This window comes from Protomyctophum bolini, assembly GCF_963924005.1.
Source record: "Protomyctophum bolini genome assembly, chromosome: 3".
Taxonomy (NCBI): Eukaryota; Metazoa; Chordata; class Actinopteri; order Myctophiformes; family Myctophidae; genus Protomyctophum; species Protomyctophum bolini.
This window is the reverse complement of record NC_137864.1, coordinates 1,479,306-1,551,394: the sequence shown is the minus strand read 5'-3', so window position 1 is coordinate 1,551,394 and position 72,089 is coordinate 1,479,306. Positions and strand designations below refer to the sequence as shown.

The 72,089-nt window shown below is 42.6% G+C and overlaps 2 protein-coding genes, 1 long non-coding RNA gene and 1 pseudogene across 4 annotated transcripts in view; 3 read left to right on the top strand and 1 right to left on the bottom strand.

Moving 5' to 3' along the window:
- LOC308313411 (kinesin-like protein KIF2C) overlaps positions 1 to 7,694 on the top strand; it is a 10,411-nt pseudogene extending 2,717 nt beyond the window's left edge. The window contains exons 5-17 of the transcript in view: positions 217 to 297; positions 452 to 549; positions 1,111 to 1,212; positions 1,564 to 1,618; positions 1,742 to 1,904; positions 2,303 to 2,393; positions 2,529 to 2,592; positions 3,161 to 3,252; positions 4,124 to 4,266; positions 4,705 to 4,919; positions 5,864 to 5,974; positions 6,642 to 6,709; positions 7,526 to 7,694. The product of the transcript in view is annotated as a kinesin-like protein KIF2C (transcript). The remainder of the gene's footprint in view (positions 1 to 216; positions 298 to 451; positions 550 to 1,110; positions 1,213 to 1,563; positions 1,619 to 1,741; positions 1,905 to 2,302; positions 2,394 to 2,528; positions 2,593 to 3,160; positions 3,253 to 4,123; positions 4,267 to 4,704; positions 4,920 to 5,863; positions 5,975 to 6,641; positions 6,710 to 7,525) is intronic.
- Positions 7,695 to 7,743: 49 nt separating this feature from the next.
- LOC308310711 lies at positions 7,744 to 9,175 on the top strand. Its single transcript, XR_013963526.1, has 3 exons — positions 7,744 to 7,810; positions 8,074 to 8,206; positions 9,064 to 9,175. It is a non-coding gene; the product is annotated as an uncharacterized lncRNA (long non-coding RNA).
- Positions 9,176 to 38,955: 29,780 nt separating this feature from the next.
- rbm34 (RNA binding motif protein 34) lies at positions 38,956 to 50,283 on the bottom strand. Its single transcript, XM_080759293.1, has 11 exons — positions 50,027 to 50,283; positions 48,146 to 48,314; positions 47,435 to 47,544; positions 45,424 to 45,637; positions 44,784 to 44,843; positions 43,779 to 43,822; positions 43,479 to 43,562; positions 42,322 to 42,385; positions 42,180 to 42,222; positions 41,913 to 42,031; positions 38,956 to 41,360 (listed from the first exon to the last, which is right to left on the bottom strand). The coding sequence occupies exons 1-11, from the start codon at positions 50,050 to 50,052 to the stop codon at positions 40,995 to 40,997; spliced, it is 1,299 nt and encodes a 432-aa protein (XP_080615419.1). The 5' UTR covers positions 50,053 to 50,283; the 3' UTR covers positions 38,956 to 40,994.
- Positions 50,284 to 50,551: 268 nt separating this feature from the next.
- Positions 50,552 to 69,391, top strand: tbce (tubulin folding cofactor E). The gene is made up of 17 exons (XM_080759319.1): positions 50,552 to 50,634; positions 52,381 to 52,520; positions 54,319 to 54,403; positions 55,784 to 55,903; positions 57,381 to 57,484; positions 58,723 to 58,822; positions 59,502 to 59,604; positions 59,861 to 59,937; positions 61,306 to 61,398; positions 61,732 to 61,796; positions 61,966 to 62,030; positions 62,464 to 62,616; positions 63,791 to 63,944; positions 64,440 to 64,508; positions 67,286 to 67,345; positions 67,550 to 67,641; positions 68,618 to 69,391. The coding sequence occupies exons 2-17, from the start codon at positions 52,397 to 52,399 to the stop codon at positions 68,711 to 68,713; spliced, it is 1,560 nt and encodes a 519-aa protein (XP_080615445.1). The 5' UTR covers positions 50,552 to 50,634; positions 52,381 to 52,396; the 3' UTR covers positions 68,714 to 69,391.
- The last annotated feature ends 2,698 nt before the right edge of the window (positions 69,392 to 72,089 follow it).

Here is a 72,089-nt window from a genome sequence, read left to right as displayed (position 1 = left end):
ATTTCACTTCTTTAGTTTCCAGGGCTTCCAGGACAAGGCAAACGTGCATGTTTGTGGCTCCACTTCAACCGACATTCGTAGAGCCAACTCCTCTAAACTCTGCCCTCCCCTCAACTGGAACTGGTTGGTATTCACTTCACCCCCTGATCTGGCTACATAAGACTAACATGCATGCATCTGTATATTTATAACTAACTCTTATCTCTCTCTCCTTAGTGGCCACCAAAAAGGTGAGGAAGGAGAAGGAGGCAAAGGAGAACGAAGAAGCCCAGGACATTGTAAACAACATGGTCAAAGGTCAGGATTGGGGGGTGGAATCATATTCTCTGTCAACTAGCTGAACTACAACTGACAATGAACCATGTGTTACAAGAAAATGTTTCTTAGCAAAGGACTAGACTTGTTTTTTGTTTTCTTTTACTGACCGTAATGTTGCATATTCTGTATACAGGCCCAAGACCATCCATGGCTCCAAAGGATAAAATCAAGCCCAATAAAAGGATGTCTGGTGTTGCGAAGCCCCCTGATGCTCCAATGAAGAGGGGGAAGGTGAGACAAATTGCCTAGTAATTGTGTCAAGGGAATCCAGTTAATCGTCTAAGGCAGGGGTTCTCAACGTTTTGTCCCGGGGACCCCCGGAAATGCTTCGGCATGTCTCATGACCCCCTCCCCACCCCAATTCAAATTGACCACTACAATAACCTTAATAATAGAGAAGATAGATACATCATAAATAAATGTGTACTGTGCGACTGCATACTATGTATTGTAAACTCTTAATTTCCATTGTCCAGCCATTCAGTAGCAAAATAAACAATTACGTCAACTATGTTCATGCACTTGCCCTAGCCATAATGGCCTTACAGGCGTATGCAAAGGCAAACGATTATGGAAGTTGGTTTGTATATTATGTAGACATGGTTGCAGTCAACTGTTTTGTATATTTTTATTTAACCACAGTAGTTGCAGGTGAAAGTAGCTGGTCCAGTGTCTATGCCTTCTGCAACTGTTGTCCCTGCTATTGTCACTCACTGGACTGGCAGATTTAGGCTGAGGCGTGCTGGTAGACTCCATTTGTCCTTTGGTTTAATTCCCATTTGTTTCCTGCAGTTTGGAGAGGTCTCCCAGTCCCGGCCCCACCAGAAGTTTTATGACATGATCCAGGAGTTCAGAGAGACCCTGGACATGAACCCTCCCCAACCTATGGATGAAGTAAGATGTTAACTTTATTATTTTGTAACGTGTATATGGGTGATTGTAGCATTCACCCAGAATCACTAATGGGAGCTGTACTTATTAGGGCTGCAAGATATTGGGAAGCGTGCATTAACTGTATTGAATATTGTGATGATATGGTCCGGTTTGCTGCTCACATGGAACCCAGGTGTGCGACTGCGTGACTGGGTTTAAAAGAAGAAAAAAACATAACCTGAATTGTAATGGATTATTTTCCATATTTTGTAGCCCTACCTACAGTACGACCTAGTATGTCAGCTTGGCACATCTTTGATGGCTTATCGCTGATCTCAGTTTCTCAATTCTGATCTTAATTTCTTTGTACAGGTGGAAGATCAAAAGTTATGCGTGTGCATCCGCAAGCGGCCGTTTAACAATAAAGGTAAGCGGGCCATTCAACAATGTTTAAAGAAGAAACATGTTATCGAAACCTGTAATCAGTTTTACATGGAATTACATTTAGTAGACGGCTTTATTTATTTTCCCTGATCTGTCATGTTCCCAGAACTGGCTCGAAGGGAGATTGATGTAGTGTCTGTGCCCGGCAATGGAACTGTGCTGGTCCACGAACCCAAGACCAAGGTGGACCTCACAAAGTACCTGGAGAATCAGGAGTTTCACTTTGACTACTCCTTCGATGAGAACGCCACCAATGACATGGTCTACAGGTAATCCGATGGCCTATTTCTTTACTCCAGTGCTTCTCAAACCCCAACGTGCTATACAGCCCAAATTATTTATTTTTAAACAAAAGACCAACTCATGCTCCATATGACGGCATATGTTTTTGAGCAGAATGTTGCAGATAACTTTCATTGGTCTGAATTGCCTCTCAGTTTGAAATGCCACTGTTTAGAACACCAGACGAGGCCTTTAGATCTTAGCAGTTAGCAGTTCCCATCTCTATGCTCAGGTATTGTGACTTTGTGGGACCCATTTCCCTACACGTCATTGGTTTTTAGATTGCAATTAACCACTGGAAACATGGCATCCCTGTTCTGGGCCAACATTCAGCAGAAGTGGTTAAAAGGACAGGATTAATTATTCCCCCCCCCCCCCCCAATAGGTTCACAGCCAAACCCCTGGTCCAGTCGATCTTTGATGGTGCCATGGCAACTTGCTTTGCGTATGGACAAACGGGCAGTGGAAAGACCCATGTAAGTGTGTCTGTTCATAGTGCCGGAGAACACATGATCCACATTTGATGCACTATGGGTTGAATCTTTGAGCCTACTAATGCAGTAGTTAAAATGTACCATGTGCTTATGGTATGTCACTTTACTTATTTTCAGACCATGGGAGGTGACTTCTCTGGGAAGCGCCAGAACAGCACTAAAGGCATCTATGCCTTGGCAGGTAAGCCATACTCGTACAATTTCCATACCAAAAACTATGTCTTAAAAATGGCTACCTCATGGATTAAAGGTCTCCGTCAAGCATAAAATGCATTGCGGCACCACACATTGTATGCTTGTAGATGGCTCATTGCTGGTTAATTATTTTGGATTAAAACTTGCAATAAATGCAACGTCAATGTTCCAGAAAATTCTATTGAGCTCAGATATGTAAGCAAAGGTTAAAGCCTCAATCTTCGATTTCTTAAACTGGTTGGCTATGGCAGGCTAACAAAACATAATTATGCTAATTGTTTATGAAACTGCTAATTCACAAACCAATCACACTAGGACTTGGACCTAGCAACATCTTTCAGTAATTAGATTTTATTATTGCTTTCATTCATGTGACCCCCACTAGGCTAGTTAAACCACTTAATCCTGTATATTACGGGGTTCCCTAGCTTCACTGAAAATCTGATTATTTTAGCTGAAGATCGCTGACCGTTCACATTGCGCTGTGAGCTTATAGATCTGCTATATGGGGCAGAAATGGGTCAACTTGCAATTTTTTTTTGTCCCTTACACAGCCCACGATGTGTTCAGCCTAATTACCAGCCGGAGGTATGCCCACTTGGCTCTCTGTCCATGCGTCTCCTTCTTTGAGATCTACAATGGCAAGGTATGAAAACTATGAATCTAATAAACATGTGCTGTTGTACCCAAATGTGTAGCGATCACTTACATTTTCAACCTAATCTTCGTATCTGATTTCTAGTATCTCTAGTCTAGAACAAAAGCCTAACCAAATTTGATGTAAAATCTAAGTAAAAATTCATTCAGTTATGAAAACAGGTAGTCTTTGGGCCAAGCCCCTAGGGCCTAGGTTTGTTTCCATTGTGTTCCTCTGGATAATATCGGCAGATATGACTCTGCAAATCAAGATTGGATCATATCTTTCATAATCGTGCACCCCTAATTATAAAGAGGGATGGAACATGGCTGGAATGGTCCTGAAGTCCTACATCATTATGGACTTGTGTGGAGGGGGGAAAATAGTCGATACCCCTTGGCTTTTACAGTTATCTGTTTTTAGAAAAGTTGTATTAAAAACACTTATAGTGTCTATAATGACATAGCTGATTGAAGTGGCTAAGCGTTAATATCTGGCTGGAACTCCCTGCCCAGCTGCAGGGCTGGAGCCCTATCGGAAAACGAGGAAGTGAGTTGATCAAATGCAATATATTTTCGCTACTGCTTCGTCTATTTCTCGCTCGAATATTTTCAGACATTTTTGAGAGCAATGTTTAGCTGCAAATGACATTGTGTGCATTTACATGGCTGTCATGTTGGAAACGGCAGTAAATCAGCAGGGCGCAGCTGGTGCTCCGAGGGTTTGATTAGGCATCGGTCTGTATTAGAGTATGTTATCAGAAATAACAGACCGCTGAATTCACCGATTGACCAATCGGAATAAAGCATTCAACAAGGCCATTGGTGGGCTGTGTGGACCAAATGAACCAACAACATGACAAAGTGTTTTGTCATTTCAGGTCTATGATTTATTGAACGACAAGACCCAACTGCGTGTTCTGGAGGATGATCGGCAGCAGGTTCAGGTGGTCGGCCTGCAGGAAGTGGATGTCTCTGCAGCGGAGGACGTCATCAAGATTATAGAAGTTGGCAGTGCTTGCAGGTACAGTATATTAATGCTGAACAATGTCACCCATGTTTGTGAAGTCTTCGTTTTAAAAAATGGCAGATCTACAAGCCAATCTACTTCCATTTTTAACCCATGAAGACCTGAGACCAGATTCTACAAAATGTCTTTCAAATCCTGACCGGATAGGTGGTGCACTGATGCTCAAACCTTTTCATGTCAAGGACCAACAGAATTATCTGCAGACCCCCATCTGAAAATATGTTCAGTCACCCCAGAAGCAAATATTTGAGTTAACAATATTCACTGTGATTATTCTTTTCCCCCCAGAATATTAGCACATTTTCCCGATTATTATTATTTTTCTTCTCCAAAATAGCCATTTCTCAACCTCTAAAGTTACAAAATAATGGTTAAAAGCTAAGCCGACACACTCTCTGTTCTACTGACTGTTCTCTTCTGTCACTCCTATAGGACGTCTGGCCAGACGTCTGCGAATGCCAACTCGTCCCGCTCCCACGCCATCCTCCAGATTGTCCTGCGATGCACACGACCGCGCCAGGACCTTGCACGGAAAGTTCTCTCTGATCGACCTGGCTGGGAACGAGCGCGGCTCGGACGTCAGCAGCAACGACCGTGCCACAATGGTGGAAACCAATGAGATCAACCGCAGCCTGCTGGCCCTGAAGGTATTAACCATAGATATAAAACGAACTGCAGCGGCCTCATTGGCCGCTGCAGTTCGTTGGAGGGGCGGAAGAATTTACACTGGGGCAGGAAGTACATGGTAGTGTGGAAGGCACGTTGCGTCACACTACCACACATTCTAGCCAATCACAGCGCATTTTTTCCTGGCCTTATCAGACCCGAACATGCGCTCTGTGACGCATGCTCATGCTTCGCAAGGAATCTTGGGAAAGTTTTGCCCTCCCTTGAGCACATGCGCTCCAGAGCCAGAAAGGGCGTCTACCTTTTATGTCTATGGTATTAAGACTGGCTGCACACTGTCTCTGAAGTTGCAGTGGGGAAGGAAAGGGCAGAAACCTTATCTCTATATTTTAACATTTTATTTAAACGCTCGACTACAACATCACACAAGCATCTAAACCACATTGCGAGTGTGTAGATCTGCTGCTTTGTTACAGAGTTTGAATGCTGACTGAGCAGTGACGGTTTTGGAAATGATATGAATATTTTACTTATTATTATTTTACTACTCTATTAATCTGCTTTAGTTAACATGAATGTTATTTATAACCTAACTAGCCAACCCTATTTTACTTCGGTACGAAGGTATGGCATCAAATATGCACTTGGAAAGTACAGTACATGACTTGCTCTCTGAGTTCCCAGAAGTTCTTTCTTGCCACCTTACTGTTTTAGATGCTGAGTTAAAGCTGACATATGTCAGAGGTCCTTTAGTGACATCTAAGCTGACATATCTCAGGTCCTTTATTGACATCTAAGCTGACATCTCAGAGGTCCTTTAGTGACATCTAGAGGCAGTGATTGGATATTACACAAATCCATGAGCTGCAAAATGGACTGAATTCTAAAATGCACTTCAAAATGTTTCTCCAGTAATTTGTAGTCTGGGCTTTTAATGAATAAAGTGTTTCTCTCACTCCCACAGGAATGCATTCGCTCCTTGGGGAGGAACGGGGACCATGTGCCGTTCAGACTGAGCACCTTGACTAAGGTACTCAGAGACTCCTTCATCGGTGAGAAGTCCAGGACCTGCATGGTATGTATACAAACATGGAACCATTAAAATGCCTACTGGCATCCAGTGTGTTTCGGAATAAATCAATTAAATAAAAGCAATGAGTTCTAAATATTTAGGTGCATGTCAGTCAATCAAAAGGCAACCTTCCTTCAGTAATAACATGCACGACTACAACATGTGACGTGTTAAAGAAATAATTTTGCAAAAGTCATGACTGATGCACCATTTCTCATACTGCAGTTTACTCGGAAAAAAATTATCTGTCACTTTGTTAGTTCCTACTTTGTTATTTATAGAAATTGGAAATCCATTTGCAAAAACAGACTTATTTGTATTATACGCAGACAAAAAGGAATCTGAGCCACTTTGTTTTTGCAAATGACTGTCGATTAGTATCGGCAATAAAATGTATGCTAGAAATTACTCCGGTCTCCTGACTAGAAGTTTTGTATAGGCTCTATAAAGCACCATAGGCTAGCAATTCTGTTGGCCTAGGACTTCTCTACTTGGAAGTGCCTACAAAATTACATATACACTGGTATTTGAGTATTTTTGCTGCCAACAGATTGGAGAAGAGTAAAAAGACCTGACGGATGAAAAATGCTTTAAAACCATGCAAATGACTGGTGCTCAGTTGGTTAACCATGAATATTAACGTACATGCACCTTTCCTCCTTCTCGCCAGATCGCACTGTGCGCTCCAGGCATGGCTTCATGTGACTACACCATGAATACGCTGCGCTATGCGGACAGGTAGACATTTATGTCATGAAACTACACCTGTGGTCCCCATTTGTACACTTAACAGAGTTGGTTCTGGACCTGTTTGGAACCTTTCTAGAAACCCTGAGGGTCCCTGGACCTTGAGTTTCTGTCCACTCGGAGTGCGACTGGAAATTGGTACACTGCAAACTTGATGATGTTAACTATTCTCCAGATCATTTCTTCCACTTACCACTTAGTATTTACTGTGTATAGAATCTACTCTGTACCGTGTATAGAATCGACTCTGTAAAATTAGAAAATGGTATTTACACTGAAGAATTCTCTCAATCAACAAATGTGATTGTAAATATCGTTTAACTTTGTATCAAATCATTTTGCAATGCAAATAAATCAATTATTGATCAAAATACTAAGTACGTGTGCATTGTATTTAGACATTTTAAGAAAAGGTTTAATTACTTTTCAATATCGCTACACTTGTCTATCGATAAATGTGTATTTGTTCATGTCAAGGTGTGGGTTGGTCCATATGTTAGTTACTTCAAATACAATGTCCATGTATGCCAGAGAACCACTGTTTACTTATGTATATCCATAATGTTTCCCTTAACCCATTTAGACCTGGTGCCTGGTACCTTTGAATCCGGGAGCTAAATGGGTTAAAAGAAAACTGCACTATCCACACGTTTCACACTGATTTAATTTCTTTGTTACTGTGGATTTTAAATCATTGTCATCAACCATGTATCGTTACACCTGACCCTTACCATGCATATACACAGAATGGCCATGCATACAGATACAATTCACCTCTTGATTGGGTTTTCTTGTCATTTCTATTAGGGTGAAGGAGTTGAACGGTCCCAAGGCCCCGCGACCCGCCAAGGCAGCAAAACCCTTAGACAGCAGCTCATCAGAGGAGGAGGAGGAGGAGGAGGAGGAGGAAGAGGAAGAGGAAGAGGAAGAGGAGGAGGAGGTCAGATTGGACACGGCTCCCAAATATCCTGACTGAAATATTAAGTCATACTAGTCTCTGACCTTGATTGTTTTCCTCTGCAGGACTCGGTCCAGTCTGACCCCTACGCCCTGGTGACTGAGCTAGAGGACAAGGTCAAGGGCGAGATAGAGGTAGAATTTCCCTTGACTAATAACATGTCCTTGTTACTTTTTGAGACAGTTTCTGGCTTGGTGTTTGACGCTTCAAGTCATAGCTGCGTTATTGGAATTTGGCCACTTAAATTCTATATACTTATGTTAGGTGACCTGGGTATACTTTGCCCCCTCTTTTCCATTACCAATTCTCGTAACGCAATTTTTGCCAGTGTTATCAATGTCCAGGAGAGGGATGCATATGGTTCATAAAATTGCATCTTGATTTGATTGTTTTCCAGAGATTCCAAGTGTCTCAGAGAGCCAGTGAGGTTCTTGAACCAATGAAGCACATCTCATATGACGTGGCGGTTGCCCTCCCTGATCTGCTGGACTACTCGAGACGTGTGCGAGAATATTCCAGCAGTCTGCAAGGTTGGAGTTATTTATTACTCTTTAGATTGAGTGTCATGATACTTCTTGTGACCAAAAGCATTGCATAAGCAAGCCATGGTGACTGCCATTTTAATGAATAGGCTAGTGAGGGCATATCGTTGCTGTCTGGAAACCTTGTATCCATATTTCAACTTCTGTTTTATTGGGGTGGAGGGGGAATTGATGCCTGGTCATAGAACATGCAAAAGTAGCAAAGTATGTATAGCATTGTGATCGTGTCATTTAAATAAGCTTGTTTTTGTCAGTTGGTCTTATAAAAGTAGAGCTTGTGACCTATATTGGCTCCTTGGAACAGTTTATTTTATTTTTTATACCTTGTCCTGAAGGTAACATGTTTGGCCATTTAGTAAGGCCTTGTGTAACGCAACACTCAGTGGCTTTAGTTTAGGTCTTAAACTGGTCTAGTTTCTGCCCAACAACATGATTGAAGGTGTAGCAACTTTATCACACCATATCAACATGAAGATCAACTGAATGCTATCGTTTCTCGTCTTTGAATTTTTCTGTGCCTTCAGCCTTGACCTTTTTGTGTTTAGTCTTTTATTTTTTAGCAAACTGACATGTGTCTGTTCGGGTGGAAACCTGGGGCACGTTCAGAAATGGCGCACTGTGCAATGCAAACTAATAGGCGAGTGCACTCCGGTGCGTTATTTCCGAACGCACCCCTAATGTGTCAACGGTTTCAAGATTAAAATTTAAAAACATGGCAAAGTAGTAGATCGGCATGCAACACGTCTGTGCTGCGTTTCGAGCTTGCAGATCTGCTACTTTTGATGCTGTAGTTGATCAAGGTACGATTATGATTTATAATTGTGTTTTCCTCTGTCACCATGTAGCTGCTGTGGAGGCTCTGCAGGCTGCTGTGGAGGAGGAGCGAGTGTCACGTCTGCCTAAACCATCAGGCTCCCGCCGCCGCTGAGTTCCGTTTGAAGTTGTTCTAATGTGTTTAATGTGTTTTGTTATGTTGAGGTTTTAAATGTGTTTTGTAATAAAGTAATTTGTCATACTACTTGGGTAATTTTGTCTTTATCTTTGGAGTCGTCCCATGTCTGTGAAATGATTCCTAAAGCTATTTTGCCAAGATGCTGCTACAGTAGCTCCTAGTTGCCTATGGGCTCATTTCCCCTAATCTAAGGATGAGGCTGTCATTTTACAGATTGGTTAAAGTGTTGTATTAATTCTAATGAGTCTTGCTTGATATGCTATGAAACTGCACACATTTGACCACTTAACATGGCAACTGATGTGTAGGAAAAGTGTACTTGTGTAAATATTGGACTGGGGTTGACTACTTTGTCCCTCACTGCCGATTTGATTGTGAACTTGGTAGGGTATGGTCACACCAAACTAATTCTGTTTATTAAGCTGCCTCATGCTACAGAAACAGGAGATGGGCCCCTGCCCTGTATGGGCTTACTTACATGGGCTACTAGTGATCTGCAACTTGGCCGATGTGTCTGTCATGGCACAGACTCCATACTATAGAACCAGCTGAATCGTGTGTACTATATTATGGATACGGTTTTGTAGTAGGTGGTCCGTAGGGGTAGCAAGACCTCTCGCCCTTGGCGAGCAGTCTGGGCAATTGGTCTAGGCGACTCGCCAAAAGGGGAAGTCTTCTCGCCAAAAGGGGAAGACCACTGGGCCCGGGGCGAAATGTCTTCACCTTTTGGCAAGTGGACTTCCCCTTTTGACGAGTGTTTTCTTCACTTTCAGCAACTGCAGCCTTTGCTAGCTACTGTGCTAAATCCGTCTTTTATATGATTTGATCAATCCATGACATCCATGCGGGTGAAATCCGTCGTTTATATAATTTGATCAATCCATGACATTGTTGTTAGAACAGCTCAAATATTGAATGTGAAGACATAGTGTAGTACAAATCCTGGTGTGATCTTCTTAAAAGTGGAAGGATCATAACACACGTCTAAGGTATTTTTTCCCCTGACTTTGTTGGTAAGGTTTTGACTCTTTCACATCAGTGCACGGCTGATTCAAGCCATGCATTTAGGGGTAAAAAGGTACCTAACACGTTGGTTAGAAAGGCTTCTTCACACACACACACACACACACACACGAAGCAGTAAAACATCGCATTTATCAACTTTTCGCTGCGCGCCTCACAAGGCTATTGGATTTATTTGTGCTTCGTCTTTGCACAATGCACGTATAGGTAGGCATACATTGTGTAGAGCTGATCTACAGGCTGACAATGTGCCCCACATAATAGCGTATTCTTGGGACTGCGTGTGTGTGTGTGTGTGTGTGTGTGTGTGTGTGCGTGCGCGGGCTGACGGCATTGCTCTCTCCACTGTCTTTCTGTGAGTCCCCGATGCACTATATAATTTGAAAGTGATCATGATCAACTCGGGACGGTTGTATCTTTGAACACTCACAGACCAGGGGGGTCATCAATCATCACTGCATACTGCAGCCTGCTCCACGTTTTTTGGGGGGGATTTCGGAGCTGCAAAATGCAAGAAATAACGCACTTTGTGTGCAAACTCCTCGGTGCGCCTTGGATATGAGCGCCTTGGAATTGGAGCGCAATGGAAATGACTAAATGAGCATGCTCAGAAAGTCCAGAATTTATTTACATCCGAAGCAGTCGAGTAAATTCGAGTGGTAAGTGGTGGTAAGTCGAGTGGTCTTCCCCTTTTGCCGAGAAGGCTTCACTTTCTGGGGCGATTGGTCTTGGCGACTCGCCTCGGAAAGTAAAGACTTCTCGGCAAAAGGGGAAGGTCACTCGCCAAAGGTGAAGTCCACTCGCCGAGGCGAGAAGTCCGGTATTCGTTCTACGCATGCGTGACTTATGTCTATGGTTTATATATGCGCTGCGTCACACGGACCCCACAAGGACACGCGCCACCTAGCGACCTGGCATATATATGCATGCACTTTGTAGCGTTTTCATTCAAGTGTGCGTTCTCATGTAAATGGTCCAAAAAAATGAGAATGCAACGGGACTTTGACGTGTTATATGCTGGTCGCCGTCTAAAAGAGGCCTAAGATTGTGGACGTGGCTGGAGTCTCAATCAGCATCTTCAACAGATTTGTTTTGCCCACGGTCCTCTTACCAGTGCGTAATTGGTTGTGACACTTAAAACAAATAAAACCATCTCTGTCAATATTCTGAAAAAAACAGGCTGCATGTTAATGGACTTGCAAGGCCTCCTAGTCTATAGCCTGTTGTAGCCTTTTTTCCTTTTGGGGATCTTCACAGAGCAATTACTGCATTTTGATATTTCTTCCTCCTTTACCTGGTCCTTCATGATGAAGACTTACAGAGTAGGCCTATTTAATATAAATTATATAAATATATACGTGTAAATGTTTTAAACTTAGGCCTACTTAACTAATAATTACTGACTCACACACCGACCACCGTCTTCGTGCACGTGTAGTACCAGAAATACCCATAAAGCCTAATAACAACAACATCCCACAATACAACAGTAACACAACCCCCCAGTGCAGATGGGAATTGAAGTCGTTTGGTTGACAGTGATTAACACTAATGGCAGAAAATGCTAATTAGAATACAATTATAATGAAAGAGAAAATCGAACTACACAAATAAGAAACCACACATCTTTTATGTAAATGTTTTTTTTTTTATTAAAACGTAATGAGGAAATAAGTGACATATAAAATAATACAATGTAAATATCTACAATTATTAATGCCTATATATTATTTTAGTAGTTTATCAGTGTCAATAATATTTATAAACGCCGCGGTTGGACTGGAGACATTTGCGTTTTGCGTCATGCATTTCTATCAGGTACAATTGACTCCTTCACCGCCATTACGTGGCGGTGGCAGTGTGGAGTTAGTAAAGCATTGGCGAGGAGAACAATGTAGTGGTAGAATAAGAAGTTAGTCTGTCCGGTATCACTCCGTATCAGTACTTTATTAAAATGGCACAAAGTGAAATCCCAAAAAGAGGACACATGCATGTGGGCGCGCAAAGGCGGGGAGTGGGTGAAAATTTGCCAAAGAGACTCAAAGTTGCTTTATCATTTATAAATACATATTTATAAATTATAAAGATGCATTTACCCTAAAGCATTTGTGTATTATATTAACTGTATAAAAAGAATCAGTCACATACAACTATATTCTGTAATAGTTATTTAATTAACATTCAGGATCTTTAGAAAAAGTGAAGTGTAACATTCTTAAAAAATAACCTCATGTCTGTAATGTAAAATATAAATAATGCCTCAAAATATGTGAATTAAACAAACAGAAAAACAGAGGTAGCATATTTTTCAATCCTCATCTCCCTGGTCTTCCTCCTCGTCTCCCTGGACTGCCTCGTCTCCCTGGTCTTCCTCCTCGTCTCCCTGGACTTCCTTGTTTGCCCATGCATATTTAGCTGAAGAGCTTATTTTCCCCAGCAGTTTCCGATTGCTCATCAAATAAGCATGAAAGTCCTCGCAGGGCGTTTCTTTGAGGTTGTATTGCACACATAGAAGCCCCTTCAGTGACTCAACAGACAACCTGCTTTTCTCCTTGCTCCACTGGCTCTGCAATGCATCAGTGAGAAAACCCTCTCAACATTTGCATTGTGAGAAGGAAGGGCAAAGACATGCAGTAGCTCTGAGTAACATGCAATGCTTTTGGCCTTCTCAACATATTTTGACCACACATCTGGTGCACTTGCAGGCCTTTGAACTCTCCATCACTATTGCAGCTCTGCAGTGAATTTCTTGAGATTGGTGACCTGATCAAAACACTTCAATTGGCACCCCCTTTTCTCCTAGGTACTTGATGCAGGGTTCCACATCATTCCAATTTGGTGTCTCACTCAGATCCATCCACATGAACGGGGTGAATTCTTCCATGGGTGTCATCCACTTCTCCAGATACTGCAGACATGCACCGTACAGACCTTGTACATCAGCACAGAATTGGTCACATTCCTTTCCAAGTCCATTTGTGCGCTTCTGTGCCAGTAGTCCCTTAACTTTAATGGACATGAAGTTGTTTCTCTTGCGTTCCTCAAGCATAGTGTGGACACTGTGCAAGATGTTACACACTTCCACAATGGAATTATTTTCCTTTTCCATTTCTTGAATGCGTGAGTGGAATACACACATGAGTGAGTGCATGTGCCAAAGGTAAATCTCACTAAATTCATTTTCAAAAAACCTCTTGATCATTGCGGGTGGCTTTTCCTGAGACAGAAAGTATCCCTTTAATGCTGGAAACATCTGCAGCAGCCTCTCAATTCCAGGGAATAATGACAGCCATCGTGTCTTGCTGTGGGAAAGGAGCTTTCTGTATTCAATATCAACAAAGTCACAGTACTCCTTCAAATTCTCAGTGCGCACAGTGTAAATGTGGAAGTACTGGTAAATCTTGAACATGATATTCTCAGCTTCAACATCAAGTGTCTGCACCATGATGGACACAATTGTTCAATATATGTGCTGGGCAACCCACACCGACGAGAGTCTTGTTCTGCAACAACTTCTTCAAATTTGCAAACACATTCTTCCCCCCTTCATCACGTCTGAGTCCTCAATGTTCTCAATATAGGCCCGATACTCCTTTAGACCTGCTGGTTTTAATGTGCACAGTGCATGGATTTCTTCACTGTGGTGCATTTTCTGTTTGCTTCAGTAAGCTGAAAGGCCAATAGAAACGGATCTACTTTGTGAAGCAACTAGAAACATATAACCTCCATCTGCACCTCCATTCATTATCATACCACCACAGCGCACGCACACATGTCGCGAAGCGGCGCATTTTGATCTGCTAATTTTGCCATTTTTTTAATGGAATCCTGAAAGGTAACAATTTAAGACGTGTGGATATACTCAGCTGCCCCACCACAAGTTGTATTCAAACGAGCTCCAAATATTAGGGGTCTAGTGGTGAGATCGGATTTGGCACCTACAAAACGCGCATTACCGAACATCGGAGTGATATCAGAACGCAGAATATGCGCAGTCCAGTGGCGACTCACTTTGTGCAAGCTGGCCATAATGTGTCTGCTTTAAGATACATTGCAATAGAAAAAGTGGAAAAACCACGTAGGGGAGGAGACTGGGAGTAATTTCTCTCCTGCTGAAAAAAGAAGCATTTTGGATATATGAATTAAGAACCCCTTAAACCTTTTGGTATGAATTTGGACCTAGATATCAGACCATTCCTGTAATACAACTGCCTGACATGCCGCTTATTATTATCTCTGTGTATTCCTATTATATTGTATGTATTATGTTTTGGTGTATGTATTGTATTTTAAACCTATTGTTCGTGAGTGTATGGCCCCTTAAAGGACCACTTCACCACTTTTCAACCTATCTTCACATAATAGGTTCTCACTTATAATCATGAAGAAATGGCGCAATTTTATTCTACTCGGTCTGTGTCTCATAGGACGGCTGTGGGCAGTTCAGAAACCATCCTCCAGTGACATCATCGATGGGGAATACAAGCTAATAGAAACTGCAGGCTTTCTAGTCCTGAAAAGTTGCAATGCGAAAATGGAAGCCATCGCTCTCACGATAATGAAAATCTAAACATATTTGTAAAGAAATCTTGTCAAAGAATTTTTGCATAATGATGATGTCACTGGAAGACGGTTTCTAAACTGTCCACAGCCCTCCTATGAGACACAGACTGAGTAGAAAGAAATCGTGACATTTTTTCATGATTATTAGTGAGGACCTATTTGTCCTATTATATGAAGATAGGTTGAAAAGTGGTGAAGTGGTCCTTTAATTGATGTATTTGTATTGCTCTGGAGTGGATCTTCACATACAGCCTATTGGCTTAGCAATTGATTGAATGACGACACCCAGTTATGTTCCACCTATTTAAGGTTTTCAAGGCCATACCCATGTAACTTGAGAAAGGCCCGGAGGGGGCGAAACGTTGTTGTGTTTATAGCTTGAAATAAAAAAAGACGGGGAGCAGAATTACATCGTGTGCTGACATTCCACTTTTTTCTTCATTTAGTCGGTTTTTTTGGATCCAGCACCGTATTCTGAAACTGGGTTGTCGTTTTCCTGCTTTACAAAATTAAGTGCTGTCATGTCAGGCCACCTCCTCTATAGGGGTGATCACTGATCAGGTCCCGAGCCCAGGCAGAGGCTTTTGTGCTGGTTCTGGACAACTGGCTATCCGACAGACTCGACACTGGGCACTGCACTCCCTGTGGTGGTGTAGAATGTGTGTCAAATTTGACAGACGTACACACACACACACACGTATGTACTAGGGATGCTCCGATCAGGTTTTTTGGGACCGATACCGATCACCGATTGTTTTTCGGCCGATACCGATCTTGTGAAATGTTGCAAATTTTTATATTTCCAAAATGATTACTCAAAACCCACGTCAAAACTGTTCCTATGTGTGGGGAGGAAGGGGAGAACGTTTAGGCCCTGCTGTGACGCCTGTCACAGAAATGCAAAATGATGTTACACTATATATCTGATTGACATTCATACCACTTAAATGGTGTAATGTAAAAGATCAGTTTCTCCAGATCACAGACAGGGTAAATAAATGCCGATTACCGATCAGAGTGAATATCGGGCCGATATGGCGGAGCATCTCTACGCACAGAGACTTGGTGCACTTGGGTAAATGTAACCTTACGTAGGTCACATTCATACCAGAGAGCTTTGCTGCGATTAAAACGAATCCTGCTGCGCATTTTCAGAAAGTGCACTTCGTTTGGCAGGTGTGAAGGCTCTTTCGAATCGTAATGCGTATCAAAGAACCGCATTATACTCCGAGCAAAAACGGGGGTTTCGCTTCGCTTCCAATCGCACTTGATTACGATTCGGTGCAGGTGTGAATGCAATCCGCATTAAATATAGGAAATGAAGCAAACAATGTGGCGGGTGAGGAGCTGAACACAGTTGGAGACGGAGAAGGCATATTTTACGCAGCGCAAAGATGTCCCGTTACCGTGGATAGACGTGGTCGAATGAGGAGACTGAAGCCCTGATCGAAATGAGGACGAGTACATTAATCAATTGCTTAAGAAAACACAAACACTGCAGTGCAGTGTAATAGTATTATAGCCTACAGAATATTCTGTCTGTGCGTGCCATAAACATGGAATGCTGTCACTGTGTGGGGACTGGGGAGTAGGAACTTTCATCTCAATAAACGTGTAAACATTTTGCGCTGCTGTCTGTTATATCAGTGGGTTCAGCAGCTGTGCCTCCATGCCCAAAAGAACAGTGTGTGGTTGCGTGCGTTTAGTGAGAGAGCGAGAGAGAGGGGGGGGGGGGTCCAGTCCCAGACGGCACGACACATGCACGTTATGAGTATAATTTTATCACCATAGATTTCACTGTGTAGGCTAGTTTATGAATGGAACACATTGATAAAGGTCCCCCCTGCTGCGTTTACAATTGCTGCGGATGACAGCTGTGTGAAGGCAAACCGCAGCAAATTAAATATGCAAATATTTAAATATCCAAATTCTCCGCCCATACACATTGAGTCTACCGAAGTATTAGGTGAGAATGTGACCTTAGTTACTTTCCAATAGAGCGTTGCAGTCCCACCCCCTTTCATGACCACGCCAGGCCCAGGAAATGACTCCCAATGCATTTTTCCCATAGACATTTCAAAAGGTATTTATTTAAAGACTATACGCCGCGGACAAAGCCAACTCGAGTCGTGACAACTCATGACAGCAAACACTATATTTTGGACCAAACAAATAATTACAAAGAAGAAAAACAACAAAAAATGTGTTGTAACCTGCCGTTTTCTTTTTTCTTCTTTCTAATTATTTGCTCGGCCCAAAAAATGGTGTTTGCTGTCATGTAAACGTCTTTAAATAAATACTTTTTGAAATGTCTATGAGTAAAATTAACGGAGAATCATTTTCTGGGCCCTGGCAGGGGGCGGGACTGCGACGCAGGGGTCCACAAACTTTTTCCTGAGGGCCACATAACTTTTCCCTTCTCTGATGGGGGCCGGGGTCAGTTTGTAACAGAAAAAGTGTGACGATCGCAGGGGAACCTAAACGTAAACATTTATTGTTTTCCAGAAAGCCACACATTGTGCTTGTACTGTACATGCAGCACTACAGGGCTGCATAACTGCACGTACTTCTTCACAGAAAAAAGTCAGGAAATAAACAACACTATTTGTGAAATAAATAACCAAATAACCCTCTCTGGGTTAATTCTTCACGGAGAAAATAAAGTCAGGAAATATATAATAACACTATTTGCCAAAAAGTCCATTGAACATTAACTTTCTGTTGTGCCGTGCACAATCTTAACAGGTAAAGTTCAGCTTAGTTGTCAGAGCAGAATCTCTTACTTAAAGACTCATATGCAGTCTCTCAAAGTTGTTGTGTTGCTTAAAATAAATCATTTTGTAGGTTCCAGTAGGCTTGTAGACACCGCTGTTTGCAGCTCTCTCTCATCAACTTCCCTGTGAAAACCACAAAGCAAGCAGGCTGAGAAACAGAACTAAGTGATACAGCACCAACACAGCACAATACATTTCACTACCAGTATGGTTGTGGAGATGGATTTTATTATGATTATATTTGTTTATACTCAGAATGACTCATTCAAGTCAGAAAAGTGAGCTTACCTATGCATGTTCATCAATCATCAGTGTGAACTGTGGGCCTGCATCTGGCTGGTGAGAAGTTGAATGTCAGGTTCCATTTTAGTCACAGCTAGTCTCAGAAAATGATGCATATGTTCATCTGTCAATCTTGATCTCATCGGAGTTTTCAGGAGTTTCATGTGTGAAAATGTTTGCTCGCAGATATACGTGCTGCCAAAAAGTGTTGACATCTTCATTGCGTTTTTTTATGTTGGGGTATGTGTCATTTGGGAGGGCGGCATAGAAGTCAATGAGACTGCGTCTTTCAGCACGTCACAGTTCTGTAACTCGGCCAACTCAAACTGATAAGAAGGCTGGGCTTCGTCGATGTCGGCAACAAAGGGGTTCTGGAAAAGACGTATTTCTTTTGCATAAACATGTAGTTCGCGGAATCGCACACTGAACTCCGCCTTCAGCATTTCCAGCGCTTACACACACTTTTCATCTGGGAACGGGACCGCTGGGTTCTCTGCAGAGAGGTTTTGGGTAGCAGGGAGATTGATGAAGTTGTGCTTTTTCACTTGTTCCAAAAGCAGCGCTAGTTTCACCTCAAATGCTTTTATATGAGAATACATGTCGCAAATGAGTTTCCCCTTGCCTTGTAGCTGCAAGTTAAGGCTGTTCAGCATTTCTGTCACGTCTGTTAAAAATGCGAGGTGCCATTTCCATTCTGGGTCAATCAGCTCTGGGACGTCCGCTTTGTCTTTTGAAAGAAGAAATGTGTTAATTTCGGGTAGCAGCTTGTAAAAACGCTTCAAAAACTCTGCCCCGGCTCAACCATCGGTTCTCTGTGTAGTACAGCACATCGCTGTGCGCAGACTCCAGTTCAGACAGGAATTGTTGGAACTGCCTGTGTTTAAGTCCCTTTGCTCTGATGAAGTTTATGCATGACACCACAACTTTCATGACAGATTCCCACTTCAACACTTTGCAGCACAGTGCTTGCTGGTGAATTAGGCAGTGGACAGTGGGCGGGGCGGTGAGACCACTCTTCCATTTCCCCTTTCATGCGTCCTATTCATAGACCTATTAGACCCCGAGACGCGCCCACCATACTAGGAGCCCCGTCAGTCGTGATGCCGGCCAGCTTTGACCAGTCCAGGTCCAACTCTTCCATTGTTTGGCATACTTTGCCGAAAATATCCTCCCCCGTCGTAGTCCCTTTTAGACTTTGGAGGGCTGCCAGCTCCTCGCACATGTCTCAAAGTTTGCGCTAACTCCACGAATAAAAATGAGCAGCTGTGCTGTGTCCTGCACGTCCGTGCTCTCGTCCAGTGCTAATGAAAAATAATCAAAATCCTTCGTCTTCTGCTGCAGCTGGGCATACTATACATTGCCCCCGATTGGTTCAATGCGCCTGGTGATTGTACTCGCCGACAGACTCACGGCATTAAATACATCTGTCTTCTCGGGACACACCTCCTCCACGACAGCATTCAAACATTTCTTAACAAACTCTCCATCAGTGAAAGGTTTACCGCTGCTTGCTATCAGTTGAGCAACCCGAAAGCTGGCCTGAACGGATGACTGGTTCAGCTGAGCTTGGCGTACAAAAGTATTCTGCTGAGTTAACAGTCCACTTTTTAGCTTTGAGAGCTTGTCTGCTCGCATTTGGCCTTGCAAGCTATCATACTTCTCTTTGTGACGGGATTCATAGGGCCGATTCATACTCCTGTTTCGGCGCTGTAGTGCCGAAATGATTTCGGCTCGTCAGAAAATTTCAGTAGCACCGAAGAGCCGACTTTAGGACGGTACCCGCCCCCCCGAACCTCAAATGACGTCAAATTGTAGGCTTTACAGCGCCGAACCGACTTTTATTCGGCTCTAAAATAGGAGTATGAATCGACCCATAGTGTCTGCGCAGATTGTATTCTTTGAATATACCGCCACCGCCTCTTGACAGATGAGACAAACAGCCTTGTCTTTGCATTGAACAAAAAAAAAAAATTTGACCACTGTGACTGCGGGTTAAATACCCTGCATTCTGAATCAACTTTTCTCTTACCTAACCTTTTCGCCATTATTTATTGGCGAGTCTAGGATTCCCGCGGCCAGACTGAAAAAAAAAACATGCGTTTCTGGTAGGCTCAATATTTCGGGGGCTGCCCTAAGGTTCGACCTCCCGTTAGTTCGACCGCGTTGCTCCCGTGCTTGCGGTTAGGTTTAGGCGTTGCTCCCATGCTTGCGGTTAGGGTTAGGGTTAGGGCCGTGCTTGCGGTTAGGTTTAGGCGTTGCTCCCGTGCTTGCGGTTAGGGTTAGGGTTAGGGTTAGGGCCGTGCTTGCGGTTAGGTTTAGGCGTTGCTCCCGTGCTTGCGGTTAGGGTTAGGGTTAGGGTTAGAGATATGGTTAGTAATGGTCGATCTAACGGGAGGTCGAACCAATGCTACGCTGCCAATATTTCAACCCCCGTAAATGAATGCCCTACTTCATCATTCAAGAGTGTCGCACAGTTTTGGACATACAAGGTTTTCACCCGACAGCAATGGAATGACAGTCCCTTAATTAGCAGACAGACTACACAGTGTTGTTTTTCATTAACCCAGTTACCCAGGCGCCAGGCCTTGAGAGGCCATTTAAACGACACGCGGTTGAAACATTACAATGACACCAATTAAACAAATTTAAACATCACAAGGTTGAAATATTTCAAATACAATACCACTAATTGGTCTTCCTTGCTAAATCAGAGTTCTGATTTAATTGCTTATATATCAAATGAAGTTTATCAAAAGTGTAAGTGTACTTTATGTGAATGGCTAATTCCCCATGCAAATGCAATGAATGATGTAGACTACCGTAATGCAACTTCATATGGGAATGTGCCAAAATCTGTAAGAAAACCAACACTATAGGTTTTCATATACACAGTATAGTACAATAGATTTTCAGGTATAGTATTTAAAATAATCAAAAAATCTGTAAATTTAAAACATTTCCATGTTTTCCGGTTAATATTACAATATAGGGGCGCTCGTCGTCATACATCCAATAAAAAATTATTATACTTCATGAATGTGTCAACTTATGTTATATATCTTTTCACCATGATCATGTAATATGACTGAATTTGTGATATATACAGTAGACAGAGTATATAATCCCCGAGCTGAATTAAAACAGTTGCACTGTGTTTAGAAAAGCCGATTTGCATGTCCATGCATAAGACGTACATTTTCCATTCATTGTCAATGGTATTTAATGTTTGTGTTAGGACAAAATAGCCAATTTGCTCCTCTACATATGACGTAAATTCTCCTTTCATTGCATGATGTAGAATAATGCAACTTCATATGGGAACGTGCCAAATCTGTCTGATGTATTGTGACACGAATTAAGGACAAAAAGCTGTATATAGGAGGCCCTCAAAAACAGAAATGCTCTTTTGGCAAAAATTGTTTATGAAAAAACTGTGGAAGGTGAAGTCAATAGTGTTAGCTTTGCAAGTGAACAATTACGGTAATCTGAGAACTATTCTAACTTTAATGTACATACGTTTTAGTACAAGAATACACACACAGTTTCATTTGAAGACTTATTTTGCTTAGTTAAAGAACAAACAAAAGAAGTGTAGCATTCACCTAAACGTTATTCAAGGTGTCTGCTGGCCTTCTTTTGGTACATCCCTACAAAATGTTGAGGTCAACACATTATTTTGTACGTTTACTAAAGTATACCTTTAGTTTACACTTTTCTATGCAGGACATTTACATACATTTGAATACACAGGGCCAAGTCAAGAGGGATAATTTGGGGAGTTTTGGTAACAAGTGAAACTTTGTTTGTTGTGGGGAAACCATACCATTGTTATCGTGCTCGGTGTGAATGGTGCTTTAAATTCCAATGGTTTTATCACTGCCATAGAGTGTTTGTTCAGTAACAGGAGACTCCATGTCTCTCCAGGTCTTCTGAAAGAATATATATTCAAAGATTTGTGGTGCATTTTCATTATTTTTCAAAAATAGCAGACCTACAAGCTCGTAGTGCGCCACTCGGTGGCACACTATGAGCTTGTACATCTGCTATTTTTCAAAAGCTAAAGTATAACATAATGCCATTGCTTAGTTAAAACACCAAAAGGGGTTCTCGCTCAAAATGGGTTATTAAAGCAGAAAATACATTTTCAAGTCGGGATACCAATTCTATCCAATTGATCTCATACAGAATACAGGATAAAGAAGTGAAATCGGAAGTGATTAAACAATAAATTGAACTGGAACATGAAGCTGATAAATCTCCTTTTCCGAATGGATGAAATTGGTATGTGTACCAAAGAGCAGGAGAGACAGGGAGATTCCTGCTAGCTATATATTGCTAGTGAGCAATATATAGCATTGATTATTATAATAGCATTGATTACCATCAGGATTTAGAGCCTTCATATTTTAACCAAAGAACATCACTTACAGCACCTTAAACTACCGGTAACTGTAGATTGCTGGCTATGTGGACCTGTGTGTACATTTTGTGTACTCTTGAGTTATGGGGGTCCGGGGGTCCTTGAAATTAGGCCAATATACTGGACATTCGACTTTTTGGTCAAGATCGGCAGTTGTGCAGCCAAGTTTTAACCACTTACGACTTTTCCATCCCTGTTCTTGGTGAAAATGTTCAACAGTTGTTGAACATTTTGGTGTTAGAATTTAGCCATTGAAAAATAGCAGATCTACAAGCTCATAGCGCGCCACCATGAGCTTGTAGGTCTGCTATTTTTGAAAAATCGTGAAAAATGTGGCACAAATCTTTGAATATATATTCTTTCAGAGCGAATTATTTTTAACTCAAATCTAAGCTTCTGGGGGAGTTCCTGGAACAACATATTTTCAGATGGGGGGGGTCCTTGACATGAAAATGTTTGAGAACGACTGACATAGAATCATGCGGTTTTTCGAGAAAACTGTCAGGATTCAGAAGACATTTTGTAGAATCGTCCTCAGGTCTAAATGGGTTAAACAAATAAAACAATTGCAGCTACGAGCTTGTAGATGTGGCATCGATTTGGCTCATCTTTGAAATCAAGCAGTTTAGAGAATCCAGCAGAAGACTGGAGCAGTGAGTTCACACATTTATGGACCTTCTTCCCTGCTCTCTACGGCTTCTTCTTCTTCTTCTTCAGACCTTTGTTCGGCTGGGGTTTTTTACCGGGCTTCTGTTTCTTTTCACCGGGCTTGGCCATCTCTCCTCGGAACGAGGAAGGCTTTGCCGGACCTCTGCTTAATCTCTCCGCCCCGGTCTGGTTCTTCTTGTGAGGCCGGGGTAAGGCGGCCCTTCCCCCCCCGGCCGCCTTACCCGGTGGCCCCTTCCTCCCCTCGGCGTGGCCCTTGTTGGGGCCTCTGGGTGCCCTGTTGTTCTTCTTCTTCTCCTTCACCTTCTTCACGGACCTCTTCACCCGTATGGCCCGTCCCTCCAGCTCGCTGCACCTCCCTTCATTATCATACCACCACAGCGCACGCACACATGCAAACGTGGCGCGAAGCGGCGCATTTTGATCTGCTGATTTTGCCTTTTTTTTATGGAATCCTGAAAGGTAACAATTTAAGACGTGTGGATATACTCAGCTGCCCCACCACAAGTTGTATTCAAACGAGATCCAAATATTAGGTCTCTAGTGGTGAGATCGGATTTGGCACCTACAAAACGCGCATTACCGAACATCGGAGTGATATCAGAACGCAGAATATGCGCAGTCCAGTGGCGACTCACTTTGTGCAAGCTGGCCATAATGTGTCTGCTTTAAGATACATTGCAATAGAAAAAGTGGAAAAACCACGTAGGGGAGGAGACTGGGAGTAATTTCTCTCCTGCTGAAAAAAGAAGCATTTTGGATATATGAATTAAGAACCCTTAAACCTTTTGGTATGAATTTGGACCTAGATATCAAACCATTCCTGTAATACAACTGCCTGACATGCCGCTTATTATTATCTCTGTGTATTCCTATTATATTGTATATATGTATTATGTTTTGGTGTATGTATTGTATTTTAAACCTATTGTTCGTGAGTGTATGGCCCCTTAAAGGACCACTTCACCACTTTTCAACCTATCTTCACATAATAGGTCCTCACTTATAATCATGAAGAAATGGCGCAATTTTATTCTACTCGGTCTGTGTCTCATAGGACGGCTGTGGGCAGTTCAGAAACCGTCTTCCAGTGACATCATCGATGGGGAATACAAGCTAATATAAACTGCAGGCTTTCTAGTCCTGAAAAGTCGCAATGCGAAAATGGAAGCCATCGTTCTCACGATAATGAAAATCTAAACATTTTTGTAAAGAAATCTTGTTTTAAAAAAAATTGCATAATGATGATGTCACTGGAAGACGGTTTCTAAACTGTCCACAGCCCTCCTATGAGACACAGACTGAGTAGAAAGAAATCGTGACATTTTTTCATGATTATTAGTGAGGACCTATTTGTCCTATTATATGAAGATAGGTTGAAAAGTGGTGAAGTGGTCCTTTAATTGATGTATTTGTATTGCTCTGGAGTGGATCTTCACATACAGCCTATTGGCTTAGCAATTGATTGAATGACGACACCCAGTTATGTTCCACCTATTTAAGGTTTTCAAGGCCATACCCATGTAACTTGAGAAAGGCCCGGAGGGGGCGAAACGTTGTTGTGTTTATAGCTTGAAATAAAAAAAGACGGGGAGCAGAATTACATTGTGTGCTGACATTCCACTTTTTTCTTCATTTAGTCGTTTTTTTTGGATCCAGCACCGTATTCTGAAACTGGGTTGTCGTTTTCCTGCTTTACAAAATTAAGTGCTGTCATGTCAGGCCACCTCCTCTATAGGGGTGATCACTGATCAGGTCCCGAGCCCAGGCAGAGGCTTTTGTGCTGGTTCTGGACAACTGGCTATCCGACAGACTCGACACTGGGCACTGCACTCCCTGTGGTGGTGTAGAATGTGTGTCAAATTTGACAGACATACACACACACACACGTATGTACTAGGGATGCTCCGATCAGGTTTTTTGGGACCGATACCGATCACCGATTGTTTTTCGGCCGATACCGATCTTGTGAAATGTTGCAAATTTTTATATTTCCAAAATGATTACTCAAAACCCACGTCAAAACTGTTCCTATGTGTGGGGAGGAAGGGGAGAACGTTTAGGCCCTGCTGTGACGCCTGTCACAGAAATGCAAAATGATGTTACACTATATATCTGATTGACATTCATACCACTTAAATGGTGTAATGTAAAAGATCAGTTTCTCCAGATCACAGACAGGGTAAATAAATGCCGATTACCGATCAGAGTGAATATCGGGCCGATATGGCGGAGCATCTCTACGCACAGAGACTTGGTGCACTTGGGTAAATGTAACCTTACGTAGGTCACATTCATACCAGAGAGCTTTGCTGCGATTAAAACGAATCCTGCTGCGCATTTTCAGAAAGTGCACTTCGTTTGGCAGGTGTGAAGGCTCTTTCGAATCGTAATGCGTATCAAAGAACCGCATTATACTCCGAGCAAAAACGGGGGTTTCGCTTCGCTTCCAATCGCACTTGATTACGATTCGGTGCAGGTGTGAATGCAATCCGCATTAAATATAGGAAATGAAGCAAACAATGTGGCGGGTGAGGAGCTGAACACAGTTGGAGACGGAGAAGGCATATTTTACGCAGCGCAAAGATGTCCTGTTACCGTGGATAGACGTGGTCGAATGAGGAGACTGAAGCCCTGATCGAAATGAGGACGAGTACATTAATCAATTGCTTAAGAAAACACAAACACTGCAGTGCAGTGTAATAGTATTATAGCCTACAGAATATTCTGTCTGTCTGTGCGTGCCATAAACATGGAATGCTGTCACTGTGTGGGGACTGGGGAGTAGGAACTTTCATCTCAATAAACGTGTAAACATTTTGCGCTGCTGTCTGTTATATCAGTGGGTTCAGCAGCTGTGCCTCCATGCCCAAAAGAACAGTGTGTGGCTGCGTGCGTTTAGTGAGAGAGCGAGAGAGAGGGGGGGGTCCAGTCCCAGACGACACGACACATGCACGTTATGAGTATAATTTTATCACCATAGATTTCACTGTGTAGGCTAGTTTATGAATGGAACACATTGATAAAGGTCAAATTAAATATGCAAATATTTAAATATCCAAATTCTCCGCCCATACACATTGAGTCTACCGAAGTATTAGGTGAGAATGTGACCTTAGTTACTTTCCAATAGAGCGTCGCAGTCCCACCCCCTTTCATGACCACGCCAGGCCCAGGAAATGACTCCCAATGCATTTTTCCCATAGACATTTCAAAAGGTATTTATTTAAAGACTATACGCCGCGGACAAAGCCAACTCGAGTCGTGACAACTCATGACAGCAAACACTATATTTTGGACCAAACAAATAATTACAAAGAAGAAAAACAACAAAAAATGTGTTGTAACCTGCCGTTTTCTTTTTTCTTCTTTCTAATTATTTGCTCGGCCCAAAAAATGGTGTTTGCTGTCATGTAAACGTCTTTAAATAAATACTTTTTGAAATGTCTATGAGTAAAATGAACGGAGAATCGTTTCCTGGGCCCTGGCAGGGGGCGGGACTGCGACGCAGGGGTCCACAAACTTTTTCCTGAGGGCCACATAACTTTTCCCTTCTCTGATGGGGGCCGGGGTCAGTTTGTAACAGAAAAAGTGTGACGATCGCAGGGGAACCTAAACGTAAACATTTATTGTTTTCCAGAAAGCCACACATTGTGCTTGTACTGTACATGCAGCAGGCTGCATAACTGCACGTACTTCTTCACAGAAAAAAGTCAGGAAATAAACAACACTATTTGTGAAATAAATAACCAAATAACCCTCTCTGGGTTAATTCTTCACGGAAAAAATAAAGTCAGGAAATATATAATAACACTATTTGCCAAAAAGTCCATTGAATATTAACTTTCTGTTGTGCCGTGCACAATCTTAACAGGTAAAGTTCAGCTTAGTTGTCAGAGCAGAATCTCTTACTTAAAGACTCATATGCAGTCTCTCAAAGTTGTTGAGTTGCTTAAAATAAATCCTTTTGTAGGTTCCAGTAGGCTTGTAGACACCGCTGTTTGCAGCTCTCTCTCATCAACTTCCCTGTGAAAGCCACAAAGCAAGCAGGCTGAGAAACAGAACTAAGTGATACAGCACCAACACAGCACAATACATTTCACTACCAGTATGGTTGTGGAGATGGATTTTATCCCAGTATATTTTATTATGATTATATTTGTTTATACTCAGAATGACTCATTCAAGTCAGAAAAGTGAGCTTTTACCTATGCATGTTCATCAGTGTGAACTGTGGGCCTGCATCTGGCTGGTGAGAAGTTGAATGTCAGGTTCCATTTTAGTTACAGCCAGTCTCAGAAACTGATGCATATGTTCATCTGTCAATCTTGATCTCATCGGAGTTTTCAGGAGTTTCATGTGTGAAAATGTTTGCTCGCAGATATACGTGCTGCCAAAAAGTGTTGACATCTTCATTGCGTTTTTTGTTGGGGTATGTGTCATTTGGGAGGGCGGCATAGAAGTCAATGAGACTGCGTCTTTCAGCACGTCACAGTTCTGTCGGCCAACTCAAACTGATAAGAAGGCTGGGCTTCGTCGATGTCGGCAACAAAGGGGTTCTGGAAAAGACGTATTTCTTTTGCATAAACATGTAGTTCGCGGAATCGCACACTGAACTCCGCCTTCAGCATTTCCAGCGCTTCCACACACTTTTCATCTGGGAACGGGACCGCTGGGTTCTCTGCAGAGAGGTTTTGGGTAGCAGGGAGATTGATGAAGTTGTGCTTTTTCACTTGTTCCAAAAGCAGCGCTAGTTTCACCTCAAATGCTTTTATATGAGAATACATGTCGCAAATGAGTTTCCCCTTGCCTTGTAGCTGCAAGTTAAGGCTGTTCAGCATTTCTGTCACGTCTGTTAAAAATGCGAGGTGCCATTTCCATTCTGGGTCAATCAGCTCTGGGACGTCCGCTTTGTCTTTTGAAAGAAGAAATGTGTTAATTTCGGGTAGCAGCTCGTAAAAACGCTTCAAAACTCTGCCCCGGCTCAACCATCGGATCTCTGTGTAGTACAGCACATCGCTGTGCGCAGACTCCAGTTCAGACAGGAATTGTTGGAACTGCCTGTGTTTAAGTCCCTTTGCTCTGATGAAGTTTATGCATGACACCACAACTTTCATGACAGATTCCCACTTCAACACTTTGCAGCACAGTGCTTGCTGGTGAATTAGGCAGTGGACAGTGGGCGGGGCGGTGAGACCACTCTTCCATTTCCCCTTTCATGCGTCCTATTCATAGACCTATTAGACCCCGAGACGCGCCCACCATACTAGGAGCCCCGTCAGTCGTGATGCCGGCCAGCTTTGACCAGTCCAGGTCCAACTCTTCCATTGTTTGGCATACTTTGCCGAAAATATCCTCCCCCGTCGTAGTCCCTTTTAGACTTTGGAGGGCTGCCAGCTCCTCGCACATGTCTCAAAGTTTGCGCTAACTCCACGAATAAAAATGAGCAGCTGTGCTGTGTCCTGCACGTCCGTGCTCTCGTCCAGTGCTAATGAAAAATAATCAAAATCCTTCGTCTTCTGCTGCAGCTGGGCATACATACATTGCCCCCGATTGGTTCAATGCGCCTGGTGATTGTACTCGCCGACAGACTCACGGCATTAAAGACATCTGTCTTCTCGGGACACACCTCCTCCACGACAGCATTCAAACATTTCTTAACAAACTCTCCATCAGTGAAAGGTTTACCGCTGCTTGCTATCAGTTGAGCAACCCGAAAGCTGGCCTGAACGGATGACTGGTTCAGCTGAGCTTGGCGTACAAAAGTATTCTGCTGAGTTAACAGTCCACTTTTTAGCTTTGAGAGCTTGTCTGCTCGCATTTGGCCTTGCAAGCTATCATACTTCTCTTTGTGACGGGATTCATAGTGTCGGCGCAGATTGTATTCTTTGAATATACCGCCACCGCCTCTTGACAGATTAGACAAACAGCCTTGTCTTTGCATTGAACAAAAAAATAATAATTTGACCACTGTGACTGCGGGTTAAATACCCTGCATTCTGAATCAACTTTTCTCTTACCTAACCTTTTCGCCATTATTTATTGGCGAGTCTAGGATTCCCGCGGCCAGACTGAAAAAAAAAACATGCGTTTCTGGTAGGCTCAATATTTCAACCCCCGTAAATGAATGCCCTACTTCATCATTCAAGAGTGTCGCACAGTTTTGGACATACAAGGTTTTCACCCGACAGCAATGGAATGACAGTCCCTTAATTAGCAGACAGACTACACAGTGTTGTTTTTCATTAACCCAGTTACCCAGGCGCCAGGCCTTGAGAGGCCATTTAAACGACACGCGGTTGAAACATTACAATGACACCAATTAAACAAATTTAAACATCACAAGGTTGAAATATTTCAAATACAATACCACTAATTGGTCTTCCTTGCTAAATCAGAGTTCTGATTTAATTGCTTATATATCAAATGAAGTTTATCAAAAGTGTAAGTGTACTTTATGTGAATGGCTAATTCCCCATGCAATGAATGATGTAGACTATCGTAATGCAACTTCATATGGGAATGTGCCAAAATCTGTAAGAAAACCAACACTATAGGTTTTCATATACACAGTATAGTACAATAGATTTTCAGGTATAGTATTTAAAATAATCAAAAAATCTGTAAATTTAAAACATTTCCATGTTTTCCGGTTAATATTACAATATAGGGGCGCTCGTCGTCATACATCCAATAAAAAATGATTATACTTCATGAATGTGTCAACTTATGTTATATATCTTTTCACCATGATCATGTAATATGACTGAATTTGTGATATATACAGTAGACAGAGTATATAATCCCCGAGCTGAATTAAAACAGTTGCACTGTGTTTAGAAAAGCCGATTTGCATGTCCATGCATAAGACGTACATTTTCCATTCATTGTCAATGGTATTTAATGTTTGTGTTAGGACAAAATAGCCAATTTGCTCCTCTACATATGACGTAAATTCTCCTTTCATTGCATGATGTAGAATAATGCAACTTCATATGGGAACGTGCCAAATCTGTCTGATGTATTGTGACACGAATTAAGGACAAAAAGCTGTATATAGGAGGCCCTCAAAAACAGAAATGCTCTTTTGGCAAATTGTTTATGAAAAAACTGTGGAAGGTGAAGTCAATAGTGTTAGCTTTGCAAGTGAACAATTACGGTAATCTGAGAACTATTCTAACTTTAATGTACATACGTTTTAGTACAAGAATACACACACAGTTTCATTTGAAGACTTATTTTGCTTAGTTAAAGAACAAACAAAAGAAGTGTAGCATTCACCTAAACGTTATTCAAGGTGTCTGCTGGCCTTCTTTTGGTACATCCCTTCAAAATGTTGAGGTCAACACATTATTTTGTACGTTTACTAAAGTATACCTTTAGTTTACACTTTTCTATGCAGGACATTTACATACATTTGAATACACAGGGCCAAGTCAAGAGGGAGAATTTGGGGAGTTTTGGTAACAAGTGAAACTTTGTTTGTTGTGGGGAAACCATACCATTATTGTTATCGTACTCGGTGTGAATGGTGCTTTAAATTCCAATGGTTTTATCACTGCCATAGTGTTTGTTCAGTAACAGGAGACTCCATGTCTCTCCAGGTCTTCTGAAAAAAAATATATATTCAAAGATTTGTGGCGCATTTTCATGATTTTTCAAAAATAGCAGACCTACAAGCTTGTAGCGCGCCACTCGGTGGCGCGCTATGAGCTTGTAGATCTGCTATTTTTCAATAGCTAAAGTATAACATAATGCTTAGTTAAAACACCAAAATGGGTTCCCGCTCAAAATTAAGCAGAAAATACATTTTCAAGTCGGGATACAAATTCTATCCAATTGATCTCATACAGAATACAGGATAAAGAAGTGAAATCGGAAGTGATTAAACAATAAATTGAACTGGAACATGAAGCTGATAAATCTCCTTTTCCGAATGGATGAAATTGGTATGTCTACCAAAGAGCAGGAGAGACAGGGAGATTCCTGCTAGCTATATATTGCTAGTGAGCAATATATAGCATTGATTATTATAATAGCATTGATTACCATCAGGATTTAGAGCCTTCATATTTTAACCAAAGAACATCACTTACAGCACCTTAAACTACCGGTAACTGTAGATTGCTGGCTATGTGGACCTGTGTGTACATTTTGTGTACTCTTGAGTTATGGGGGTCCGGGGGTCCTTGAAATTAGGCCAATATACTGGACATTCGACTTTTTGGTCAAGATCGGCAGTTGTGCAGCCAAGTTTTAACCACTTACGACTTTTCCATCCCTGTTCTTGGTGAAAATGTTCAACAGTTGTTGAACATTTTGGTGTTAGAATTTAGCCATTGAAAAATAGCAGATCTACAAGCTCATAGCGCGCCACCATGAGCTTGTAGCTATTTTTTAAAAATCGTGAAAAATGTGGCACAAATCTTTGAATATATATTCTTTCAGAGCGAATTATTTTTAACTCAAATCTAAGCTTCTGGGGGAGTTCCTGGAACAACATATTTTCAGATGGGGGGGGTCCTTGACATGAAAATGTTTGAGAACGACTGACATAGAATCATGCGGTTTTTCGAGAAAACTGTCAGGATTCAGAAGACATTTTGTAGAATCGTCCTCAGGTCTAAATGGGTTAAACAAATAAAACAATTGCAGCTACGAGCTTGTAGATGTGGCATCGATTTGGCTCATCTTTGAAATCAAGCAGTTTAGAGAATCCAGCAGAAGACTGGAGCAGTGAGTTCACACATTTATGGACCTTCTTCCCTGCTCTCTACGGCTTCTTCTTCTTCTTCTTCAGACCTTTGTTCGGCTGGGGTTTTTTACCGGGCTTCTGTTTCTTTTCACCGGGCTTGGCCATCTCTCCTCGGAACGAGGAAGGCTTTGCCGGACCTCTGCTTAATCTCTCCGCCCCGGTCTGGTTCTTCTTGTGAGGCCGGGGTAAGGCGGCCCTTCCCCCCCCGGCCGCCTTACCCGGTGGCCCCTTCCTCCCCTCGGCGTGGCCCTTGTTGGGGCCTCTGGGTGCCCTGTTGTTCTTCTTCTTCTCCTTCACCTTCTTCACGGACCTCTTCACCCGTATGGCCCGTCCCTCCAGCTCGCTGCACCTCCCTTCATTATCATACCACCACAGCGCACGCACACATGCAAACGTGGCGCGAAGCGGCGCATTTTGATCTGCTGATTTTGCCTTTTTTTTATGGAATCCTGAAAGGTAACAATTTAAGACGTGTGGATATACTCAGCTGCCCCACCACAAGTTGTATTCAAACGAGATCCAAATATTAGGTCTCTAGTGGTGAGATCGGATTTGGCACCTACAAAACGCGCATTACCGAACATCGGAGTGATATCAGAACGCAGAATATGCGCAGTCCAGTGGCGACTCACTTTGTGCAAGCTGGCCATAATGTGTCTGCTTTAAGATACATTGCAATAGAAAAAGTGGAAAAACCACGTAGGGGAGGAGACTGGGAGTAATTTCTCTCCTGCTGAAAAAAGAAGCATTTTGGATATATGAATTAAGAACCCTTAAACCTTTTGGTATGAATTTGGACCTAGATATCAAACCATTCCTGTAATACAACTGCCTGACATGCCGCTTATTATTATCTCTGTGTATTCCTATTATATTGTATATATATATGTATTATGTTTTGGTGTATGTATTGTATTTTAAACCTATTGTTCGTGAGTGTATGGCCCCTTAAAGGACCACTTCACCACTTTTCAACCTATCTTCACATAATAGGTCCTCACTTATAATCATGAAGAAATGGCGCAATTTTATTCTACTCGGTCTGTGTCTCATAGGACGGCTGTGGGCAGTTCAGAAACCGTCTTCCAGTGACATCATCGATGGGGAATACAAGCTAATATAAACTGCAGGCTTTCTAGTCCTGAAAAGTCGCAATGCGAAAATGGAAGCCATCGTTCTCACGATAATGAAAATCTAAACATTTTTGTAAAGAAATCTTGTTTTTAAAAAAATTGCATAATGATGATGTCACTGGAAGACGGTTTCTAAACTGTCCACAGCCCTCCTATGAGACACAGACTGAGTAGAAAGAAATCGTGACATTTTTTCATGATTATTAGTGAGGACCTATTTGTCCTATTATATGAAGATAGGTTGAAAAGTGGTGAAGTGGTCCTTTAATTGATGTATTTGTATTGCTCTGGAGTGGATCTTCACATACAGCCTATTGGCTTAGCAATTGATTGAATGACGACACCCAGTTATGTTCCACCTATTTAAGGTTTTCAAGGCCATACCCATGTAACTTGAGAAAGGCCCGGAGGGGGCGAAACGTTGTTGTGTTTATAGCTTGAAATAAAAAAAGACGGGGAGCAGAATTACATTGTGTGCTGACATTCCACTTTTTTCTTCATTTAGTCGTTTTTTTTGGATCCAGCACCGTATTCTGAAACTGGGTTGTCGTTTTCCTGCTTTACAAAATTAAGTGCTGTCATGTCAGGCCACCTCCTCTATAGGGGTGATCACTGATCAGGTCCCGAGCCCAGGCAGAGGCTTTTGTGCTGGTTCTGGACAACTGGCTATCCGACAGACTCCACACTGGGCACTGCACTCCCTGTGGTGGTGTAGAATGTGTGTCAAATTTGACAGACATACACACACACACACGTATGTACTAGGGATGCTCCGATCAGGTTTTTTGGGACCGATACCGATCACCGATTGTTTTTCGGCCGATACCGATCTTGTGAAATGTTGCAAATTTTTATATTTCCAAAATGATTACTCAAAACCCACGTCAAAACTGTTCCTATGTGTGGGGAGGAAGGGGAGAACGTTTAGGCCCTGCTGTGACGCCTGTCACAGAAATGCAAAATGATGTTACACTATATATCTGATTGACATTCATACCACTTAAATGGTGTAATGTAAAAGATCAGTTTCTCCAGATCACAGACAGGGTAAATAAATGCCGATTACCGATCAGAGTGAATATCGGGCCGATATGGCGGAGCATCTCTACGCACAGAGACTTGGTGCACTTGGGTAAATGTAACCTTACGTAGGTCACATTCATACCAGAGAGCTTTGCTGCGATTAAAACGAATCCTGCTGCGCATTTTCAGAAAGTGCACTTCGTTTGGCAGGTGTGAAGGCTCTTTCGAATCGTAATGCGTATCAAAGAACCGCATTATACTCCGAGCAAAAACGGGGGTTTCGCTTCGCTTCCAATCGCACTTGATTACGATTCGGTGCAGGTGTGAATGCAATCCGCATTAAATATAGGAAATGAAGCAAACAATGTGGCGGGTGAGGAGCTGAACACAGTTGGAGACGGAGAAGGCATATTTTACGCAGCGCAAAGATGTCCTGTTACCGTGGATAGACGTGGTCGAATGAGGAGACTGAAGCCCTGATCGAAATGAGGACGAGTACATTAATCAATTGCTTAAGAAAACACAAACACTGCAGTGCAGTGTAATAGTATTAAGCCTACAGAATATTCTGTCTGTCTGTGCGTGCCATAAACATGGAATGCTGTCACTGTGTGGGGACTGGGGAGTAGGAACTTTCATCTCAATAAACGTGTAAACATTTTGCGCTGCTGTCTGTTATATCAGTGGGTTCAGCAGCTGTGCCTCCATGCCCAAAAGAACAGTGTGTGGCTGCGTGCGTTTAGTGAGAGAGCGAGAGAGAGGGGGGGGTCCAGTCCCAGACGACACGACACATGCACGTTATGAGTATAATTTTATCACCATAGATTTCACTGTGTAGGCTAGTTTATGAATGGAACACATTGATAAAGGTCAAATTAAATATGCAAATATTTAAATATCCAAATTCTCCGCCCATACACATTGAGTCTACCGAAGTATTAGGTGAGAATGTGACCTTAGTTACTTTCCAATAGAGCGTCGCAGTCCCACCCCCTTTCATGACCACGCCAGGCCCAGGAAATGACTCCCAATGCATTTTTCCCATAGACATTTCAAAAGGTATTTATTTAAAGACTATACGCCGCGGACAAAGCCAACTCGAGTCGTGACAACTCATGACAGCAAACACTATATTTTGGACCAAACAAATAATTACAAAGAAGAAAAACAACAAAAAATGTGTTGTAACCTGCCGTTTTCTTTTTTCTTCTTTCTAATTATTTGCTCGGCCCAAAAAATGGTGTTTGCTGTCATGTAAACGTCTTTAAATAAATACTTTTTGAAATGTCTATGAGTAAAATGAACGGAGAATCGTTTCCTGGGCCCTGGCAGGGGGCGGGACTGCGACGCAGGGGTCCACAAACTTTTTCCTGAGGGCCACATAACTTTTCCCTTCTCTGATGGGGGCCGGGGTCAGTTTGTAACAGAAAAAGTGTGACGATCGCAGGGGAACCTAAACGTAAACATTTATTGTTTTCCAGAAAGCCACACATTGTGCTTGTACTGTACATGCAGCAGGCTGCATAACTGCACGTACTTCTTCACAGAAAAAAGTCAGGAAATAAACAACACTATTTGTGAAATAAATAACCAAATAACCCTCTCTGGGTTAATTCTTCACGGAAAAAATAAAGTCAGGAAATATATAATAACACTATTTGCCAAAAAGTCCATTGAATATTAACTTTCTGTTGTGCCGTGCACAATCTTAACAGGTAAAGTTCAGCTTAGTTGTCAGAGCAGAATCTCTTACTTAAAGACTCATATGCAGTCTCTCAAAGTTGTTGTGTTGCTTAAAATAAATCCTTTTGTAGGTTCCAGTAGGCTTGTAGACACCGCTGTTTGCAGCTCTCTCTCATCAACTTCCCTGTGAAAGCCACAAAGCAAGCAGGCTGAGAAACAGAACTAAGTGATACAGCACCAACACAGCACAATACATTTCACTACCAGTATGGTTGTGGAGATGGATTTTATCCCAGTATATTTTATTATGATTATATTTGTTTATACTCAGAATGACTCATTCAAGTCAGAAAAGTGAGCTTTTACCTATGCATGTTCATCAGTGTGAACTGTGGGCCTGCATCTGGCTGGTGAGAAGTTGAATGTCAGGTTCCATTTTAGTTACAGCCAGTCTCAGAAACTGATGCATATGTTCATCTGTCAATCTTCATCTCATCGGAGTTTTCAGGAGTTTCATGTGTGAAAATGTTTGCTCGCAGATATACGTGCTGCCAAAAAGTGTTGACATCTTCATTGCGTTTTTTTATGTTGGGGTATGTGTCATTTGGGAGGGCGGCATAGAAGTCAATGAGACTGCGTCTTTCAGCACGTCACAGTTCTGTAACTCGGCCAACTCAAACTGATAAGAAGGCTGCTTCGTCGATGTCGGCAACAAAGGGGTTCTGGAAAAGACGTATTTCTTTTGCATAAACATGTAGTTCGCGGAATCGCACACTGAACTCCGCCTTCAGCATTTCCAGCGCTTCCACACACTTTTCATCTGGGAACGGGACCGCTGGGTTCTCTGCAGAGAGGTTTTGGGTAGCAGGGAGATTGATGAAGTTGTGCTTTTTCACTTGTTCCAAAAGCAGCGCTAGTTTCACCTCAAATGCTTTTATATGAGAATACATGTCGCAAATGAGTTTCCCCTTGCCTTGTAGCTGCAAGTTAAGGCTGTTCAGCATTTCTGTCACGTACAGTATGTTAAAAATGCGAGGTGCCATTTCCATTCTGGGTCAATCAGCTCTGGGACGTCCGCTTTGTCTTTTGAAAGAAGAAATGTGTTAATTTCGGGTAACAGCTCGTAAAAACGCTTCAAAAACTCTGCCCCGGCTCAACCATCGGATCTCTGTGTAGTACAGCACATCGCTGTGCGCAGACTCCAGTTCAGACAGGAATTGTTGGAACTGCCTGTGTTTAAGTCCCTTTGCTCTGATGAAGTTTATGCATGACACCACAACTTTCATGACAGATTCCCACTTCAACACTTTGCAGCACAGTGCTTGCTGGTGAATTAGGCAGTGGACAGTGGGCGGGGGCGGTGAGACCACTCTTCCATTTCCCCTTTCATGCGTCCTATTCATAGACCTATTAGACCCCGAGACGCGCCCACCATAGGCTTAGGAGCCCCGTCAGTCGTGATGCCGGCCAGCTTTGACCAGTCCAGGTCCAACTCTTCCATTGTTTGGCATACTTTGCCGAAAATATCCTCCCCCGTCGTAGTCCCTTTAGACTTTGGAGGGCTGCCAGCTCCTCGCACATGTCTCAAAGTTTGCGCTAACTCCACGAATAAAAATGAGCAGCTGTGCTGTGTCCTGCACGTCCGTGCTCTCGTCCAGTGCTAATGAAAAATAATCAAAATCCTTCGTCTTCTGCTGCAGCTGGGCATACATACATTGCCCCCGATTGGTTCAATGCGCCTGGTGATTGTACTCGCCGACAGACTCACGGCATTAAAGACATCTGTCTAGTGTCTTCTCGGGACACACCTCCTCCACGACAGCATTCAAACATTTCTTAACAAACTCTCCATAAGGAAAGGTTTACCGCTGCTTGCTATCAGTTGAGCAACCCGAAAGCTGGCCTGAACGGATGACTGGTTCAGCTGAGCTTGGCGTACAAAGTATGAGCTGAGTTAACAGTCCACTTTTAGGATTCCCGCGGCCGGACTGAAAAAAAAAACATGCGTTTCTCGTAGGCTATACATATATTGTTCAGGGGGCCGGGCCAAATAAATGTGGAGGCGGGCCGTAGTTTGGGGACCCCTTATACTGCTGAGGTGTGAAGGAAAACAAGAGTGAAGCCTGAGGCATCTTCAGCTCACCAGATGTGTGAGGCAGAAACCATATATCTCAATATTTCAACCCCCGTAAATGAATGCCCTACTTCATCATTCAAGAGTGTCGCACAGTTTTTGACATACAAGGTTTTCACCCGAGTGACCGACAGCAATGGAATGACAGTCCCTTAATTAGCAGACAGACTACACAAACAGTGTTGTTTTTCATTAGCCCAGGCCTTGAGAGGCCATTTAAACGACACGCGGTTGAAACATTACAATGACACCAATTAAACAAATTTAAACATCACAAGGTTGAAACATTTCAAATACAATACCACTAATTGGTCTTCCTTGCTAAATCAGAGTTCTGATTTAATTGCTTATATATCATATGAAGTTTATCAAAAGTGTAAGTGTCCTTTTAGCTCTGGTCCATAGCTCTAATGCGTGCATTAGAGCTATGTTACTATCAACGTCCGCCGCTCGCATGAATGCAGACCAGCCTCTACTCTTTAGTGTAAATAAAAAGAACGTTTTTGCTACTCACCAAAACAAAGGCGGGTTGTGTCAATAGAAAGACTACTTTCCTTAGTGGAAGCACTCTGAGCCCCCCACCACACGTATAAACTGTACTTTTTGGCCAAAAAGGGATTTTGTTTCCACCGGAAAAAAAAAAAAATTAGTTACTCTGCTGCGCCCTCTACTGATATTGCCCAGAGAACTGCCTCATAGAGGATATTTTTCCTCCGGTGAAAAAATATCGCTTTTTGGCCAAAAAGTACCGTTTATACGTGTGGTGGGGGGCTCAGAGTGCTTCCACTAAGGAAAGTAGTCTTTCTATTGACACAACCCGCCTTTGTTTTGGTGAGTAGCAAAAACGTTCTTTTTATTTACGCCAAAGAGGAGAGGCTGGTCTGATTTCGATTTGAGATTTAACATTGGAAGTCCCATATCCTTGTACTGCGCGGGGCAGAATCGTAGAAGCAGTAGAAGGATATGGATCAGATCTAAGTGTCCTTTATATGAATGGCTAATTCCCCATGCAATGAATGATGTAGACTACCGTAATGCAACTTCATATGGGAATGTGCCAAAATCTGTAAGAAAACCAACACTATATAGGTTTTCATATACACAGTATTTCGTTCATTTAGTAATATTGGACAGTACAATAGATTTTCAGGTATAGTATTTAAAATAATCAAAAAATCTGTCAATTTAAAACATTTCCATGTTTTCCGGTTAATATTACAATATAGGGGCGCTCGTCGTCATACATCCAATAAAAAATGATTATACTTCATGAATGTGTCAACTTATGTTATATATCTTTTCACCATGATCATGTAATATGACTGAATTTGTGATATATACAGTAGACAGAGTATATAATCCCCGAGCTGAATTAAAACAGTTGCACTGTGTTTAGAAAAGCCGATTTGCATGTCCATGCATAAGACGTACATTTTCCATTCATTGTCAATGGTATTTAATGTTTGTGTTAGGACAAAATAGCCAATTTGCTCCTCTACATATGACGTAAATTCTCCTTTCATTGCATGATGTAGAATAATGCAACTTCATATGGGAACGTGCCAAATCTGTCTGATGTATTGTGACACGAATTAAGGACAAAAAGCTGTATATAGGAGGCCCTCAAAAACAGAAATGCTCTTTTGGCAAAAATTGTTTATGAAAAAACTGTGGAAGGTGAAGTCAATAGTGTTAGCTTTGCAAGTGAACAATTACGGTAATCTGAGAACTATTCTAACTTTAATGTACATACGTTTTAGTACAAGAATACACACACAGTTTCATTTGAAGACTTATTTTGCTTAGTTAAAGAACAAACAAAAGAAGTGTAGCATTCACCTAAACGTTATTCAAGGTGTCTGCTGGCCTTCTTTTGGTACATCCCTACAAAATGTTGAGGTCAACACATTATTTTGTACGTTTACTAAAGTATACCTTTAGTTTACACTTTTCTATGCAGGACATTTACATACATTTGAATACACAGGGCCAAGTCAAGAGGGATAATTTGGGGAGTTTTGGTAACAAGTGAAACTTTGTTTGTTGTGGGGAAACCATACCATTGTTATCGTGCTCGGTGTGAATGGTGCTTTAAATTCCAATGGTTTTATCACTGCCATAGAGTGTTTGTTCAGTAACAGGAGACTCCATGTCTCTCCAGGTCTTCTGAAAGAATATATATTCAAAGATTTGTGGTGCATTTTCATTATTTTTCAAAAATAGCAGACCTACAAGCTCGTAGTGCGCCACTCGGTGGCACACTATGAGCTTGTACATCTGCTATTTTTCAAAAGCTAAAGTATAACATAATGCCATTGCTTAGTTAAAACACCAAAAGGGGTTCTCGCTCAAAATGGGTTATTAAAGCAGAAAATACATTTTCAAGTCGGGATACCAATTCTATCCAATTGATCTCATACAGAATACAGGATAAAGAAGTGAAATCGGAAGTGATTAAACAATAAATTGAACTGGAACATGAAGCTGATAAATCTCCTTTTCCGAATGGATGAAATTGGTATGTCTACCAAAGAGCAGGAGAGACAGGGAGATTCCTGCTAGCTATATATTGCTAGTGAGCAATATATAGCATTGATTATTATAATAGCATTGATTACCATCAGGATTTAGAGCCTTCATATTTTAACCAAAGAACATCACTTAGAGCACCTTAAACTACCGGTAACTGTAGATTGCTGGCTATGTGGACCTGTGTGTACATTTTGTGTACTCTTGAGTTATGGGGGTCCGTGGGCCTAATGCATAGAAAACTGGGGGTCCTTGAAATTAGGCCAATATACTGGACGACTTTTTGGTCAAGATCGGCAGTTGTGCAGCCAAGTTTTAACCACTTACGACTTTTCCATCCCTGTTCTTGGTGAAAATGTTCAACAGTTGTTGAACATTTTGGTGTTAGAATTTAGCCATTGAAAAATAGCAGATCTACAAGCTCATAGCGCGCCACCATGAGCTTGTAGGTCTGCTATTTTTGAAAAATCGTGAAAAATGTGGCACAAATCTTTGAATATATATTCTTTCAGAGCAATTTTTTTTTAACTCAAATCTTAGCTTCTGGGGGAGTTCCTGGAACAACATATTTTTAGATGGGGGGGGGGTCCTTGACATGAAAATGTTTGAGAACGACTGACATAGAATCATGCGGTTTTTCGAGAAAACTGTCAGGATTCAGAAGACATTTTGTAGAATCGTCCTCAGGTCTAAATGGGTTAAACAAATAAAACAATTGCAGCTACGAGCTTGTAGATGTGGCATCGATTTGGCTCATCTTTGAAATCAAGCAGTTTCGAGAATCCAGCAGAAGATTGGAGCAGTGAGTTCACACATTTATGGACCTTCTTCCCTGCTCTCTACGGCTTCTTCTTCTTCTTCTTCAGACCTTTGTTCGGCTGGGGTTTTTTACCGGGCTTCTGTTTCTTTTCACCGGGCTTGGCCATCTCTCCTCGGAACGAGGAAGGCTTCGCCGGACCTCTGCTTAATCTCTCCGCCCCGGTCTGGTTCTTCTTGTGAGGCCGGGGTAAGGCGGCCCTTCCCCCCCCGGCCGCCTTACCCGGTGGCCCCTTCCTCCCCTCGGCGTGGCCCTTGTTGGGGCCTCTGGGTGCCCTGTTGTTCTTCTTCTTCTCCTTCACCTTCTTCACGGACCTCTTCACCCGTATGGCCCGTCCCTCCAGCTCGCTGCCCTCCAGTTTGAGAGCCAGCATCACCGCGTCTGCACTCTGCAAAACAAAAGTACTGGGTGGGGAAAAGTACTCACATTTTTGTACTTGAGTAAACGTAGTGTCAGTATCAACACTGCAATATAGAAATACTCCGTTACGAGTAAAGGTCTGGAATTAAAAAAAAAAAAAAACTTGAGTAAAAGTACAAAAGAGTTGGCATCAAAAAATGTACTTAACCCATTCTGACCTGAGATCAGATAAAAAAAATGTCTTCTATATCCTGACAGTTTTCTGAAAAGGCTATGTTTCTATGTCAGTCGTTCAATTAAAAAAAAAAAAGCAGACCTACAAGCTCATAGCGCGCCACTCGGTGGCGCGCTATGAGCTTGTAGATCTGCCATTTTTCAATAGCTAAAGCATAACGTAATGCTAACACCAAAAGGGGTTCCCGCCGCAAAATGGGTTAAAGCACCAAAAGTAGAACGTACTATTTATGCAGAATGTCCCATTTCAAGTTTTTAAATGTATACAAGTCATTTGAAAATAGCAGATCTACAAGCTCACAATGCGCCGCATTGCGATGCGTGTCGCGCTGGTGCTTATTCTTACCTCAAACAGGACGTAACCAAAGCCCTTCCCCATGCCTGAGTCTCTGTCTCTGATCAGACGCACATTCTCCATGCTGCCACACTCTTCAAAATGCTGCCGCATGGACAGCTCATTTATGTCTGCAAACATGTACAGTACACACACAAACACACACACACACACACACACACACACACTAAGCTTTGATTTGATGTAATATTATTTTTATAATCAATTCCCATTTTGCCAACAATAGTGAAAATATCCTCGAGTTAAATCATGACTTACCAAATGGCAGATTTCCAACAAATATGGATCGTTTGTGGTCATGCTGCAAAATGTCAATATAGTCAGTTCTTTATCAAATTGAATTTATAAAGTTCAACATGTAGTTGCAGCGACTTGCAAGGTTGTGTGCCTTTAGACTTACAGATGTGTTTTTAGTGACGCTGTCCACTCGGATATGCATGTTTTTCTCAATCTCCATTCCGTTTCTGTAAGAACAGACCATTAAGAACAATGAAGAAGAGTTGTACAACAGTGTTTCAGTTTAAGAAAGTGTTTAAAAAGGAAAAAATGATAAAATATGAACTAGAAGGTTAGATAAGTGTTATTTTGTTCCCTCAGCGTTGTTTTGTTTTGTTCTCTTGTTGAGCTCTATGTTATTTCGTCTTGTTGTTCTCTTTTTTAGGGTAAGGGTGAGGTTTGGGTTAGGGTTAGTTGTTTTATTTTTTTATTTTGATAGGGGCAGGTATAAATAAGATTTATCTTCTTCCTGCTCCTTTTCTTTTCAGATTTGGAATATGTAAAAAAATATATATGTAAAATGAATATAAGTATGTAAAAACCATAACTGAAATGAAATAAATAAATATGAAATGAAATGAAGAACACATCGGCTTTTAAATATTGTTGTTGCTGTTCTTTTCATGTCCAAAACCGTCACCCAGACCCTCTTCTAAACAGCTCTGGCCCTATGAGCCACACAGAAATAAGACATACGAAATAAGGTTGTCAAAGGGGGGGTCCCGGTCCATGACAGGTTTCCAGGGGGTCCCCGACCATAGAAATATAAATATAGAGCGGCGTTGCTACGTGGCGGCCATCTTACCTCGGGGCCACATAACATTGTGTCTATGGGGTCCATGTACTTTTAAATAACCACAACTTGCTCGATTTTGGTTTGGTTTGTTATAAACGTCAGAGACGTCCGCATACTAATATGCTTTTATACGACGTTCATATAAAATAAAAAAAATTAAGCCGATAATCCTGAATCATAGCCACGTTGACCAACCCGTTTGTAAATCCCTCAGGATTTGAGCAAGTTATGGATGTTTGTTTGAGCTGCCATTGAACATACTGTACTGTAGCCCCGAAGTAAGATGGCCGCCGGGTGAACTACGTCAGAGACTCCGCCTTGAGCCAACTAGCCTTTATATATATATATATATATATATATATATATATATATCTATGTCCCCGACTCCCCACTGCTCCCCAGCAACAATAATGTTTTCATATGACATGTGAAAATGTGGCAGAATATTGCTTGAACTCTTCACACTCATCACTGAAGTTGCTTACTTCTCTAAGGCCTTGTCAACGGATTCTTCATCTTTAAACACCACATAGGCATTGATGTTTTGTTTTTTGGGATGGACACTGCGTCTGTAGGAATAAAAACAAAAACAAAAGGAAGGTTTTGATGGTACGAAAGGTCACAGCTGAATGTATTCAGAGTCTCACTGCTTTACATGTAAATGAACATCATTGTACAATAATTTGTATTTGAAGTGCTTAAAGGAGCACCTCACCTTATCTTCATATTTACACCATTTACTCACTCTGAAGGCAGCTAGTTTGACTAGAGAGAGAGAAACTTACTGGATGGCAGCTAGTTTGCGTGGCATGCTGGGGTCCTCTCGAACCTACAGTACAGGCATGGGACACAATACATTAGTGATTTTCAACCTTTGCAATTTCAAGGACCCCCGGTTTGATTAAGCAATATTACACGAGGGGGGGTGGTTTTAACTTCATTAATGCGCGCCTGCGATGCTGCAGGAACGAGCCTGCAGGGCGAGTTCCTAAAGCAACGCAGAAGTTTACAAATTATACAGTTACTCTTAAAACTAAGAAAATCGCTGAAAAAACATATTTTTTTTAATGACAGATGCAGTCAGTACGACCACAAATGTCCCAAGAAACTAGCTAGCCTAGCCACCGAGTTTGCTACCGCTCTGGGAAAACAGAGCAGATTAATTATTTTGTTGAGGTGATTAGGTGTGGAGTGGTGCTCGTTTGAACCACGGCTAGAAGGCTTTTTCAACCAATCAGATTGCTTCCTCGAAACGACCTGTTGTATAATATGTATTAGACCACGCACTGGCGTTTCCACTTCCAGCGTCCAGAAAGAGCAGGGCAACTGTGTCAACACACCTGGAATTAATGGCAAGCTCACTGACAATGTGAGAGCCAAAGCAACTCATTAAATTTCATTACAGAGTTTTTGTTGAATTAGTACCACCTTGAAAATAGCAGAGCAGAGGAAAATAATCAAAATATATCCAGGTTTACTGTGAAAACTAAAACTAAAAGATGGTTTAAATGTAAAGTTGATTTATTTTCTACTTAATAAGAAAATATTCCAGGTGAAAGCTTAATCCTTGTTGTCGCAACTCTCCCCGAGGGTAAAAATGGCACCAAATGGACCCATATATGTAACCCATTATTTGGTTCCATGTGTAGTGACTAGTGTACACTCTCAGAATTACAGACCCATAATGGTATATTTTGTTCCTAATCAATGAATCTTTTAGCCTAGGCTAGAAGCCCCTCAAGGACCACTGGGGGTATGTGAATAATAAAACTTGGGTTGTTGGTTCTTACCACTGAGCGGAACCGGATCGACTCGATGGCTCCTTTGTCCCTGAACAGAGCCTGGAGTGTCTAAGAGAAGAAAAAGTAGAAGTCTATTGATTCTCCCTGATGAATAAATGTTTAATGTATAAAACAAATGCCAGACATGGTTTTTTTTTACCTTGAAAACGCCTTTAAATGTGCAATTAGCATTCATTATAAATGTTAACTATACACTTATGTGGGGTTATTGCTCGCATGGTAAAGTAATCCCCATTAGGCATTTGGGTGCACAGTCTGTACTTTTGGACGTACAGGAAATTTGTCCTCGGAAATTGACTAGGTCCACCAGCCAGGGTTATGCACTGGCAAAATGATCTACGAGCTCAGAACAAGTCGCAGCGACGTGAGCCTGTAGATCCACTAGTAGTTTCAAAGCCATCCTAAAATGTCGTCGTCCTCAAGTATTACTCTGGTCATACAAATGTGTGTGCGCGTGTGGTACCCATCACAGTCAGAACGGCAGCCTCACTCCCAATCTTCCGCCGTAGTCTGAAAACCCACCTCTTCAGACTCCACCATGGCCTGTAGCACTTGCCATGCTTTTGTTTTTTTGCTTAATGTAAGTCGCTCTGGATCAAGAGCGTCTGCTAAAATGCCTAAATTGTACCTTCTTTGTGCAGCTGGTTGGCAGGTTGCCCACAAACACGGTCCTTTTCTGTTTGATCCTCTCCTCGGCCATCCTCTGCCTCTTCACCTTCCTCTTCTGCCACTCGTCCTGCCCTCCACCAACGTCGTCGTCGTCCGGCGCGGGCGCTTTCCTTTTGGCCTTCTTGCCTGCTTTGCCTCTTTCTTCTTCATCTGCAATCTGCAAGGAGTTCTCCCTGAGGCAAGAGGACGGTTGATGTGAAGACCATTTTTTTGTCATGCAACCAATTCATTATTTTATTAAAACAGTTTGACTCCATAAAACACGTAACCCCGCATTTTAATCAAAATATTCTACGCTGCCGAGATTGTTTTATTACCTATTTGGGCTTTTGATCCGTGAAAAATGACCCGTCCGTTTGTTATGATAATCGGCACCAGCGGCCATGATGGTGAGGCACAAGATCCGCCTCTAAGAGGCAAACACCCCCCCGACAAAAGAGTTCTCATTTTCTGCCCGAACCCGACCCGGCCCGGCATTTTAGGGCCGGGCCGGGCCCAAAAAATATGCTAATTAGCCGGGCCGGGCCGGGCCTCGGGCTCTGTGATTTTTCGTGATTTTATTTTTTCAAAAATGTTATTATAATAAAAAATAGCAATTCTGTTATTTGTGTAATGTGTAGGCTATATAAATATGTATTTATTATGAAGAGGGCTGCGCTATGGCGATTCACTTGTGACAGGAGGAAGACGGAGGAGTGGAGGTGGGGGGCTTGGAATGGATTACTGACTGCGCAGGCAGAGAGAAGTGAACGGTGGGGTGGTTGTTTAATGTTTATACCGCTGGCTGGCCTCTGGTTTGCGGCGCACCAAATGAGCTTCAGTTCATAATGCTAAATGTTTTATAAATCAATCAGATTATCACACGATAGACTGCAACATAACAAAAACAGTTGCACTGAGCCATCTCGTTAAACCCATCTGGCTGCGATGAATAACCTAATCATTAGGCCTAATCAACGTCATATAGTCACCAACGATCCATATTCTGTAGTGTATGATCTGACCACGCAATGTTACAGTCCACTGCAGGCTACAGGCTAATGGCTATTTGATTTACAAAATGATTAGTATTATAACCGCCGTCCCTCAGTGCGGCAGCGGCGCTCCTCGTTATATGTGCCCGATTTAAAATAACAGATCTCTAAGCTGTCGAGACACACCATGAGCGGGTGCATGGATGGTTTGTAAACTTTGTAGGCTATGTTTGTTCTTTTGGACACCGAACGGGGACGATACTTGGGGTCTTGGACATAGCTTCACTTCAGAGGAAACGGGGAGCTACAGTACTCACCAGTCGTCACCACCACTGGAAATGGAATCCATTAGAATGATATGGAAATGGTACATAAATGAGCTACATAAATCCTTTATTTCGGCGATAAGTCCATTGAACTCCGTTCTCACTCTCACACAGACACACACTGAAAGAAAAAAAAGAACACCACTTTATTGCATGGCCAGCGCAGCAGCATGCGCATGCTGCTGCGCTGGCCATGCAATGAAAGTGGCGTTCTTTTTTTTCTTTGTCGGGCTTTATAGGGCTTCGGACCTAACATTATGGTATTTTTTAGGGCCGGGCCGGGCTTCGGGCTGACCCAGTTAGGGCCGGGCCGTGCCGGGCTTCAAATTTCGGGCCCGATGAGAACTCTACGACAAACCTCCCCGTCCACTTGTATTGGCCTCAATTTCCCAGAAGCCCTAGCAGCCCAGCGCATGGGTTGATTTCCGGTTTCGTCATCATAACGTGACGGCCTCGTCACCAGGTCCGCGACAAAGCCGCTGTTTCTTTTTAATTATTAAAATACGGCGAATTAAACACATGAAACATTAAGGCGGGTTTAGCGTATTAAGCAGAGGCGATCGTTTGATTAAACAATTAGCGGCCGTCAAACTGTTAAATAAACACAGCGGTAAACATTTTTTGCATGAAACCCTCGCCTGTGGGAGCCGGGGCCATAACCGTGTCTCACCTGCTTTCCAGGTGTTGATCAGCCACTGATTTTGGCTTCTTTCTCTGGTTGAGCGCGTCTGGCCGTGTAGCAGCTGAACTCTCCTTCTGCACACGCGGCTTAGGAACAAGCTGTCAAGACCAAACAAAAAACTATATGAAATCCCCCATATGAAACCAACGCGTTGTGAAAATAAACGTTCAAAATTGGGACACAGTTCTGATTATTAACTCGGTTAACGCTTGCATAATTGCCGAGGCCCGATACCGATCAAAAAAGCCAAATAATGGCCGATATATAACACTGATGATAGTGCCCTCTCAGCTAATAATAATAAAAAATACATACACTTTATAGTGCTTTTCTGAGTACTCAACGTGGAGTGCATACTTAGGCCTCTTTTAGACGGCGACCATCTCCATATAACACGTCAAAGTCCCGTTGCGTTCTCATTTTTTTGGACCATTTAGGGTGAAATTACCTGGAGGCGTGGTCAATGCTCTTTGGACACTCAGAATAGCCAAATGGCATTGATCACGCCTCCAGGTCTTTAGTTTACTCAAGTTAGGGAATAAGACCTGGTACTTAAGACACGCAAAATACAGCCCATAGACTCAAAACTCAAATCTAAATGTGCTGTCAAAAACAAACACTTGCACTGCAGCTACAGGAATCAAATATGCAATAACGTGCATGGGAATGAGAATGCTTGTTCTTCGAGGCGTTTTTTACCTTTGGAGGCGGGATGAACAGCGGGATGGCGGAGGCAGCGGGTGGCCGCGGTGGCGCAGCGCGGAACAGCGAGGAGAGCGAGCCAGACGCCGTAGGCTCGTCTGGGAACAGCAGGCTGCCCGACACCTGACCCACCGCATAGTCTGAAGACAGCTGTTCGGCGGGTTCACTGGAGAAACAACACAGGAGGAGAGAGACAGTCTGAAAACAGCTGTTCGGTGGGTTCACTGGAGAAACACACAGAGGAGAGACAGTCTGAAAACAGCTGTTCGGTGGGTTCACTGGAGAAACACACAGAGGAGAGACAGTCTGAAAACAGCTGTTCGGTGGGTTCACTGGAGAAACACACAGAGGAGAGACAGTCTGAAAACAGCTGTTCGGTGGGTTCACTGGAGAAACACACAGGAGGAGAGAGACAGTCTGAAGACAGCGGTTCGGTGGGTTCACTGGAGAAACACACAGGAGGAGAGACAGTCTGAAAACAGCTGTTCGGTGGGTTCACTAGAGAAACACACAGAGGAGAGACAGTCTGAAGACAGCTGTTCAGTGGGTTCACTGGAGAAACTACACAGGAGGAGAGAGACAGTCTGAAAACAGCTGTTCGGTGGGTTCACTGGAGAAACACACAGAGGAGAGACAGTCTGAAAACAGCTGTTCGTGTTCACTACACACAGCTCCATCTCAATGAATTAGAGTATATTGTGCAAAGGTTAATTTGCTTCCCTGATATAATTCAATTCAAGTGAAACTTTCATATATTCTCAATTAAGTGTGCTTAAAGTGAAGTAAATTATATATTCAAAGATTTGTGCCGCATTTTCACGATTTTTCAAAAATAGCAGACCTACAAGCTCGTAGCGCGCCACTCGGTGGCGCGCTATGAGCTTGTAGATCTGCTATTTAGCTAAGGTATAACATAATGCTTAGTTAAAACACCAAGAGGGGTTCCCGTCCAGAATGGGTTAATCTTGATGATTATGGCGTATAGCTCATGGAAATCAGAAAATTATATCTCAACAAATTAGAATATTTTACGAGACCACTGAAAAAATGTTTTTTTAAATGAGAAATGTCGACCATCTGAAAAGTATATTAATGTATGCAGTTAATACTTGGTCTGGACTACGTTTGTGTTATGGAAGCCCAGGTTTGCTTTGATAACAGCCAGGTGTTGAAACCATTGTTACGTTTTCACTGTCAGTGGATCAACACCATGCAGATAATATGGCCAAAATCATCACTGTGTTTTGTCAAGTCCAGAGATATTTTACAGCACTGTGTGTCTCCGTACATTGACAAGCTTTATTTTGATGCCGATCTTGCTTTTCAGGTGGCACTTGGCACCTGCCCACATAGCCAAAACTACTAGTAATGGGTGTACTGACCATGGTATTACTGTGCTTAACTGACCAGCCAACTGGCCTGACCTGAACCTCACAGAGAATAGGTTGTATTGTCAAGAGGAAGGTGTGAGGCCAGTGAGGGTGATCTGGATTGGAATACATGAAATGTATATTATGTGATAATATCACACCATCCAATGGCTAGTCTGACGACAGATACAGAGTTCACTATATAAACACACACTGTCAGAGGCCGTCAATATGACCATCCTAACTTTTAGTCCTAACTTTTCAACCCACAAACTTTCCAACCACTTGTGCATTTGAAATCTGTTAGGTTTGTGTCAATGCTCAGCATCCAATTCCAAGCCACATGTTTCTCTTCTTAACAACAATCACTCTGAAGTAGTAGTATTTCCTCCTTTTACTTTCTCTCACACCCACGCACGGCCGCACGCGCGTACACACACACACACACACACACACACACACACACACACACGATGTACGTGATATGTCACAGAATCAAATGACGAACCTCTTCGGGCGACTTTTCTTTGCCATGGTTCCTTCCTGTAGATTACACTTACACAGAATCTACTGATCTACCAGACCATCCGTGTGTTCTACAGATTTAAACGAACGGAATCTACTTCGACCAGACCATCGTATGTTCTATGAATCGAATGAACTGAATCTACTTCGACCAGCCCATCCGTATGTTCTACAGATCTAATTAATTAAAGAAGTTAGTGAATCGGAGCTTCACACGTTTTGTTTGGGCATGGAAGTAACGGTCCGTCGCCGCAATGCTTCCGACCCGGAAACTGGAATAAGGAACGCCGCTAATGAAAGGTTCCGATAGTTCCTGGTTTTACTTTATTTTTTATTCTTTCATTTAATTCTAACGTTGATGCGCTTAATTTACTTAACAAACACATTTTTGTTGGATGTTGAGCAAAGTATTCTAGTGTTGATGTCTATTGAAATGATGAGCGAATATCATGGCGAAAATGTTTTGATCGTAATAGAAGCTAGGTGCACCGTCTAAATACATCCTTTCCGGTCGTCTATGAAGATGTAGTGACAACCACAACAACAGTACGTTCGGAGAGAAAATTTCCAGGAATCGGCAACATTCGCCAGGTAATTAATCATACTGTATGACTTATAGTCTTCCTTTCACACGCAGACATGATTTATTTACCTTCGACTGGAGTCAATAAACTGGGCATCTCTTTAACGGCTGGGTGACATTTGTTTATGAAGACATTTGGGATAAGCCCATCATGACTGTGTAACAACAGCAGCTCCTAGTAGAGTGGGCACCAGGTGGGCACTGGGCAGTCTGGGCATGGCACCTAAACATTTATTGTGGCCATCTCTTCCAAAATATAAATACAATAAAGAATTTAGAAAATGGTCAGATGCACTGCACACATTAGCCCTGAAACATGACTTATCATGACAGTCATGACGCAATCGCTACATTTACAGTCCAAACATGTATATAAACATTCCGATTTAAAATATAAAGTCCTCGCCACATGTGCCACGGGTGTTAGAAATGTGCTGGTACAGCGAATAGCTTTGCTGCACCCGCGTTAATAAAAATCATTTTTATCCGAGCGCCCCGGCTACTTTTCTCAAACGGGGTTCGTTTGGGAAATTCACAGTTGCACACCGGGAGCGCACTCGCCTATTAGTCTGTATTGGCAGGGCGGTCAGCGTGCTTATATCGAACACACCGAGTGTCCTCCCCGGCCGATAGGGGCACGTAGTTGAAAGCCAATGGCAAAATAACAGCTCGGATAGAAATGCTTTTTATTAAACAACGCTGAATGCAGTGATGTATATAATATACCATACAGAGGAGAAATGTGCACGCAGCAGACGAACTGAGATTCCATGATGTTTATTCAAACGGAGTACAGCATACGATACAGCAACAGCATAGACTCACGTCAGCCAGCAAAGCTGGCTCACGTCTCAGCAGGCTCGCGCCCCCGACTGACTGACTAAAATGATAGCATTGCAGCCACCTTTTAAACACTCCACATTTGGTCAAGGGGATCGACATGGTGCATATAATTAGTAGCAAAGTCCTTTGAGCAACTCAGGTCAACACAGACCCCTAATTAACATACAACGGAATTAGACTCCTAGCTACTCCTGAAGAGACCGACACCCCTCTGTAGCAGCTGCTCACCAAGAGGTCTACTGTATGTAAATTTACACAATTGACATAGGCCTTGCAACACAGTATAATTATGAGATCCAATATTCTTCAGCAGCAATGCTAATCGCTGTACCGGCAAATTTCTAACACCCGTGGCACATGTGGCGAGTACTTTATATTTGGAATCTGAATGTTTATGTGCACGTTTATAATGTAAATGTAGCGATCGCGTAAAACAGGCTGCAGTTGCGCCATGACGCTCGTGAAGTACGAGCGTCATGTGATGAACCATGGCTATGAGCCTTAAACGTCTCCTTTATTCCCATAATGCCGAAATATTGGGCCTTAAAATGTCAAATGTTCATGAGTTATTATTACTGTAGCATCATGCATGTTACAGCAGTGGTTCTGCATGGCAACAAAATTAACGTTGTTTTAAACTGACTTTCAGGTTGGATCAGCTTTTATTTTGAGTGCTTGGCCTACTGTCCTCGCACTGGGTTACTGATCTAATCTGATATTTTGGGACAGGCCAATACATTAAGCCAGATTTATACTTTGTCGCATATCTGACATTTTATTTTGGTGCTATAAAAAGCCTCATAACCTTTAATATAGCATATAAACTGCAATATAAACTGATTTGTGTGCCCGTGGTGCTTTGGCTGCTGAATAATAATAATCATAATAATACAGAATCATTAATGTTTCAGAGTACACTGCATTTCAATGGGAACCGACCAGATGTCTGCTGTGGACACTGAGGTTCCGTCTGACGCAGTGGGCAGGCGCGTGTCTTGTGATGGAGAACGCGCCACGGTTCGGTTTGTGGGAACCGTCCCGCCAACTAAAGGTGAGTCAGCTAAAACACTGTGTGATGTCTGCAGCAGGTCAGACACTTTAACCCATTCGATCCGGGAAGGCATCTGTGGCATTGTATATTTTATGTGACGACCAGGTATAGTCTGGTGACCACCGGAGAGACGGGTGACAGGCCCCAGCCTGCATCCTCCGTGAGGCCTTTAGGAGGGCCATTTGAGCCGCAAGTGGAGCCTGCAGTACTACCGTTTCCCAGCGGTGGAGCCTGCAGTACCATTGTGGCTCAAGAATCCACCACTCCTGAATGAAGTGTCTGGTGCTGGGACTCTGGCGCAACACAGGTCCTTGCCGTACTCTTGGTGAGAGCAGGAGTGGACCTGGTGAGACGTAGGAGGGGCCCGGGCAGGAGACAACCCACAGAGCCTAGTCCCTCCACATGCCAGAATACCTCTCAGTCCCGGCATAGTAGTTCCGGAGTGGTCCCAACGGATTGTGCGGCCCTTGTCTTTCCCTAGTGGGTCTGATCGAGGGTAGCTACTGGGACGTAAGTCGGGACTTGATCACCCCGGCTGGGTCACCTGAGTGAGGGGTATGATGTTCGCGAAACCCCGATGATGGGATACATCACTGAGGATACGTCCCAGTTGCATCCATGCGATGTATTTTCGTTCTAGCGGGGAGAGAGATGGGGGGGGGGTGACACGCAGTAAGGGCCGCAGTAAGAACCCGCGGCACACTGCCAGACTGGATTACCAGCCAAGGTGCCCAGGCGGCTACGCCAGCCGCCCGGGGCCATATGTTGCATTTATAAAAGTATTGAGTGCGACCCATTACTTTTATACATGTTGTTGATTTAAGAGGATATCGCACTAGATGAGTCAGAGCGCACTTCCAACAACAAAACACATTATTTTATACTTTGGCTATTCAAAAATAGCATTATCTACAAGTACATGAGCTATATCTATGAGCTTGTAGATCTGCTATTTTTGAAAATGTGGCAATCTGCATATGACAGCCGAAACAGAGCAGTATTTAGCAAGTCGTTTGACTAGTCGTGGTAGGTTCTGTACATGGCCTGGACTTATGAGCATGCAGACTAGCCTACATCTGTATCTGTACCCAATGTTTCCTTATCATTGTAAGTAACGGTTTGTACTTTATCGGAGATGCTAGCAAAGCTGCTGTATCTGTAACGTTTACTGCTGTGCTGTGCTGTCTCTGGTGCCTGATTCTTCCCCTGTACCAAATTAATTGTACTTGCTTTTGATGGTGAATTTCAAGACATCTGATTCCTCACTGATGGCAGCATTTGCACTGAGTGTGAGTGGTCAGCGATATCTAAATAGCCTAAGTTTCCCTTCACAGTCTTTGTAAATATAACTACACACACACACACACACACACACACACACACACACACACACACACACACACACAGAGTGTTGATTGATTGATTGAAAATGTTATTAGCAGATTCGGTACAATTCAAGGAAGGTACAGGTCAATGCAAAAACAGCTATGAGGGTAAAACCAGAAAAGGCACTAATAAGACTTGTTTACCTACCAGTAAACAAGTCTTATTAGTGCTTTTTCTGGTTCATCAGGGTCCTACATCAGGGTCCTCCATTTTCAATTCATCAAAACATTTAAAGACATCAATCAATATACACACTATGCAAAATAAATAATCATATACAAGTTAGAAAAAAGGGAACATGTGTACAGTATAGAGGGGCCTCTTTTACAGAGGCCCAAAGTGCATCTTTGATGTAAAGTTGTAAACTAAAGTTGAGAGACACTGTTTGATTTGATTTGTTGTGTTCTCAAAGGGCTTTGGCTGGGCGTGGAGTGGGACAAACCTGAACGAGGCAAACATGATGGAACCCACGAAGGCGTCCAGTATTTTACATGCAGGTACACACTAATCATTACACCGTATGCTGCATCGTTAATTTAACGTTTAAACGAGTTAAATGAGTCAAGTTAATTCAAGTCAAATGTGTTGATACAGCACATTTCATACAACAAACTTAGATAGACTCAATGTGCTTCAAAACAAAAACAGAAAATACAAAGGTCAATGATGATGAAAAATTGAAAATGCATAATAATTGAATTGATAATTGATTACAACAAAGTAACAATGCAATAGTAAGGAATACGACAACTGCACACTGTGAATTTAGGCCCTATTTTGCGTGTCTTAAAGGACTATGTTTTTTTCAACCAAGGTTCATGTTTTAGGTTGTTATTAGTGAAAGATGAGTGTTATTCCTTTTTCATTTGCTGCTTTCTTTATTTTTGACAGGGGGCGGGAGCATTCGAACATGGGGCTAAATATGTATTGTTTTTACAAAATGTTATAGCGATTTATTTTTTTATTATTCACTATAGTCCTACTAGACCCCACGGAAATTACATCTGGCCACAAAAGATCACGGGATGTATTGACTGTGACAAACTGACATATTGAGCCCAGTGTTGTTTTCGTCGACTAAAACTAAGACGAAAAATGTTCGTCGACTACCTTTTTCCACTGACAAAAACGAATGGAAACTAAATGAAAACTAAGCTATGATGACTAAAACTAAGACTAAATATACTGACAATTTCGTCGACAAATAAAAACTACCGTAGACTAAAATGTTAGGAAGGGACTAGTGGACAAGAGATCCACTATAAGTCATTTTACTCTTGGTTGCATGCTGAAAATAGCCGATCTACAAGCTCACAACGCGTCGCAACGCATAAAAACACTCATTATGACGGCATCAAGGCCCACCAAAACACATTTTAGTCAACTAAATCACCTGTAGATTTAGTCGACTAAAATCTTATGACATTTAGTCGACTAAAACTAGACTAACACTAAGACATTTCCAGGTGACTAAAATGTGACTAAAACTAAATGAAGTTTCAGTCCAAAGACTATGACTAAACTAAAATCGAAATTTGCTGCCAAAAACAACACTGATTGAGCCTACGACGACATTTACGGCGATCTATAGTCTACCAGGAATGAAAGCATGAACCAGTGTGCTGTGGTCCTGGTGTCTCCAGGCAGCGGTGGCCGAACGGTTTGCGGAGCGGTCTTGATATCGGAAGGTCGCTAGTTCGTATCTCCGGACCGGCACGGTAAAAATACCACAGCTGAAGTGCCCTTGGACAAGGCATTGAACCTCTACCATGAAATGTTCTATGTGGGCTGTAAACTAGTTCTTGAGCTTAGTCCAGTTACCCTGGGTAAACATAGTACCTTTCCTTTCCTTTCTCCTCCCATCTGACCAACCCAAGGCATCCTAGCGGCGGCTCGTTCGTCCGCCCTAAGAAGGCCAGCTTCGGGGTGGACTACGTGGCGGCCATCAAGGAACTGTCCTCCAGCCTGGAGGACCACAAGGTGGATGACAAGATCAGGTACAGTAAAAAGGCTCATACTGTACATACTCCAGTTTTTGGTGATGAGAGTTGAGGCCATCATACTCCTTAAGGATTGACCCCACCTCCCTGTGGTTTACCCAACTTCTAGACCAATCAGTGAACGGGGGTGATAGCCAGAGTTGAAAAGACTTGTCTGATAGTAAAAACAGAGAGATGGGTCTGTGTCCGCGGTGATAGCTGATCATCACCGCGAACTGACGTAATGGTGTCGTTTTCCAACCTTTTAAAAACTACACCGCTGTGATAAACTATCACCAAAAAACTGCAGTATGTATGAGCCTTAAAGGCTCATACATAGTCTGGATTTTCGGTGGTGACGAAGCCGCGGTGAAGAGCAAACCAACCGCCACCGCTCCAGCCCTTCTCTCTGTTTTTACTCACCACCGCTCAACGTTGTTTCGCGGTGGTCAGCGCCAGTGGTCAGCTCACCACCGAGAATCCAGACTATGAATAGGCCTTTAAGTCTGACAACGTCATGTTCTCAGAACCAGTTGTAGGGTGTATACGCCTATACTTTTTTAGGATGTACCGAGTGTGTGTGGGCCTGGAATGTCATTCATGCTTTCATTTAACATATACTGTAGTGTTATGATCCGTGGACCATGTCAGGATATTGACAGGAAAGAGGCAGAAAGGAGAAAGCTGGAGCGGAGAGTGTGGGACCACAGTCTGTGGCCTCAGGATTGATTTTTTACCTTTTGCAGGACATGAGGCCAATCAGAAGGCGGGCCTCCATCAAATTCCTGCCTGTAAAGAAGGAAGGGATGCATTCTATCTAATATCTACGACGTGGAAATTATGCCATGCACCGTACAGTAGACGCACTAGGGAGGCAAACTGGGGCCTGACATTCAATGGAATGCATTGATGTCAGTGAGAGCTGGTTGGACCAGCTTTATGAAGAGACTATATTATTTTTGTAATGCTTTGTCAGAAAGGAAAAGACTTTGATTTCAGCAGGAAGCGATATGTCTTTCTTTTATTTTCCTGAAACGTTTAATTATTCATGGTCTTAATTGTCCATCCGTCTCCCGTTGACGTCAATGCAAACACTTGACTGGTGGTTTGCCTTCCCAATGCGACAAAGCTGGAATTGTCAGACCAAGAAAGTGACAATACAGTATGAATTGCATTTTTATAGCGCTTTTCCAAGTGCTCAAATTGCTTTACAATGGTTCATTCATTCATTCATTCATACATTGGGAGGTGAAGCGGCGAACAGTCGACGCCAGCGTCCTCACATTCACACACCGATGGTGTCGAGCTCACACCGACCGACTCATTGGAGGCAATGTGGGGTTCAGTGTCTTATTGCCCAAGGACACTTTGACATGTGGATAGGAGGAGGAGCCGGGATTTGAACCGCCGACCCCAGGGATCATTGGATCATTGGCTCTACCTCCTGAGCCACAGCCGCCCTAATGTATGCGTTGTTTGTTTCCTGTGTTTGCAGTATGTTTGTGTCCAGATTACAGAGCCTTCAGGTGGTGTCCCTGGTGATGAAGGACGTCTATGGTTCTTCTGACTCTGAAGACGACATCAGGGCAGTCACGCCCGGTAACCCTTTTAACCCATTTTGACCAGAGATCAGATTCTAAAAATGTTTTTTTTTAATCCTGACAGTTTTCTGAAAAAGCTATGTTTCTATGTCAGTGGTTCATAGATTTTTCAAAAAATAGCAGACCTACAAGCTCGTAGCACGCCACTCGGTGGCGCGCTATGAGCTTGTAGATCTGCTATTTTTCAACAGCTAAAGCATAACATAAACACCAAAAGGTGTTCCCGCCCTAACGCTCTTTCTCTTTCTCTAAAAACGCAGAGAAATCAGGAAATGGGGAAACAAATCTATAGTAGAAAATGATTTTTTTTTTACCAAACCGCATTCTTCAAATAATTTTGTGTTATACACAGGGGGGCAGTCAGACAGATATTTTGTGAAGCCACTAAGGAAATGAAAGTTCATATAATGGCCTGTTGTGGCGATATCACTGGACCCAGAAAAACCCATATCCCCATAGAAGTCCGTGTATTTGGGCCCAACTTCACCTAGACTGTATTACCTTAATAAACATGGTCATGAATACTTTTTGCTTCCAGTCACTAGTTTAAAGTCTCATTTCTAATGTCATAATATTCTTTTTGGAAAATTATGGTCCCATGTATAAAAGAAATGACCATAAAGTCGCGCATGTTCTGAGGGGCGTGGCTACCGTTACAGTCTATGAACGGGATCCCCCACCCACTCGAGTCAAAATAAACGAAGAAGAAGGGGGGAAGTCCCGCCTCGTTGTCTGGGCCAGCCAATGGGCCAGCTGGACCTGGGCCCGGATCTAGAAAGATGGCTGCCTCCATGGCAAGGACTGACACATAGAGACAGGCTTCATTTTACGTTCATGTTAGACCCGCAGAACGCTTTGTCCATATTTTTTACAGTCTATGGTTATACAGCTGCGCCCTCTGGTGGCGGGCGGGTGGTCTTACAGCGTGACACACACACACACACACACACACACACACACACACACACACACACACACACACACACACACACACACACAGACAAGCCAGGCAGGCTTCCATAGTAATCGCTCAGTGCATTTGCAACAATCTCGAAAACAAAAGTATTGCATTGTGGGTTTGAGCTGACGGGCACTTTTAGATGTCAATCGATCAAATCACCTTAATTCAAGTGGCAGATGATAATTTAGTTATTACAATCGGTGACAGAGGGGAGAGTTGAGCAGGTCAGGACTTAATTGATCGAGTGTGTTGACCATCTTTTATCTTCTCGCCAGATGTTCACACTCTGGACCTGGGCGCCAACCTGTTGAGCAGCTGGGATGATGTGGCAAACATCACCCAACACATGGAACATCTGCAACAGCTACTGCTCAGGTGTGTGTGTGTGTGTGTGTGTGTGTGTGTGTGTGTGTGTGTGCTGTTTTATAACATTCTGTATAAACCATTGGAGCTGTGCAGAAAGAAACAAGGACTATTGATTGATTTATTGAATTGATTGAAATATGTAACAGTTTGCAGAATTACAGTACATTTCAAGCACAAACTCAATACAAAGACTGTGAACTGTGAGTGGACGACCCAATTAAGCATTACACTTGTTTACAACAGGGTCCACCATGTTCAATTCATCAAAACATTTAGAGACGTACAAATAGACACTTCTATATAGTTAAAGAACAGAACAGGAATTCATCATAAAGGAGGTAAAAAGGGAAAAGAAACATAATCAGTGAGGGGAAAAGGGGGGGGGGATTCACATGTCTTAATGACTGTTGGTAGGGCGTTCCACATTTTGGTGGCATAGGAGCAAAATAATTTAGTCCCTTGTTTGTGCCGAATCTGGGTTGTACATGGTTTGTTGCACTCCCTCTGGTGTTGTGGGTGTGGACTTCGTTTACATTAAGGAAGTATTTAGACAGGTACATGGGTATCTTGGTGGTGTATCTAATCTTGTGGACCAGACCCATTGCAGACCCACTAAAGAATGGTGAAATAAAGTGGAAAGGCAGTTGAAATGATTGTTGTGATGATGTCCTATGTGGTTTCTCTCCAGTGACAACAGACTGCGTCTGCCCTCTGACCCCCTGGCTCAACGTCAGGCATTCTCCAGTCTAAAGATCCTCTCCCTGCAGAACTGCGCCCTCTCCTGGCCACAGGTACACATTGAGTAGTCAAACCCAATGGGCAGATCTACAAGCTCATAGTGCGCCACCGAGTGGCACGCTACGAGCTTGTAGGTCTGCTATTTTTGAAAAATCGAAGAAGGACTGACATAGAATATGATTATGTTGGGGGGGGCCACGGCCTGAAAAGCTTGAGACCACTGTCCGCTATAGGACATACTGTATACAGTTGTCTTTTCTATTGTAATTGTGTCTAATCTGTTTTTTTTCTTTTCTCCACTGGGTGCAGCTCCTGCAGTGCGCCCCCATGTGGCCTCAACTGGAAGAGCTTTACGTCCAAAACAACGACATCACACAGCTGCAGAGGTGACACTCGTCGACATTCAACACACCTGTCTGTCCCTTCTGAATTTAAATTAACCGAAAGCTGTTTTGTCTTCACTTCATTGTGTTTCCCCATTGGATAAATTCTCTTTGGAGTCGGAGACTAAGAACTGTAGCACAGAAACACAAAGAACAGCATGAATCAAATATTTAACATGGCACTTGCGTGGCGCAGTGGTAAACTACCTGGCCACCACCACAGAGGTTGCGGGTTTGAATCCACCGCGGTGCATTATTCAACTTTGTCCTGTCGAGGGTGTAATTGGCCCGTGTTCGGGGGAGGGAAGCCCTACAGGCTACAGGCTACAGGCTGGTAGGCGGGAAGCTAATATTGTGACAACACCCAGATATGTGTGTGGGGATAAAACAGGGAAAAGGGATAGAAAGCAATAGAGGGTTAAAGGACCACTTCACCACTTTTCAACCTATCTTCATATAATAGGTCCTCACTAATAATACTAATAATCATAAAAAAAAAGGTGCAATTTTTTTCTACTCGGTCTGTGTCTCATATAGGAGGGCTGTGGGCAGTTCAGAAACCGTCTTCCAGTGACATCATCGATGGGGAATACAAGCTAATAAAAACTGCAGGCTTACTAGTCCTAAAAAGTTGCAATGCGAAAATGGAAGCCATCGTACTCACGATAATGAAAATCTAAGTATTTTTGTAAAGAAATCTTGTTTAAAAAAGAAATCTGCCTAATGATGATGTCACTGGAAGACTGTTTCTAAACTGCCCACAGCCCTCCTATGAGACACAGACTGAGTAGAAAAGAATCATGCCATTTTTTCATGATTATTAGTGAGGACCTATTATATGAAGATAGGTGGAAAAGTGGTGAAGTGGTCCTTCAAGCGCATGCTTAACGTGAATGGCACATCGAGTGGCAAAGCAACATGCAAGGGGAGTTTAACATTGTTTAACGTTGTTTAATGCATTAAAATAGGACTTTTCTGTTTGGATGTATGGGCTGTCAAGGCCAGAAAGTAGTTTTTTTGCCACTCCGTAGGCATTTCCTGCATAACCTCCGGGTTTGATGATGATGTCACGCGCATACCCTCTATAAGCACAAAAAGAGACCACAGAGTGCGAACACCAAGTAGTCATCGACATTGATCACAGTTATCTATACTTATACTGTCCATAGACACTGTGCAAACATGGCAATACAATACATTCAATATAACAACTATATACTGCAACTATTCAGAGACTCCTGTTGTTCTGCCTGACCTCTGTGGTGAGAGCCCGTTAATCAGTTTCATCGATTGCCTGATGTTTGAGGGACAAATGAATAGTTCTATCTTGTCTTCCTTCCATCGTTTCAAACGGCTGTGTGTTTTGTAAAGGCCGACGGGGGTCCTGGAGTCTCTGAAGCTGTTGGATCTGTCCCACAATCAGTTGGTTGAGGACAGCATTCCGAGCCTGTCTCAACTGCCCAGGTACTGTGAAAACCACTTTCACAAAACTCTTTCATAGATGGATAGATAGATAGATAGATAGGGTTAAAGTGGTTAAACAGATTTGGATGTAGTATTAACTAATTCATTGGGATGCCAGGGACCACCTGGCACCCCTCAAGGACCTCTGGTGTAATGTGTGTTCCATTATGATGGACACAATGCTAATGAACAATATGAAGAAAGAAAAAAACGAAACTAGGACATAATGTTTAAATATGGCCCGTACATATCACGCTAAAGCTTATTCAGACACATTATCAGACAAATTTACTTCAATGATTTAACTGTCGAGTCTTCATTGCCTCCTTCTAGACTGGAGTACTTGAACCTGTCCAAGACTGGTCTGTCTGTCCTTCAGTTCACCGATGTACCTCCTGGTAAAGTCCTTATTGTGTTGTCCTCTTGTCCTGTCTGAGGTTTAGCGTTCAGAATATGCTGCATTGATTCAACCACGGTGGTTAGAAAGTGCGTGTGTGTGTGTGTGTGTGCGTGTGCGTGTGCGTGTGCGCGTGTGTGTGTGTGTGTGTGTGCGTGTGCGTTGTTTAGGTAGTAAAACAGCCATGTTCCCAGCGTTAAAGACTCTGCTACTGAATCACAACAACATTTCTGAGGTGAGACCCCTGTTACTCTGATTACTGTACAGCTATTTAACCCATTTTGACCTGAGATCAGATTCTAAAAATGTCTGTTTGAAAATGACAGTTTTCTGAAAAAGCTATATGTTTCTATGTCAGTCGATTTTTTCAAAAATAGCAGACCTACAAGCTCGTAGCATCTGCTATTTTTCAATAGCTAAAGCATAACACAATGCTAACACCAAATGTTACTGAACAATCTGCCATTAATTTTTTTCCCATAGACATTTACACAAATATTTATATCATTTGTTTTAAGCCTATAGATTCAAGCCATGACTTCTACAACAATCCGTTTGATCAACCATAGTAACACAGACCCCCTTTTGTTTCCTTCAATTCTTTACACGCACGCACGCACGCGTGCGCACACACACACACACACACACACACACACACACACGCACAGTGGAGCGTAGTGAACGAGCTGGACAAGTTGCCGAGTTTGGTAAAGCTGTCGTTTCGATACAACCCCCTGTTGGGCCTAGAGAGGAACCTCCAGACCGCAGACCTGCTGCTGGTGACCAGACTCAGCCAGCTGACCACCCTCAACAAGTGCCAGGTCAGTTTGCATACGCGCACACGTGCCTGTGTGTGTCTGTGTGTACTTTACTGAGTACCAACGGCTCCCTTTTCGTCACCGCTAAACCCCTTATCCCTAAACTTCTTTGCCTTTTTTTTAATTTTTTTTTTACATACGAAAAACATTTTTGAATAGTTCAACTAGCCAATCTACATTGACACGTTGTGAGCTTGTATACTGGCCATTTTAACTATTCAAAAATGTTTTGAAAAATAGTATAAAAAAAAAAAAGAAAGGCAAAGAAGTTAGTTTAGGGATAAGGGGTTTAAAGGCGCAGTTTGAGGAAATACATCGACTCACTGGCCTTGGAACGTCTCGTAAATCCCCCAGGAGGAAGTCACTAATGTTGCTCTGGAGAGGGAAGTCTGGAGCTCTCTGGTGGAGCTGTTGCCCCCGCGACAAGACTACGGATAAGCGGTTGAAGATGGATGGATGGATGGGTTTAGTGGTGACGAAAATGGAGCCCCAAATGTATAGTGGAATTTGAGAAATACACATTGTACACAAATTACATATTTGGTTTGGGATTAGGTCTAGGGATTGTGTCAGTCTCGTGCACTGGTAAATACAACTGATCTATTATACTACCGGTAGTCTTTGCTATGACCCAGCCAGGGAATCGAACCCCAACCTCACAGTCTTGGGGTCATACTCCTATTTTACCGCTGTTTCGGCGCTGTAGTGCCGAAATGATTTCGGCTCGTCAGAAATTTTCAGTAGCACCGAAGAGTCGACTTTAGGACGGTACCCGCCCCCCCCCGAACCTAAAGTGACGTCACATTGTAGGCTCTACAGAGCCGAACCGACTTTTATTCGGCTCTAAAATAGGAGTATGAATCGGCCCTTAGGGTGGACACGCCATTGTGATGGAAACGTGCAATAAAAAGGCATATATTACAGCATCGGAAAAACGCTCGCTCTGAAAGAATATATAGTCAAAAATTTGTGCCGCATTTCTACGATTTTTCAAAAATAGCAGACCTACAAGCTCATAGTGCGCCACTCGGTGGCGCGCTATGAGCTTGTAGGTCTGCTATTTTTCAATAGCTAAAGTATAACATGATGCTTAGTTAAAACACCAAAAAGGGGTTCCCGGACAGAATGGGTTAACCACCATACACAATGTTTTCTCTGTTACCATGACAACCGACAGCTCACCCGCGAGGACCGGAGGGGGGCGGAGCTGATGTACATTAAGATGTTTGGGGAGGCGTGGCTTCAGGCCGGGGGCAACAGAGATCCCGAGAAGAGCCGACCCAGCATGCAGTTCACCTCGGAGCACCCCCGCTTCCACAGTCTCATACACAGTATGTTCTGGTTTATTTATTTATGAATTCGAGCTATAGACCGATATAGAGATCGCTTTGTCTAACATAACCCAGCAATTATTTGACCCTTTTTTTTTAATGACATTGGTATCGGCAATCCAGATTTGTAACCACTTTCAACCTGGTGTCCCTACATTTCCCTAAAAACCTTTCAAACACAGAACAAAAACATTTTTTTCGTCCTTGAAGTCTCAGCCAGTGCAGATTTTGCATCGTTATAGTCGGGCTAATGCAACCTGGTTTGTAATTAATTGAATTTAGCACAAGGTTGCTTGTGAGATTGTAGAGATCGGAAAGCTTTGAATTGTCTAAACTTTCCAAGTATAGAGCAAAATGTGTGACCCAGGTCGTGATCATGGCAGAATAAATTCTTAAAAAAAAGACACACACGCTACATAAAAAACGACTAAACTCTAGTAATACCAACACATTCAACATATGAAGTGAATACGATGTATCATGTTTGTCTTGTAGAGTACGGCGCCCCAGAGGAGAGTGAACTCAAGAAGCAGCAGCCATTCGCTCTGAAAAACCAGCTGTTGAGTGAGTCCAGTTCTCCCACCCACTTCAAACCTATACATATTTATGCCAGTAGTAATTATCAAAACGTTAATTTCAAGGACCCCCTGTTTGATAATGCATTAGGCCACGTCGGACCCCATAACTCTGGGAGTGTACAAAGTTACAAACGGAACAGGTTCATGCAGTACACTCTCAGGCCCCTTTTCCACCGGTTGGTTCCCAATGGGAACCGGTTCAGTTATTTTTGAGTGGTGCAACCACTCCTACAACCAGCAATGTCCGTGTACCTGTGTACCTGTGTCAATGAGCACCAGTGGTGTGCGCACGCACCTGTGTAACTTCTGACTGCCACGGTCTGTGGGGGTCTTGTGCTAAAGAAATAGCGTCAATGCTAGCGAGCTAAAATATAGCCATCCTTGCTCTAGAAAGCACCAATGTTTCCATCTAGACCACCGGATAATCAGCAAAGGCCTCCGAACATTGACCAAACCATGGAGATCTCCGTAGATTAGGAGTTGTTCAGCTTTTAGTCTGCCTGTATAATGGTAGGTGGACGGCAGCGCGCATGCGCGATCCGGTCTAAGATCGCTAAAGAAGGAAAGGCCGAGCCAAAATCCACTGTTGCGCAACCCAGTCTAGGATCGCTAAAGAAGGAAAGGCCGAGCCAAAATAATAATGAAAACATAGTTCTCATTTCTCAGCGACGCGGATTGATATCCATAATAAAGCTAATCTGACCGAGCAGAGAGAGAGAGAGAGAGGAGGGGGGGGAGAGAGGGGAGTTGCACCACTCGGTTCACACAGGTGTGATTTTTAAATATGCAACTGAGGCATTGTGTTGCAGACCGGTAAGGGTTAGGGTTGGGATTCGGAACCGGGTCCATTTCAGACCCGGTTCCGACATTGCGGATCCGGAGCCGGTTCCATCGTTTTCGTATTAACGGTTCCCCAAACGGTTCTCATCAGTCGTCATTTAGCTCCGCTGTGTCTGTGCATGCATGCAAGCAGAGCCTGTGGTGACGTCACCCCACCTACATGAGAGAGTGGGGTCGGGGAGGATACGCCCACTGTTCTGTGCATTCAGCGACCGCTCACCGCCGCGGAGCGAGTGGGACAGTATGTCGAAGAGATCTCCATAGTGTGGTTAACAGAGAGGGAAATGACTGAGGCTGAGCACGCAACGTGCAATAAATGCGATGCTATAGTTCCCTGCAAAGGTTGTTGCAACTTGTAGGCTACCAGTTGCACCACGTCCACGAGTTCTCAAAATCAATATGTCTACACGAGTCCACAACTCACGAGAATAATCTACAGTAGGCACATCGCGTTTGAGAGCCATGCGGAAAGCCGTGCCTGCACTCCCCGCAGCTCCACCACAGCCGGCGGGGGACGAGGATGATGCAAGGCTCGTTCACTTTCCCCAGGCTAGTAACGTAATAGAAAATAAAAACTACTAAACTTCTACAGAGCTTTTCATTAGGCGTGTTGTAGCCTACAACTGTTGTTAATGGTGTTAATTTAGACCGCCAATGACTCGACGTCCTTCTGTCTGATATTATATGAATCACGTTAAATATCACTATCAATGCTTTTGATTTGTCTCTAAATTAATCGCGTGACTGTTGAGCCCAGCGTTTAGGTGCATATACCTCCATAGATTGATTACTTTATAAAGAGTTTGCAGAAAAAAGCACAGGAACGTAGCCTACAGTTCAATACAAGGTCTGCTAAGAGGATTTTATAATCCAAGAAAGCACTATTTGTTTCCATTAGGGTAAGGGCCCAGGGGTCCTTCATATTTTGTCACCACAACAATATCATTATTGCAATGTGTATGTACTGTATATTTACTATACAGTACAAATTGCAATATACAGTACAAATTGCAACAATGATATTGTTGTGGTGGCTAGCTGGTGGTGGTGAAATTAAAATAATAGTGCCACCTCATAATTGTAAAGAGCATTTTCAATAATTGAATTAATGAATTTGTGTTTATTATGTACTTGGTTAGGTTAGTTATAATATAAGCATAATCTATGTCAGAAAAAAAGGGGAAAAAATTATATTGAGATCCGTTAAGGGAACCGTTAGGAACCGGAACCGTTAAGAGGGATCCGGGAAGGATTCGGAACCGTTAAAATCCTAACGAATCCCAACCCTAGTAAGGGTCCATATTTTTGGTTCCTCTCAAGCTAAATATTATGTCTGCTGTCTCCCTCTTTTGGCAGAGAGAGGCAATTGCAATATTGTCTGTAAAGTACAATAAAGACGGCGGTGCATCTAAACATCTCCGTAGAAGAGTAGGAACCACTGGGTGTTCACTAGTTGTATTGTGTTAAAGGTTTTATGACATTCATTTTCATTTATTTTTATTTTTCTTTTTTCATACTCTACCACACAGATTGGCTAAAAGTGAAACCTGCACTGTATTGAATTGAAATAAATCCTGGATTATGTAGCTTTAACCCATTTTGACCTGAGGTCGGATTCTAAAAATGTCTTCTACATACAGTTTTCTGAAAAAGCATTATGTTTTATGTCGATTTTTCAATAGCAGACCTACAAGCTCGTAGCGCGCCATGAGCTTGTAGATCTGCTATTTTTCAATAGCTAAAGCATAACATAATGCTAACACCAAAATGGGCTAAATTCCAATCGAAGACAAGATGTCACTTTCTGTCCACTGCTGCTGTTAACTGTCAAAGCTGTTACTTTTGGACATAAAACATTTTCATTTCAAAACCACAGACCTGGCTGAAACATCAAACACAACGTCTCACGTTTCTTTCTGTCAGATATCACCTTTGTTTGTCCAGACGAAGCCGACCGAAAACCCATCATCAAGAAAGTCCCAGGTAAGGAAAAATGCATCCGAATCCTTTTCATACATACTGTATAGGCATGTTTGCACATGAGGTTGGCGCATTACACCAAATAACAGATCTCTATTATTTACAAATATTGTCTCAGCATATAAATATACAGTAATTAACTACAAAGATAATGTCATTTTAATAACCAGTGTATTGCTTTATTCACTTGAACGCTTTCCCATCCAGACTCCATGCTGGTTCAGAAAGTGAAGGGACTGTTGTATAGACTGCTGAAGGTCCCTGGAATGCAGATCCAACTCTCCTACACCAACTCAAAGGTAGAAGCAATCATAATATAATAAAAACCTGACTGCCATGGTTGTGGATTCCATATTAGCGTGTTTAACCCATTTAGGCCTGACCTCGAAAGTTTTCTGAAATAAATATTTTCACGATTTTTCAAAAATAGCAGGCCTACAAGCTCGTAGTGCGCCATCTGCCTATCAGCTCACGGCTTCACGTCACGGCGTTCAGACTAAGGTGGTCTTTACACGAGAACGGTGTTCATAGAAAACGGCTAAATAATCGTTTGCTGGTGTCCTTTTGGACGACAACGGTGTTTTCAGGAGGTGAAAATGCAACAAAGTGAAACCACCTTCCAGAGTGGAAATCTTTGAGAACGCCGTTTTATCCCTTCTCCATGTAAACAGGCAAAACGGTGAATCCGCAAAACTTATGATATCATGGCTCACGTTGGCTCACAGCGCATATGTTTATTACATTGACGCAGAGCCATGTATGATATAAAGAGTTCCTGTACAAGCCTCCCTCCTCCTCGGTTCTTCTTGTACGTGGGTGACTGGTCTATTTGGCAGCCCGTTACCGCCACCTAGCGACATTATAGCGTTTTCATAAAGTGTGCGTTCTCGTGTAAAGGGTCAATAAAAAATTGAGAACGCAACAGGACTTTGCAGATCTACAAGCTCATAGCGAGCAACCGAGTGGCGCACTACGAGCTTGTAGGTCTGCTATTTTTGAAAAATCGTGAAAATGTGCCTTAAATCTTTGAATAATATATTCTTTCGGTGTTTCAGTTTTTAACTCAAATCTTTGCTTCTGGAGGGTCCCTGGAACAACATATTTTCAGATGGGGGTCGGCGGCATATCACATACATAATTTGTGGGGTCCTTGACATGAAATATTGAGAACCACTGACGTAGAAACATGAGTTTTTTTTAGAAAAAAAGACATATTTAGAATTTCGACGTCAGGCCTAAATGTGTCAACAGTTTTTTTCCGGTTTGTTTTCTCAGATCGAGGGCACAGAGATTGAGATCGACAACGACCTGAAGTCCCTGCAGTTCTACTCCATTGAAGACGGCGACACGGTGTTGGTACGCTGGGCCTGAACGCAACGCACCACTGGTCGACGACGCCTACACTGTTTAAAGCCACATGAACCCCTAGTGCCCCTAGCCGAAATGTGACGCTCTGCAAGCTCACAGTGCCAGTGGCCACAGCAGCACAGTGTACCAGTGGTCCCTGGGTACCCCACAGGGACAGAGAGACTCATGATAGACACACTGCTGTGTGAGTAGAGAGTGTGTAGAGTGTGCAAGCACATAACACTAGGTCAACTACGTACTTCAAGCCTATACGCTTGTGTGTCAACATTTTAGTTTTAGTAGCAGATATGCAAGCTCACTTGTGCAATTTGTGATACAATTGTGTTCTGGGCTATTTGCAGTACAAAGTACAGTACAGTTCAGTTCATTTTGTTTTTTATTTTTACAAATGGAACCCCAGTTGTTTATCCCAACAAGGCATCGTCCATGTAAACACACTTCTGCTGCTTAACTTAATGTCGTTGGAATGGCTTGAGTCTCCTCTATCCTTATTGCTTTACATTGTTTCAGAGGGAAAAACTGATTTTATTTATTTTATGGCTTTTTAGGGGTGGTATAAGCCCACTTTCAGTGTCTTTTTCTTGCACATGTCTAATACTTTTTGTATTTTTCTTTTTATCTGTATACTTACAGCATTTTGTGGAAATAATAAACAAACATTCAGCTATGGTAATAAGCAAATTCCAGTGTGTCAATGTCCAGGTCATTTAACCAAGTCTAGGTACAGAACGTACATATACAGTACGTATGTATGTCTGTACAAACATATACTGCATACAACTATTCACAAAGATTTGAATGATTTTGGTGACTCGTAATTAAGTATCGGGATGACACTTGATTTTTGTTATGTAGGCCTACCATGTGTTGTTCTCGCTTACTGTAAGTCACACTTACTCCAACCCGATATTAAAACTAGTATGTTGGACTATAATTTTTCAAATAACCCTGAAGAATGAAATCATGACTTTTTTTAAATATATATTTAAGCCTGTAGCCTAATAATACATATTTGGCAGGTTGTAAACAGCATGTTATGGTTGTAGGCCTGCTGATACTTTACCATTTAATAATGCTAATAGGACTGGTTATAGTCTGTGGCAGAGAATGGGTCCGAACTGGGACAGTGATTCAGGTCAGGACTCAGTCATGGTCCCTTAAGGCTCATTCATAGTCAGGATTTCCGGTGGTGAGCTGATCACCGGAGCTGAAATAACGTTGAGCGGTGGTGAGTAAAAACAGAGAGAAGGGCTGGAGCGGTGGTTTGCTCTTCACTGCGGCTCGTGACGTCATGTTGTAGTTCGGTGCTCACCTCACCATCAAAAATCCAGACTATGTATGAGCCTTTAAGAAAGATATTGATGAAATGTGTACATATGATTGTACTTTGGAGATTTACAATTGTATGCGTTGTGACACATTGTGAGCTTGTAGATCGTCTATTTTCAAATGATTTCGTGCACATTTTGAACTTGTGAAATGGGACCTTATGCAATGAGTACTGTTACTTTTAGTACTTTTAAGTACATTTTGATGCCGACACTTTTGTACTTTTACTGGAGTACAATAAATACAGGACTTCTGCTTGTGGCGTACAGCTACATTGCAGTATTGATACTATTACTGGAGTAAAACATTTTTCCAGCACTGCCCCAAATGTTTAAAGTTTAAATTCACATTCAGGTGTATCGATAATTGTATATTTGTTGTATTGGTCATTTAGGTCTTATATATTACGACCACGTTCTGACCAGCTGGTGCATGAACCAGTGTTGTTTCCGTGGACTAAAACTAAGACGAAAATCTTTCGTTTTCACTGACGAAAACTAAGCCATGATGACTAAAACTGAGACTAAATATGTTGACAATTTCGTCAACAAATATAAGCTAGACTAAAATGTTACGAAGGGACTAGTGGACAAGAGATCCAGTAATAAATAAAAGAAAAGTCATTTTACACTTGGTTGCACAGCGCGACTAATCTAAAACTAGACTAACACTAAAACATTTAAGGTGATATGTGCACGTTGGCCATAGAAAGTGCGTGTGCATAGACACGAGACCAATACAGTAAATAAAGTGCTTATCATAAGGTTATCTCCTTGGTCTACCCACATCAACATTTATTGTGCAAATAGAGACAGGGACAAAGGAATGTTTGTGCCTGTTTTTTGTGGCACAATATGGGGCTCGCAAACGAAGGCCGGATGGGAGAAGGATGTACTCTCTGTGTAGAGAGGGTGAGCACATAGGCGGCGGGTGCATAAGGCTAGGGAAGGCTTAGCCTTCCCAAAAAATATGCTGGGTATTTCTTTTTATATATATAATATATGTGCGCAGCATTATAGAAGGCTATTGTGTGTGTGTTTGTGTTGTCGCTGCCCCCTGGTGATCGCTGATCGGATAGGCTATACACTATACAGCAACTGGCCTAATCAGCATATGATTGACTACTATTGGTATGTCTGTAAACCTCGTCCTTCCAGTCGCTTTGTAGCAAAGAGTAGCGCTCGCTGGTTTGTTTTGGGAAACAGCAAAACGCAAAATGTCTTTTTCAAGGCAAAGATAAAGTAGCCTAATTCAGAAGAAGAAGCTGTGAGAACTCAGCAGCACCAATGCCCGCACGGTTCACAGTTCACACCACTGCAGCAACACTGACACGTTCAGCGGAGTGACTGCTGTCTCTGTGACGTCTGTGAAGAGCCATGAGCTGCGACTCCCGGAGGGGCAGCAACACCGCCGGGTAATCTACACTGACTGACTCGAGACTTGAGAAAAAGACGTCCAAAAGTCGTTGTCTGTGTATAGGCTAATTCATTGGTAAAAGTATGCTAAATAACTCATTTTTAGACCATCTGGGAAATAAATAAATAAATAAATCCGCGGCGGCGGCCTCGCTCCGCTCGGCCGCGAGAGTCCCCCCCCAACGCAATTCTATAGCCTACCCAAAGGTAAAACGCACCCGCCGCCTATGCGTCTATGGTGCAGGATGGTGACAGAGTGCTACCGAGGTAGGTGAAGTGAGGGACGATGGCTAATGAGTGCCCGTCGAGGGTGAAGATAGGCGTGTTTGGCTGGGGGCTGAACTGCTGCACGAGTATTTGTGGGTTTTTTTATGGTTATCTGGAGACCAATGGCACTGTATATGGAGGCGACCACATTTAATGCACGTCGAAGGGATTCCGGTGAGTGAGCGAGTAGAGCACAGTCGTCGGCGTACTGTAACTCCAGGATGTTACCGGATGTAACGGATGTTAAAAAGGTTACCATCCAGCCTGTATTCTATCTGTATCCCATCCGTGGGGTCCAGGTGTTTGTGGGACAGGAGGTTGACAGTGGAGATTAATAGGTTAAATATGGTTGGGGCTAGGACACCGTA

Coding starts and splice junctions, on each gene's coding strand:
- rbm34 (XM_080759293.1), bottom strand. CDS start 50,052: ATGGCAAAGAAAAGTCGCCCGAAGAG. Junction 47,545..48,145: donor TGTTCATCCCGCCTCCAAAG/GTAAAAAACGCC, acceptor TGGTCTTGACAG/CTTGTTCCTAAGCCGCGTGT. Junction 42,223..42,321: donor GCGTCACTAAAAACACATCT/GTAAGTCTAAAG, acceptor GACATTTTGCAG/CATGACCACAAACGATCCAT.
- tbce (XM_080759319.1), top strand. CDS start 52,397: ATGGGAACCGACCAGATGTCTGCTGTGGACACTGAGGTTCCGTCTGAC. Junction 57,485..58,722: donor CATCAGGGCAGTCACGCCCG/GTAACCCTTTTA, acceptor TCTTCTCGCCAG/ATGTTCACACTCTGGACCTG. Junction 61,399..61,731: donor AGCCTGTCTCAACTGCCCAG/GTACTGTGAAAA, acceptor GCCTCCTTCTAG/ACTGGAGTACTTGAACCTGT.